Source organism: Vicia villosa, unplaced genomic scaffold (genome assembly GCF_029867415.1).
Source record: "Vicia villosa cultivar HV-30 ecotype Madison, WI unplaced genomic scaffold, Vvil1.0 ctg.001316F_1_1, whole genome shotgun sequence".
Lineage (NCBI taxonomy): Eukaryota > Viridiplantae > Streptophyta > Magnoliopsida > Fabales > Fabaceae > Vicia > Vicia villosa.
The window spans coordinates 126,205-187,152 of NW_026705572.1; the positions used below are offsets into that span (position 1 = coordinate 126,205).

General features: G+C 36.0%; 2 protein-coding genes and 1 long non-coding RNA gene across 3 annotated transcripts; 2 read left to right on the forward strand and 1 right to left on the reverse strand.

Moving 5' to 3' along the window:
* Nucleotides 1-5,942: 5,942 nt before the first annotated feature.
* On the reverse strand, nt 5,943-7,931 carry LOC131634573 (NAC domain-containing protein 100-like). Its single transcript, XM_058905241.1, has 3 exons — nt 7,577-7,931; nt 7,079-7,356; nt 5,943-6,459 (listed from the first exon to the last, which is right to left on the reverse strand). Exons 1-3 carry the CDS (start codon nt 7,761-7,763, stop codon nt 6,097-6,099), a joined length of 828 nt encoding a protein of 275 aa, XP_058761224.1. The 5' UTR covers nt 7,764-7,931; the 3' UTR covers nt 5,943-6,096.
* A 41,718-nt stretch (nt 7,932-49,649) lies between these two features.
* On the forward strand, nt 49,650-51,366 carry LOC131634580 (uncharacterized). The gene is made up of 2 exons (XR_009293580.1): nt 49,650-49,778; nt 51,093-51,366. It is a non-coding gene; the product is annotated as an uncharacterized LOC131634580 (long non-coding RNA).
* A 6,454-nt stretch (nt 51,367-57,820) lies between these two features.
* LOC131634569 (uncharacterized) lies at nt 57,821-58,597 on the forward strand. The gene has a single exon (XM_058905238.1). It carries the CDS (start codon nt 57,821-57,823, stop codon nt 58,595-58,597), a length of 777 nt encoding a protein of 258 aa, XP_058761221.1.
* Nucleotides 58,598-60,948: the final 2,351 nt, after the last annotated feature.

Below are 60,948 nucleotides of genomic sequence, written 5' to 3' on the forward strand. Positions count from 1 at the left end.
AATTTATTTGCGGTTCGGTTCAATTTTGGATATTAATTAAAAACAACTGATCCGATCCAATCCAATTTCGTGCGGTTTATTTTGGATTGATTTTTAGATATTTAAATTACAAAATTTATCATTGATTAAGATTTTAAAAATGCTAATAAATAATATATTTGATATATTAAAAATTAATATTATAAAATGAGAATGATTAAAACAAATGAAATAATAAATATCAATAGATTTAACTAAACTAAAAAATAGCATTAAAAAAATAAGTATCATCGACTAATAAATTAACACAACATATCATATTAATAAAAAATAAATAAGTATAAAATATATACTTGCGGTTTGGTTTGGTTTGAATTGGTTTTAAAAAATGAATCCAAAATCTGATCTGAACCGTGTGGTTTTTACAAAATGACATCCAAACACATCCAATAATATTTGGTTTTTGCGGTCTTTTGTTTTTTTGGATCGATTTACGGTTTTTATTTGGATCAATTTGGATTTGAACACCCCTACTTAGCATACAGTGTGGGTATGGTGAATACATTCATGCAGAAGGCAGAGGTATCACATCTAGCAGCGATGAAGAGGATACTAAGGTATCTGAAAGAAATTCTCGACTATGGCATTTTGTTTCCTGCAACTAATAAGGAAAAATAATGTAAGTTTGTGGGTTACACCGACTCAAGTTGGTGTAGTGATGCTGAGGATCAAAAATCCACAGTTGGTTATGTGTTTATGCTAGGTGGAGCACCAGTTGCTTGGAGTTCGAGTAAATAACCAGTAGTGGTACTATCATCATGTGAAGTAGAGAACATATCTGCTTCCCTCTGTGCATGTCAAGCAACATGGATGGTGAATATGGTCGAAAAGATTATAGTAGAAGATCATGGAGCAATTACCATGAAGATCGACAACATGTCAGCTATCAATTTGGCGAAGAATTCAATAGCACATGACAGAAGCAAGCATATCGAAATGTGATTGCAGATGTAACACCCCCAATTCTATACTATGCAAATAAGGTATACATTCACGCAAATCAGAGTAAAGAAGCATGCATCTCATGAGGGAATTACACATTTATACAAAAACATAACAACGATTTAACATGCAATGGTCACATACAAGTAACACGGGATTATAATTCATACTAACATGCAAAAACACAGTGGATAAATATCTCATCAATTACAAATGGTAAAATTCAGATGATTCCCATACATCATCCACCATGTCTCAAATATCATGGTTCAAAGGCCTCACATCCAAATATAACGTATCCAAATGAGAAATACATAAAGTAAACATTATCTCATAGCATCAAGTCAAATAAAACAATAAACCCTAAAACCCCAAGTGTTACAATTGACCAGAGCACATGTGACTACCTAGTCACGACAAACTAAGGAACTCTAAAACTCCAAGCCAAGCCTCCTCCAAAACACCACTACTCTTCGGAACTTGCACGATGTTGCAATGAACATCATTCGAACAGAAGACTGAGAATTCAAATCATTATGAATCAGCATAATAATGGGAAATGTAAAACACAACAAGCATACATTTCAAGGATTCATCACTCTTCACATGAACATACATCATACATACTATATCAACATGCATTTAGTTACTTCATACAATATAGCCCCACAATCAAGTAATCATATTCAATTACCACCATCCTCAATTGTATATATTCATGAAACACAATTCAAGTGCACAATATCAATCACAACATCCACATATATGCATATCCATAAAATCATCCCACATAATCACATCACATAATCAAACAACAACAACAACAATTTACACCGACACGTGCGACTCAAGTGTGACTCTATGCGATATGCATGTGGACCCCTGTGTTATCATTTCTGGAAAACCGATTGTCCATCTCTTAGACTAGATAACTACCTCAAAACCCCATACTCGTTAGGTTTGGGACAAGCACATAATCTCCATGAGATTACCCGACATTGCCTCTTTCAAAGACTCATGCTAGTGTAAGTGTGCAACAAACAAGACTTATGTAAATAAGATGATCTCAATCTCTTAAACTACATAATCACATCTCTCCCAACATTACACCACATGAAGGTGTTTTCATGATTGGTTGCATTAATGGTAAAACATACCTGGTTGATATTGTATTATGCAGGTTGCATATGTGTGAAGCTAATACAGGTTTTGTAGTGAATGTCATGATCGATGTCATGACATCCATGTGTGATAGTAGGAGCTGTTATTATTTATTAAATGTGTTTCCTGATTTATCTCAATTATCAGTTTAGGAAACCTTTTATTGAGTGCTGAATATTTCGTCCAGAAGATCCTGCTGACAGCACATTTTGTAACAGACAGATGACGTGTGAATTAGGTTAACTTGGTTAACCCTAATTTGTTTCTTAAAAAGCCCAAGGCCCAAGACTGCATATAAAAGGACTGCAATCCTAACTTGGAACGTAGACAGAAGATTTTTTATTGTGAAGAACTGTTGTTCTGTAGCTGTCTCGTGTGATCCAAGCAATTGTCCTTGATGATTGCGTTGGAATAAGTTGTGTATGTGTAATGTCACTCTAAGCTTGTAAGCACGAGTGTGTGTCTCTTGATTGAAGCTTTTAAGCAGATCAAGGTGTGTTTTTGAAGAGTGTCTTCTCTCTGTAATTGTTATTTGTTTATGTGTAATCACTGCTGTGATTGAGGGGGAGTGGAATGGAGATATTCCATATCTAGGGAGAACCTAGGTAGAAGGGTCATTGGGTAGTGATTAAGTGAGAAGTTGTAAACGGGGGAGTTTAGCTTTGAATTGATACTACTAATAGTGGACTTCATCCCTGGCTTGGTAGCCCCCAGAGTAGGTTGTTTAAACCGAACTGGGTAAACAATTCTGTGTGTTCTTTATTGTTTTTATGCTGTTCTGTTATTACTATCTGTGCTACGTAATTGTGGATATCATAACATCCAGCATGACATCGAGCGTGTGTTACTAGAATTTTCACCACATTACAAAACATGACTTCAAACCAATCAACAAAGCATCAATTAGCACATAACAATTCAATCACATGTATTTAAGTATCTCATAACTTGGATTGCATTATTATTCATCAACTCACACCATAATCACATGCATTTCAATTATCATGCACATGTATAAATTCCATTCAAAACCTATCCAAACATTCTGGAATAAATTATTAAAATACATGGAAACTCTTCTAAAATCACAAGTATACAGACCCCTAAGTCAAGAAATCAAAATCACAAGTTCGAAATAGACGGTTGCGGTACGTCATCCCTCCCCGTGGCGCGATGCCAAGTAAGAGGTATTCGTGCGGCTCGGCCAAGACCTTCCGCGGCACGAGCCAAGTCAGAGACTTCAGCGCGGCGCGACCAAAACCTTTTGCAGCGCGGCTGTGCGAATTCTGCAGAAAAACCCATTTTGACAGCATGCAGATTTCACTCCAATCCAACCAAAATCTCATTCCACACAGAAATACGACACATATATCAAGTTCCTAACATGTTACTACTCATGGGTTAACATTATAACATCATAAAACATGTTTTGATCTACAAAATCTCACAAATCTACAGAATCCTAACATATGAAATTGAGAGAATGAAGATTATGTACATAGCATATCATTACCCACAACATTACCCGATCATACTACTCATAATCATTTGGATTCCAACCCTTACCTTGAATCTCTAGTCCTCCCTCTTCAAGAATCTACAATTCTCCTCTTTTCTCTTTTTCTCGTCTCTCTTGCCTCTTTTCTTCTCTTCTTTCTATCTTTCTCTAATCTAATTAGGTTTTTCTCTCACAACCCTTACTAACTCTATTTGTCATATTGGGCTTAACCCATCCAATTCCACATTCCAATTAAATTAGGCCAATTAGCTAATTTACTAATCTTATCACTTCTATTCAATGATTCAAATATCACACATATTCAAATCATCACAAAATACACCAAATAATTAATTATCACACGAAAATAATAAATAGCAAAATAAACACCTAATAAAATAAATAATAAAAGAACTAATAAAATCAGACCATTACAGCAGACATCATGACGAATGGTGTGCAGGTTAAAGTATTCAGAAGACTAAGAGCTATGATGAATGTAGATGCTTAGACACAATGAATTAGATGGTGTGTTAAATTGTAATTCCTTGTGTCGAAGCAAGATGTTGCTTGACATAAGGCATGTCGAAAAGATTAGTTTGTTGAGTTGTATGAAGTTGTCGAAGTGTGGAAGCAGTTAGTTTCACACAGTATTTCGACTTGGGTATAAAATATGTATTTTGGGCTTTTATGTTTTAGGCTTTGACTTATGGAGAAAGCAACCTAAAACTATAAAATAGAGGGAGTAACCCCTATTTTGTAACAAGTTGAGTATTTACATAATTTGCAGTTGTAAGTGAATAAAAAGTTTTCTATAGTTTGTGGTCAGAGAGAAACTCTGCAGAAAATCATCTTCTTCTTTCCTTTTATTTTTGTAAATCTTAATTCACATTTTCTCTAAATTCCCTTTCTTTCATTGTCATTGTGTAGTGATAAGGAATTAATCAAAGGTTTGAGTTTAATTCCAACAAAAGTTGTATCGATTAATACCATGTTAAAAAACTAAATTGAGAAAGAGAATTAATTGTATCGATTAATCAAACTTACAATTGATAATGGGGTCAAATGGCTAGAATCCTTACTTAAACTAACAATGTCAATTTTCAGTTAGTTATAGATGGTTTCAGTTAAGTAGGAAATTAGCTTGTGTTGCAAGCAATAAGTTCCATCATGTTTTCTTCGCCCTTTAATAGACAATTTCTTTCTTCTGATTTGATTTTTCTTCATTCAACTGTTAGCTCTTTTTTGGAAAATTTTTAAAACGCAAAATAATTTTATTTTTCTTGCAAAGATCTGTGTTGAATTCTGGATCCTCATATTCGTACGTACCAAGGGATAGGGGTGATCGTATCCGAACCAATCCAAAAGCAAAACCGCAAATCGAACCAATCCAAACCGAAACCGCAAAAAATCGCATTTGGTTTGGATGATGTTGGATGATTTTTGGACTAAACCGCGCGGTTCGGTTTGGTTTGCGGTTTTTATTTCACAAAACCGAACCAAACCAAACTAAACCGCATAATTAACTTAAATTTTGAATTTTAATAATTAATTTATTATCTTTCCAAATCCAATTGCACAAAACCACACCTCACGTTTTGAATTTTAATAATTAATTTATTAACTTAAGTTTTGGCATAATCCACTTAGTTTTTGTATTTTATTGAGCTACATATTTATGTAATTCTCTACTATCTAATATATATATTTCATTTATAATGTATTTTTAGTTCTCTACTGTTCTTGTAATATAATTGTTTTTGTAATATAATTTCTTTTGTATAGTATAATATCATATATTATATTGACATTGAATTACTTTCTTTTTTCCTTTTATTTTAGTACATTTTTATTTTATAGTGTAAACCGCGGTCCACCGAACCGATCTAACCGCATTAGTTTGGTTTGGTTTGGATGACTTTTTAAAAATCAACCGAACCAAACCGAATCACATGTATTTTTATCTCGCGGTTAGGATGACTTTTATGCTCAAAACCGAACCAAACCGCACCGCGAACACCCCTACCAAGGGAAATGCAGATAACTTATTTTATTTACTTTGTTTATAGATTCTTGTCTATGTAATAGAATGAGCATGCACATGTTACCAAGAGAGACTTAGAAAAATCCATAGAAAATTTGAGAGATTTTCAATGCTTACCGTACATGAATCAGCCCCCACAATCAATAATTTACAATTCAGAATATATAAATGTCACTCTCCATATAGTTGTCATAGAATCCACACAAAAAATCCAATCGTGTCACTTTCTAATAAATCCAAACTTACACAAAATAATAATTCTCATGTAAACCATAACAACTTTGAACCTCAAGTATCAATCAACCAATACAATACATCACCATAATAATAATAATAATAATTGATCATATAGTACAAAATATATGCTTCACTATTATTCAAGATATCTGATGTAACTCTTTTTTATCTGAGTTTAATAGTTCCACAATGTAGATGGATCAATTGGTGCAGTTGAAACAGAACAACCAGGTAATGGAAAATTTGGTGTAGATTGAAGTTCTTGAGTAGAGTAAAATGAACCAATGGAAAGTGTGTTTTTTGGAACCTCAAAAGGGTTGTTGGTAAAGGAATCAAAGGTTGTAACTTGGTTTCTTTCAATTGGATTGGAGAAGCAGGACACGTAAGGCGAATCGATTTTGTTATTGGAATAAGGTGGAAGAATAGAAGAATTCATTTCATTTCGAAAAGATTCTAACCTCATTATTCCAGAAGAAAGATCACATGTCTTTTTGTCTGATAGACTCTTCTGAAATATTCTACAAATCATCCATTCATTCTGCATCAAAAAGACAAAAATCAATTAGCAACAACTAAGAAAACATGTACAACCTACACCGAACATGACATTGATAAGATGACACTAATGATAATTTTACAAAATAAATTAAATTGAGTGAAATTACATATGTCGATGTCATGTCTGATTTGGACATTGTTGCGTTTTAGACAAATCTTCTATAACAAAATATAGTACTGCATAGATTATAGATGAATAAAAATTCACAAACAACCTTTTATATAACAGTTTTCGCAAGGGCCAAGATTTTAAATGACGCAGTTGTGTAAAGACTTTTACGATTTTGGCTGATACATGTACTGTGTTAGTGATTGTGATTGTTGTGGTGTGAATTAATCACAACATTTATAAATAATATTTTCGTTTGTGATGTTTTTTCTTAGCATTAAAACGTTAAATAACATTATAAGCACCTTCAAATACTGTTTTGTCACGGCCGTTTTCACAATAATAGACTCGTGATCATTAATATTGTAGAATATTGCGACCACAATTGCAATCATGTTACTCTTACACTGCAACTCAAATTACCATGGCAAAACTTTATTTAAAATTGAGATAAAATAAAAGGTATGTAGTTTTGGAACATAGAAGTTACCTTTGCAGTTTTAGGGAGGTTGATAACAGATAATTTTCCCTCAAGTCTATATTCATGCATGACCCAATTTGTTTTCTCTCCTTTAGGTGCTCTTCCTTTGTAGAAAACAAGAGTTTTCTTCATTCCAACAAGAGATTTTCCTCTGTCAATCTCTTTATCTTTTCCAGTTGCCTTCCAATATCCACCTCCAGTTGCTCTATTAGTCCTCAAACCTGTTGGATACTTTCTATCTCTCACACAGAAAAAATACCACTCCTTTTCACCCATTTTTGCTTTCCCTACAACAAAATTAACCAAATCAATGACACTTCTGATCAAATGTGTCCAGATTCCGACACTGATACATGTGATTACATTTAAATATTTATCATTTTTTTAAAATTATTACCCGTGTCAACGTGTCTGTGTTTCTAATTATGTAACGAACTAACGATTATGAGACTCGTCTGATGTACGGATTAAATCATGTAAAAACAAAACTCAAAATTTACAACTTACATGGCAAATCCCAAGGCTCAAATTTGTTCAAATCAACCTCTCCAATAGCACTAGAAGAAAAATTAAAGTCAGTTACCTTTCTATAAAGATAATGACTTATAAGCTCTTCATCAGTTGGATGAAACCTAAACCCAGGTGGCAAATTCATTTGATCTTCTTCCTTATACATAACTGAAACAATTTCCATTTTCAGTAACTGAATTGAGAAGAATCTAAAAAGTGAAAGAGAGAAAAAAAAGACAGAAAATATTGATGTTTATGGGAGAGAAAGAAACGTGGGATAAAAGATAACTTTGTTGGTTGTTTATTACCCACAAATGTATAATTTTGTGTTATCATGAATTTATATCTTTTCTAAATTGTTCATACTCAACATATACTGTGTCTAAATACTATGCATGTAATTAAGAGAATTTAATTTGATTACTGAGGAAATTTACTGTTATACGTAAAACAATAATTAATTAGTATTTAATTAGTACATTATCTATTAATGAATGTACCACTTATTTTAATTTTTTTGGTGGATTTGTCAAATATACGTTGATGTTGATTGGTGCATCTGAACTCAACATTAAACTTGTTAAAGTCCTTTATTTCTTAAATGATGTCAGAGAAAAAAAACATTTTGTTTGACATGTCATGGAAAAAAATTGTGAAGATTTAGAGTCACTCTACAATGTAAGATAACAGCTGTCATTAGAATGTCCTACGGCAAAATAGCGTGTTCTTTTTATTTTTATATTCTTTTTGTTTGATATTTACATAAACATTTTTCTAAAATAAATAGACATATGATGAAAGTAGATTGTTTTTGGTTACACTAATAATAGTAGGAACTTGTTAACAAATGAATTCGACGCAACAATTTAAAATTTGAGTTAGATTCTATTTGGTACTTGATTGATAGGTTAATTGATAGTTGTTTCGATATCGGCATCTAACATAATTAGGATAATTTAAAGTCACTTTTAGAGATAATTTATAAGATTTATTGAAGGGTAATTTGAAAAATAGGTTTTAATTAAATTTTACCGAGGTAACTTAGAACGTTTTAAAAAATGCACTACTTTATCTCTTGATTTTAACTTAGCCGACAAGTAATGTATAAAGGTCGTGAGTTCAATTTCTAGAGAGGATTTTCAAGAAATGTTTAAAGAATGCATTTTCTCGATCCTAATTTTCCAACAACCTTCAATGGCTTCAAAATGGAAGTCATGAAACATTTGATGGTTGCACCATCGCTGCTTCACCTTTTGAGTTAGGCTTATGTGAAAATCTTCCACTACTAGAGCAAGTATCTAAATGGGAAACCTTATCTGACCCTTTTTTTCCACCTGTTCAAAGTTCAATGTGGTTCTGCGACTCAAACACGTGGTCGTAGTTTGATTCACCTGGTGCCAGCTGTTAGTGGCTTCAGGACTTTTTCAGATAACTTAAAGCGTTAGAAAAAACGATTCCCATAGGCTCATTCAACAGTGTTCTATGTCGAAGATGGAGTGAGAGTTAGATGCACTAACTTATACCCCCAATACTAGAATGAGAGTCATTTTTTGATGTGGAATGGATTGTAAGTCTACAAAAGGGATGACCTTTCCCAGAAGGACTTGTATTTGAAGAAATAATTTATGGGTTTTGTCAAAGAGTTGGATTACCCCAAGGACTTTACTCCCCGGGATGAAACTTCATATAAACGCTCGAAGCGACTCATCAACACCCACGCTTTGTTGGACACCTGTACTAGGGATGAAAGGAAGATTACTTTTGGCACGTCTCATATTTCCTTGGTTTCTTCGTCGTCAACTCGCTTATTTATACTGTGCTCACTTTGGTAATAATTATTTGTAGATTCAATGAAGGATGAGTAGGTGCTCATTCTTTTAAGGCGTGGAATCTGGTCAGCAAAAACTATGGCTGACCTTTCAATTGATTCAGAGGTGGTCGATGCAAATTTACCCCCAGAACCATATATGAATGTTATTGTTGTTAATGATCCCTAATGGTCGTTGCTTACGTTGGGTCCCCTCGATTATTGCGCAGTTGACGGGGTCGGGCCCTCGCCCTTCTAAACAACGCCAGAGCTCTCTTTTAGAGGAAGACTATTATTACTTTGACAACCTAGCCGTGCATGCTCTTGAGGTAGAAATTTCTACTTTGGCGCATTATACTCAACGTACATCTATCTTTCTGGCCATCGATGGGTCCGACCAATGAGACATTTTTATGTCCCACCAGTAACGCATACAGAAGCAGTGGCTAGAGGAACATGTTCCAGATTTACGCTATAGTAGGACACGTACCTGCAAGAAATACATAAAGCTTCTGCTACTCTCCCCGGGGTAGATGATGCTTTGAGCCCCCTTAATCTTCATGGCTCTCTTGTCGACCAAGTAACTATTTTTGTGAGGGATGGTGTTTACGATGATTTCCGGTAAGCAACCGCTAGTCTTCCAAATTATCAAATATACTTTGGTTACTCGCAGGATCGACTAGATTGATCCTAGGACATGTGTTGAAAAGGTGCCTTTTATGATAGTTGAATTCATGCTTCTGGGTTTTGCTTTTAAAGAAAATATCCTAATCTATGACTTGATGTAAAATAATGTAAAACATAATGCAACGAAAGAAATTGCAGAAAGTAATTTGAAATAACTGGGCTGTAAGCATAAATGATTCGACAGGAAATGTAAAGGTATTTAAATGACTTTGTGTTTATAAAACAAAAGATAAATATTGAAAATACAACGGTGTTACACGTATATTTCTCAGCGAAAACTCTTTCTCTTACGCTTGATACATGAGTGATTTGTGAGTGATTTGTACAAAATGAACACCCGTGGATCCTACTACTAAGACCCTTATTTATACAAATTTGACCCTAATGGTCTTACTCTAATGAGATGCCACGTTGCCCCTTTTGCATGCGCTTCGAATCCCTAGAGTTCCACGTGTCTTTTCGATTTCAAATGAAATGCTCTCAAAATTCGATTCTCCCCGCTCGAAATGCTTCGATGTGAAGCAACGTGTGACTGAAATATGTCAAAATATCCTAAGTCTTTATTCCTTAGGCTTCGAAGAGAACTCACTTACTTGGACATAGAAAAAGCTCCTGACACATATTAACTCTAGAAATAGCCAATTAAAGGCCATTCTTTCTTTGAAACAGGTGACCTCGAAGATCATTAATATTGTGTCGAAATCTTCAGCTAACAGGTGCATTGAGGAAGAACAAATCTTTAGATTCTACCCATGCTACTTTAACATATACTCAATCATCCTATTTCGTGGTTCAAAGATATTTATAAGCTCTATATCTTGAGAATGCTTCCTTGGCTCAACGTTTAACTGAGTGCTCTACTATTAGTTTCATTGTTGTTTCGGTGTCCTTCAAGAATGCTTTGTTGCAAGTGAAGCATTTCCATATCCCTCTGCATGTTTTGGGGGAGTAAATTCGGTTGAACTAGATGCTCAAAGATGAGAAGGTGATTTCCCTTCTGGGCTAGCCATCCTTCTTTTATTGGTAGCAACGTTTATTGTAAAATAAAATTGGAATGAAATAGTTACATTGTTATTTTTACACGCTTACGGTATATACATTTGATCTCAATTACATCACTTCATTGCGACCGCAATGTGACATCATCGCACCCACGATGTCAACATCGCAGGCGTGAGAATTCTAGAAGAAAACTTAGTTATTTTCTAACATTTGTCTTCAATTTCTCACTAAGTCCATTTCTCACTCTTTTGCAACTCTGTTAAATTCTTCCACACATTTTCTTGACTTTTTCTTATTATTTTGTCGAAATTACTTGCCAATTTTACGTATTGATAGACTGTCATTAGTCGCCTTTGACATAGTAAGGTGTTCTTCATGGATCAGCCTCTCAATATCCTTCCTGATTTGGTAGCAGTCTCATGTGTATTATCCTTTAACTTTATGGAACTTACATCATCTACCTAGTTTGTGACCCATAGAGTCCGCCTTTGGGGATGGAGGCACATGGATATTATCCAAGTGGAGAATCTCTTGCTAGATATGTTCACGATGAGTGTTCAAGGACGTGAAGCTCTCCCCCATTTTTCCTGCTTGCTTGAATGAAGTTTTGTCCTTAATGGGCAAGGTGTAGTTTCTCTTCTATGGGTGCTGCAAGCCTTCAAAGATAGGCATGTGCTTTCTTAAACCTCATGCCTTTTTCTCAATGTTGCTCTCTTCTCTCTTTATGTAGCATTCCACCCTTGTGACCACCTCTACTAAAGAATATGTTAGCCTTTGGGCAAGATACTCGTTGAAATTCCCTACATTAAGACCATTATATAACGCTTCCATGAACATTTATTGGTTTAGGTGGATGACTTTTATAGTAGCTTTACTAAAATTGGAAAGGTATTCCCTCATTTGTAAAACATGATGGTAGTGAACATCTTCATGTGTCAATTATCTACAAATTGGTGCACGAGTTCCTTCACCATCTCCTGATAACTAGCGATGGAAGCTCGGGGTAGTCCTATGAGGATGTATTGATTTTTCTACCTCCAGTGGAACGTTGGTAGCTCGCCCTCAGTGAAAGATGGTGTATTTTTTTATCTTATCCCCAGTGAAAGAGGATGTATTACTTTTTCTACCTCTAGTGGAACGTTGGTAGCTCGCCCTCAGTGGAAGATGGTGTATTTTTTTTATCTTATCCCCAGTGAAAGAGGATGTATTTCTTTTCTACCTTCAGTGGAACGTTGGTAGCCCACCTTCAGTGGAACGCTGGTGTATTCTGTTATATCTTCACCGTCGGTGGAATGTCGGTGTATCTCTTTTCTACCTTCAGTGGAACGTTGGCAGCTCACCCTCAGTGGAAGATGGTGTATTTTTTTATCTTATCCCTAGTGAAAGAGGATGTATTTCTTTTCTACCTTCAGTGGAACGTTGGTAGCTCACCTTCAGTGGAAGGTTGGTGTATTCTGTTATATCTTCACCGTTAGTGGAACGTCGGTGTATCTCTTTTCTACCTTCAGTGGAACGTCGGTAGCTCACCTTCAGTGGAACGTTGGTGTATTTTATTATATCTTCACCGTCAGTGGAACGCTGGTGTATCTCTTTTCTACCTTCAGTGGAACGTTGGTAGCTCACCTTCAGTGGAACGTTGGTGTATTCTGTTATATCTTCATCGTCAGTGGGACGTCAGTGTATCTCTTTTTTACTTTCAGTGGAACGTCGGTAGCTCACCTTCAGTGGAACGTTGGTGTATTTTGTTATATCCTCACCGTCAGTGGAACGTCGGTGTATCTCTTTTCTACCTTCAGTGGAACGTTGGTGTATTTCTTGTATACTTTGAAATGAAATATTTGTATTTTTGATTTCCTAGTGAAAGAGGATATATTTTCTCATCCCCGGTGAAAGAGGATGCATTCCTCCTCCACCTTCTGTAAATGTCAGTATGTTTTCGCATCCCTAGTGAAAGGTGGTGCTTCAACCTCTCTGGTGCGAAATATTTTCCCCAACGAAGTTTCTTTTCCCAGCAAAGTCTCAACTCTCCAGCGAAGTCTTGTTTCCCCAGTGGAGTTCTTCCCACGAGACTTTTGTTTTCCCCAGTGGTGTCTTGTTTCCTCGTCATGTCAGATGCATTCATTAAACATTGCATTCTATCTTAGGATAAAAAATCATGTGTTTTATATATTTAAGTCTCTTCGACCGCGTCGACCCGAAGATTTCCAATCCTCGTATCTCCGAATAGAAGAAACTTAAATAGGGGCATCTGTCATACCCCAATTTTTGACCCTAAGATCATACATCATTTGCGTATCAATCATCAATCAAGAGTTTCGACTTAGAACTCTGCTTGTGATGTTGTGCTCAATTCATCTGCAAGGGAATCATCAAGCACCAATGTTTTTTTAGTCTGTATATGTTTTACTAACCAAAATACCAAAAATATTGCCTTGTGGTTTTGTATGTTTGTGTTTTGTAGGTACCAAGTCAAAATATCCATAAAAAGGGTTAGTAATAAGAACTTTAGGGGACTATTTTGGGCTGGCTCACGACACACAAGACCGAACAAATCCACAAAGGCTCATACTCTTTAGGAACTTGGGACATTTCCGCACACGTGGACCTGTCTCATACATCACTACACGGAAGCAAGCTCTCCGTTCACCCTGAGCCATTGGAACATCATCCAGCTATCATCTCCGATTCACATGAGATAACTAGTATATGGTTATAATAACCTTCATATATATATATATATATATATATATATATATATATATATATATATATATATATATATATATATATATATATATATATATATATATATATGGAGCATATCAAGTGAGAGCATTTTTTAATGAGAGATGAGAGGAACAAAAATCAACCATTGGATTCATCAAGAGAGAGAGAGAGAAATTAATAGCCACATTAATGCATTAACATTCTCTCTCTTGATGTGAATTCAATGGTTGATACTTGTTCCTCTCATCTCTCATTATAAAATGCTCTCACTTGATCATAATCACCATACTAGTCATCATCTACTCTAACTTATGACAACTATCATGAAGATTTCACTTATAGTAGTTTTTTTTAGAATACAATATCTCATATAATAGTTTACTAGGTAAATACAACAAGTGATGTTTTATCGTCTAAGATTGGTTGTGTTTTAAAGACTGTTCGATAGATTCTATTACTTTAAGCTTGGTTTAGCATATGGTTGATTGTGTGTAAATATTGAAATGTAAAATAACATAAAACAAAAAAATGAACTTGCATTGTTTAACAATGATAAAACTTGATGGGGTTAGATTTTATTGACTTATTCTCATGTAGCATCCTTGATCACTAATATGCAATTCTAATCAATTATTAATATTAGCGCTTGAACCTCGCTGTAGCGGGGAAAATTTGAGATCAAAGCCATTGCATTTACGTGACTCGTATTTTAGTGAAAATCGCCACCGTGCTTTATTGTTTCCAAAGGAAATGAGAAAAGAATGAAATAAAATACAAATAAGTTTTTAAAATCACAACTAATAAAAAAATCAGAGATCTTATATATGAGGGTGGATGATGCAAGGGGAAGGTGTTAGCATCCCTCATATCTGTGGTACTCCTCAGGAACCTTTTTGTAAATTTGTATAAAAGGAGTTATGTGCAAAAAAAAAATTGTTTGATTTTAAAATTTATGCTTGGCAAGACATCGCATCTTGTGCCTACATACCTTCTGAGTACAATGAAGAACTCAAAGCATTTGTAGTTCTACTAAAAATGAAAACAAAGGATTGTTTTAAAACTGAATACACACTTTGTCATCTCAGAGGAGAAAACTCACCTAACCATACTTGAAGATGAGAACAAATGGATTCTTTTCATCACAAGTGAAAGAAGGGATAACTCCAACTTGGATAAAATTAACAAGTATGGCGCTAACTCTTTCAAGTGGAAAAGAATAAATCATATCAATAAATATCAAGGGGTTAGGGGATTACATCTACACCATTATGATTACTCATGCCTAAACTTTAGAAATAAGTTTTTTAAAAGAAAATCCACAAAGGAAAAATATTTGAAAGAAAGTTTGTCAAAACAGAGAGTTCAAAAGTTTGCAAGCTGTCATACCCCAAAATTTGCCCGATCAAATCTACGTCTGTTAATCCATCAAGGTCCAAAATTAAGAGTCATACGATTTGACATTTCTATTGTCAAACCCTCTCTCTTATGAATCAGGTTGAGTTAAAACAAAGGCATAATTAACAGATGTTTAGGACCCAAACACTGGGCCCGATTATTACAAGGGTTTATCATTCGTGGGGGTATTTTGGGGTTTTACTAACATTTGTTTCGATTATTATTATTTTATCATTAGCATTTAACATTATTAATTTTTATTATTGTTAATATTAAAAGGATTAGTATTAGGATTAATTAGGTTTATTATTTTATTAGGTTTTAGTAATTATATATAGTTTATTAAAATTATTATTACGTTACTTACTATTATTACTAATTATTATTCTCATTTATTATTATTATGTTATTTACTATTATTATTAATTATTATTATTATTATTATTAGATTGCTAAAAATAAAATAAAAAAAGGAAAAAAGAAAAGACTGTTCATCTCCTCTTCCCTTCACCAGCAGCGCTGCCCAAGCAACAACAACACACCCTAATTTATTTGCACTCAACCCAGGCCCAAGTTCAGAATCACAAGACAAGAACAAAATCAATCAAGTTTTGGCGGAATAATTGGGAAGCAATCACAACAAAGGAAATCAAATTACACAATCAAATCTTTCTAACAATTATAATCTAATCTAAACATTCCTAAATCAAAACATAACCTAAATTAAAATTAAACCTAATGATATAAGAAGGAGGGCTGGAAACAAAAGGGGGGGATTTGGCCGCTGCAGAATAAAACTGAAGAACAAAAAATTCAAGAACAGGAAGATTTCGGTTTTGAATATTGAAGAAGTTTCAAAGAGTTTTGAAGGTCCCTCTTCCTTCCCACAGGATCCCTGAAGCAATCCAGATTGCTAACAAATTGTATAGCGCTCAGAATCACCATCAGAGCATTCACGGTTTGGTGTTTTTTTACTTGTTTCGATTCTGACCTTACAAGGACTATAAATAATATTTGATCGTATATTCTTGTTCATGTTAATGTACCTTACGTTTCTGGAGATTTAATTTGATTTTGGTATTGGTTTGCAAGAACTACCATAGCTAGGTCTCCAAGCTTGTGAATTGGGGAAACGGTGTTAGGAGCAAAATTAGGACGAACCAAGGGCACTAACGAATTTAGAGCATTGATTTTAGTCTACCTATAGTCTTGTATCGGATTTATACGGTCTACACTGTGATATTTGAGGTGCAGGTTTTATGGTGACGGTCAACACAACCGTAGGCATAAGTCTGCGTTTTTTCCTGAAAAAAAGAACGAGGAAGAAGATGTTGGGGGACACGCGCAAATTTCTGTGCTGGGTCATATTAATTCGTTTATTTTATATATAATTTATTACTTATGATATGAACAGCAGGCAAATTTGGATGGAATGGCCAAGATCCGATGCTTGCTATACACACACGCTCACCATGCACACTCGTTCTTAGCCACAAGATCACGCAAATGCCCAGATCTAACGGCCAGGAGACGCAGGTGTATCATGGAACTTCAAGGAGCACCATACAGGATCCAGCCCAGGTTTCTTTGTGTATATATATATATATATATATATATATATATATATATATATATATATATATATATATATATATATATATATCTTCATTTATTTATTATTTATGTAATTGTTTAATTATACATATTAATATGCATGTAATTTAATCAATTAGTTTTAGGTTTAGAATAATAAAATAGGATAAGGCTAATAATTAACACTAGGATTATCTCCCGATTATTCAATTATGTCGATTATTCGATTTAATTGATTTAATTAATTTAATAACTATTAAATCACAAAAACCCTAGAAAAGTCTATTAAGAAATTAGGGTTGGTCCAATCCCATTGCCATTTGGCAAAAATATTAATTCGATTAATTATAAATTAATTCTCTCCTCGACCCGACTGAAGCTATTAGTCGCATTAGACGAGAGATAAAAAATACATAGAATTAAAATACATATTAATTTGCTGCCCACGATGATCAACAATGCCCCTTAATCCGTTAGCTATACTGACTAAATCTATTGGTCATCGCATCTAACGGTGCCATATCAAATCAGGGTTGTTTGCCAAACCTCAAAACTTTTTCATCTTCAAATCAAACTACGGATTTTCATCCTTATTCAAAACTACGATAGGCCATTCAAAAATCCTTCAAACACCTCCATAACAAATTCAAAGGCGTACAACCCTGTGCCCGAACTACGTTGACTCTGATTCTCCCTAAGGAGATACGTAGGCACTTGGATAACCAAGGCGAGTCCCCCTCCCTAAAATCTCAATTCACTTAAAATCTCAATTTCGCCCTTTTCACTTCTTTAGCTATTATCCTAAATATTTTAGCCATAAGCCTTAACCTTAGATACAAACCTTAGGAAAGGGTTGAGGGTGCCTAACACCTTCCCTCGACCTGATTATAATAACTTACCCCGATCTCTAAACTGCGTAGGGTTTCCTATTCGCCCTTCAGAATAGGTGGCGACTCTAAAAAGGTTTATTTTTAGGGCAGGTTGCTACACAAACATAAGAAGATTTTGAAAAGGAGGGAGAAGTTTTGAAAATTTAAGAAGGGGCAAGAGATGAAGGCATTATCCTATTGCATAAAGTAAAAGCTAAGGACAAGAACAATCTACCCAATCAAGAAGCCAACACTTGACATATAGTCAACATAAGCATTCCATTCATTTGAGTTTTAACTAAATCAAAATAGGAAGCAAATAACTTGAACAAAATAACTAGAGCTCTAAGATTATAATATCAATTAAGCATAACTTCACAAATCTTGGTTTTGTCCCAGATAAACTTGCATCACAATTAGTATATAAAGCCATTCATAAAAAACATGGTACCTGCCCACAGACGAAATTCCCAATGCCTTGGAGTAATTTCCAAGGACTTTAGACAAGCATAACAATAAGATAACACAAGGTCCAGAGGTCTCAATTGACACAAGGCTCCTAATACTAAGTCCAAGAGGTCCAAAACTCCAAAATGCCAAGGGATAGTAACCATAGTCCAAATAGAACCTTAAGTCTTTTATTGTTAAAGTTGATTATTAATGTTTTAAGAACAAAATAAAAGTCCAAATGGACAAAAGAGAAATACAAGCAAAATATGAGGATGAATGCTAAAGATGTAAAATAAAGCATAAGATAAAATAAAGCAAAGTAATAAAAGAAGCATAAAAATAAAGTTAGAAGTTAGAAGTTAATTATTAGAATGAATGATCAACGATGATTAAATAATGGGAAAATACCCTTTTTCGTCCTTTAACTTTGGCTCGGGGTCCATTCTGGTCCCTTAACTTTTAAAAAGTGCAAATCAATCCTTTAATTCTTAAAAACGGAGCACGTTTGTCCTTCCGTCTGACTCTGTTAGTAAGCGTTCAAATTAATTGCATATGTGGCATTTTGATTGTCTGACGTGGCATTTAATTGTTATAATCTTAAGTGTTGTGAACTAAACACCTCATTCTGAACATTTCAAGTACTTACCCATTGTGAAGAAAAAGCTCGTGGTGCAGCGAAGAACGTTGAAGGCGAATCGTCGTGCAGTGAGGGTGGCCATCCTCAAAGCTTTTGCAACCAAGTTAGAAAGTTCATGATATGTGGCTTGTCTGATTGTGGTAGAAATAAGGGTTTTTGCATGTTTCAGTGTTAGAATTTAGGGTTTTATTTTGCTAAATATTGGAAATCCACGTTTTTTCTTCTGATAAATTAGGGTTTCATAGTAAATCGATTGTTTGCATGTATGTATTTAATCTGAGTAATTAGGGTTTTACATATTTATGATTTTAGGTGAAATGGACAGGTATATCGTACTCACAATTCACCATAGTGGTGAATTTGTTGATGGTGATCTTAGAGTTTATAAAGGAGGGGAAGTTTCTGAGTTGAAAATAGATGTTGACACATGGAGTTACTTTGAGCTGACAGATTCACTTAAGTGTTTAGGGTATAGGGATTTTGAGAAAATCTATTACAAAGACCCAACATTTGGGATGCAACAACTGAATGATGATGCAGGAGCATTAGAAGTAGCCGATCTGTATAAGGTTCATTTAGGTGTAGACATTTTTATTAAACACACAAGAAAATAACATGTAAGATTGGAGCAGGGAGAGATAGATGGTTCTGACAAAAAAATGAGGAGAGTAGGATTGGCAATCAGGTGTTCAAGGTGCAAGAAACCAGGTCACAACAAAACAACATGTAAGATTACTCAGAGTACTCAAGGTACTCAACAGAACACTCAAGCAACTCAGCCAACTCAGCCTGCTACTCAACCTGCTACTCAACCTGCAGTGAATTTGTCTCAATCTGTGTCTCAACCTGCTGTGAACCTGTCTCAGCCTGCATCTGCACAAGGATCCAAGACATCTACTCAACCATCCAAGAAATCTACTCAACCATCCAAGAAGACAACTACAAGGCCAGCAAAGTTGGGTGTTAGAAGACCAACAACCCCTTTTGTTCCCCCTGGACCAACTACACGACTTAGTGCTGCCAAGAATATGATTGGCCCAACTACAAGGAGGACAACACCAACCAAGAGGACAACACCCAAGAAAAAAAATTAGGAGGAGTGTCTAATGTTATGCTAATGTATTGCACTTTGTACTGATGTCATTTTGTGTAATGGTCTTAACTCATTTTGTGTCATTTTGTACTGATGTCATTTTGTGTCATGTTGAACAAGGTTATCTTAACTGTTTCTCTTTTTCATGTTGAAACTCAATTTGTGTACTGGTATTTTGTGTTATGCAAATGTGTGGCACTTTGTGTTGCAATGTTAAGGCACTATTGACTGAAATTCAGTATGTTACTTTTGTGTTATCACATCATATTCTTCTTTTATGTTACTTTTGCAATGCTAATACAGGATTAAACTGAAATTAACAAAAATTCTGTATAGCAACAATTCTGAAAAATTTGTAAAATATTGACTGCTACTTTTTCACACTTTTAACACTATACTTTCACTGGTGGAAGACTTGCTTTAAAACTGCACAGAACACTTTTTACACTATACTTCCACTGGTGGATGTCTTACTTTAAAACTGCACTTTTTACTTTCTTGTTGAAAATGAAAATACAAACAAGTCTTATATAGACCTAAAAGACTTCTGCTATACTAGGAAATTAAAACAAATAAATACTCTTAATATGCCATTATCTCTTGGCTTTTCCAGTACAAAACTCTTGGCCTTTCAACTACAAGAGACTCTTTATTTTTCACAAAAAAGTAAAAAGTGCAGTTTTAAAGTAAGACATCCACCAGTGGAAGTAAAGTGTAAAAAGTGTTCTGTGCAGTTTTAAAGCAAGTCTTCCACCAGTGGAAGTATAGTGTTAAAAGTGTGAAAAAGTAGCAGTCAATATTTTACAAATTGGTATCAGAGCATGTTCGTAAGGACATTTAAACTGAAATTTTGTGACAACTGAAATTAACAAAAATTCTCACTTCATTATAGCTTAAACATTACATTACAATAGATGAAGAATTACAATACAATATTTCTCGTTTCATTTCATCAAGAACATAATAATCACAAAAGCTGCACCTAAGATAACAAACATCCAGATTTTCTTAAACTTCATAATCTTGTTTATCTCCTTCCTTAATTCTTCATTTGTCAGCTTTACTTTTTCAATCTCCATTGTTGCATCATCCAATTTTTTTGATAACTTTTCCAATCTGGCCATTATTACATGACCTTTGTCATCTTGAACATCCTCATAAAACCATTCAAAAAATCCACACCCAGGTTGCCTTGTTCCCTGCATTTTACAAAGGAGATAATATGAACAATGGAGATAAAATGAGAACAACCTCGAAAATACAAACATACCTTAAAATGAGAACAACCCCAAAAATATTTTCCATAGCTCTTCGACGTTGATGACCTGCGAAGAGTAGCTGCATCTCCACAATGACAACTTGGCTTCCATGGAAGATTCTCTACCGTAAAAGAACTGGTTTTCATACTATCTTCGCTTTTCTGTTTCATGGAGGAAGAATTGAAACTTGATGTTATCCCTAAATCCCTAACTTGATGTTTCATGGAGACGAATTGAAAGAAGAACCCAATTTACGTTATCCCTAATCCCAATTCTGGACGCGGCTAGGGCAAATTCTGGGGGAGCAATGGAGAATGAAATAGAAGATCCATGTCATGTGCCACGTATGCAGAATCAAACGGCCGTTTGTTTCAAATGGATGGAAAGGACAAACGTGCTCCGTTTTTAAGAATTAAAGGATTGATTTGCACTTTTTAAAAGTTAAGGGACCAGAATGGACCCCGTGCCAAAGTTAAAGGACGAAAAAGGGTATTTTCCCTTAAATAATAAACTTGAGCCAAAGTTAATAAAACTCATTAGAGGATTGATGAAATCAAAGCCTCCTAACTATATGTTTCATAAGTGTTGGACCATTTGTCAAATAATCAACCATACTTGGACTTTCAAACATAAGTTTGAATAACTAATGATCATTTTCCGATACGGGACAAATTTAGCGTTATGTTAAGCACTCGTAAGTGAACTTATGTAGAAGTTACACCTATTGGATACCGGTCTATAACAATCTATGTGTTTAAGAACAAGTTAAAAGAAATGATATAGAAAATCATTCTCTTAAAACTTGCAACACATGTAAAACATTAAACAAAGAAGAATGAGATTAAGATGAAGAGGGAGGGGAAAATCAGATCACAAACTCTCACCAAATGGATCATCAAGTATCATATCAAAAAGAAATTTAAAACAATTTTCTAAAATGATTTTTAAAGAAAAATAGAAGCATAAATCAAATCAAACATCCAAACATCAACTAAATTCAAACCAAAGATCACCATAAGTCAAGGACTATCATAAACTCGTGTCCAAATTTTTCCAGAATTTAAAAATACTCAAGAACATTTTAAAACCAATTAAAACATAAAGAAAATGAAAGAAAATATTAAAAATACCAAATGATAAAATAAAAATGTTAAAAAATAGTCATAAAATAATAAATTATTCAAAGTATTTTTGGTGTTTTTTTCATAATTTTTAGAATAAAATTGAAGGAATTGTGAAAATTTGAAGATAAAACGAATTTAAAACAAATTTATAAAAAGAAAAGACATTAGAAAGTATGAGAGGCGTCAGATCCTTCTAACTTAACCAACGCGGCTAATCCAATGGCCAAGAATAGTGGACGCACGGTGGAAGTGAGTCAAAGCGCCCGCATATTGCATTAAAAGGTCAAGCCAATTAAAATAAAATAAATGGCTCAGTGTCACTGGTTGAAGATTGACACGCATGTCATCTTCAACCTCCAGCCATAGATTTCAAAGGAACTCTGCAAAAAACGTGAATCCTTCAAAGCGTAACAAAATCAAATGCTAGTGGTATCATTGGATTCATCTCTCCTGGACGATCTCAACCACCTCATCGCAAAAAAGTTATTTAAACCTCAACCCACTTGTTTTGGAAAAAAACTAGAAGAAGTTTTGAAAAGGGATTTGAAAACAGATGTGCCAAATGAAACCAAACCTTAAAGTTAATTGTGCAGTGAGTATCAATGAGTCAAGAGCTTTATGTTAGCCATATGTTTAAGTTAAATTGATGAAGATTTCTACCTGAACGAAGTTCACTTCAAAGCTTCTGAAAACTTAACTGAGGAGCTTCAATGGAGGCACGATTTTGCTTATTAATGGTCTGGTTAGCTTTAATGAAGGTCAAGGAAACTAACTGAATGGAGAATTTGAGTGTTTAAGGTGAGGAAAAGAAAAAATGAATTACAAGCTTAAGAGTTTGAATGGGATCTTAGCAGGGGTATTTTGGCTCTCAAAAGTTTTGGAAATGAAGGAAAAATGATCCTTATTTATAGCTTAGGTGATGCAATGCTCAAACGTGTGAGAAGGATCCAGAGTTATTGAATTCGTGTGAGTTTGCAAGGATGAAAATTGTGACTTGGAATTCCATCAAAATGCGTCCAAAACTTGAGTTTCAAGGCACTAATCCCCTCTTAGAATCTTGTTAAACATGTTTATACTTAAAACGCGCATCAATTCGCATAATTAAACAAGTTCCAAGCGAAATTGCAAACTGATCATGGTGGAAAATTCAGATTTAAGGTGCCTTGTTCATCAATACATAACCCACAATGTAGGAAGCTTTATGGCATGATTCTTTTTGCAATTGAAAGATCTACCCTCAAGCTTCACAATGTGCAAAGAAATTATGAATTTGTCCATTTGAGCACAAAGTTATGCACCTTTGAAATTTGAAAAAACAAGATGATTTTTGTACTTAGAAAAATTCTAAGTATGGAACCTTAAACTGACCTATAATGTCTTGCATAATTCCAACGCCTTCCTCAATGATTTAGATCTTGTTCCTTGAAGATGAAATGAAGTAGGCATTAATAAAATTTCATAGCAAAAATAGGCACTCAAAAATGTTAAGAAATCATAAAGTTATGGTCTTGGAAAGTAGATGATAAAAATCTTGAAAAACCCATAGATGACCTATAATCTTTTGCAATCTTTCATGGCTTTCCATCAAAAATTAACTCTTGAACCTCAAAGATGAATTTAAGTAGACTCACTCAAGTTTATTATGTAAAAAGAGTGGGCTGCAAATAATAAAAATTGAGTGAGTTATGATTCTTTGAAGTTGACACAAAATTCTTTGAACTTTCAAAAGGAGGACCTATAATGTCTTCCCATCTTTGATGATTTTCTTCACAAAATTATCTCTTGAATTATGAAGATAAATTTTTAATGATGTCAAGGAGAAGTATTTGCAAAAAGAATCACTCAAAAATGTTGAAAATTGAGAGAGTTATTCCTTTTTTTATCATAGAATCAAGGACTTGCCAAATTAGGTCAAACTTCTTGAATCAACTTTGAATCTCTTGAAATTTTCTTGTATTATAAGGAATTGGGAGGTACATAAGACCTTGAAATGATATGATCTTGAAGTACAATCAATGATGAAGCTAATAACTTGATGAAACTTGTTGAAGAAGACATGGAAATGAACACATGAGCCTATGGAGTTTCTGGATGCATCAAGCCACATTTTCTTGAGATGAATTTGATCAAATGAAGTCAAAAGATGCTCAAGTCATGGAAATTTGAGGATGATAATGTTCCTTTGACATTTTAGCTATTGATTTTCCATGTATGATCAATTGATTGAAAGTCAATACTCAAAACCCTAGTTTTAGGAAAGGAGATTAATGCACTTGGATCAATACCTACAATGTACAAAGCTTTGAAAGAGACAAGATATATTTTGTATTTTAACTAGAGATTAGCATAAAAAAATATTCACAACATAATCAAACTCGGTGCTTGGTAGTCCCTCAAAGACAAGAGGAACACAAAGCCAAGGATAGATTGTGATCTTGATATATTGTATGAATGCATAATGATTGAGGAATCTTAGGGTCATAAATTGGGGTATGACACTCGCATTAAATCTAATGTCTAAGTCAATGATGTGGACCATTAGTACTACCTAAAAGAAGATCTCTCAGTCAATTAACAAATAAGTCAACATTAAGTTTCAATAGTTATTACAGATGCTGAACCTAAATCTATGTCTAGACTTTAGAATATATAATAGATGAAAGACTTGGATCCAGTAATGGCCAGTATCTTTGGAATATCTAATAAATGAAAGACTTGGATCCAGTAATGGCCAGTATCTTTTGAATATCAAGTCATACCATGAAAATATGTTTTAGGTAGCTAATCCAAAGTAAGCATTAAGGACGAAGAATCCATCAATGTTAAAACTTAAAATGAATTACGTAGAACGCCATGGTCGGAACTAAACCATGAATAATATGACAACTACATCTAACCCCATCAAAAGAGAAATTTAGCTACGCTTAATCATCGTAACTTTACAATTAAATCCTAGAAGAAAGAAGTTGAACAACATTTGTGGCGATTCCTGGAGCAACACTTCCACTCTCAATTTCCATATCCAATTATATTTTGTTGTGATTTGTGGTGAGAACACACTTTCTCTAAGAACAACATTGAATCCACCGATATATCCCATTTGAACTGAATGATATCCATATTTATAGTGGTTTAAATGGTAGGCTCGCTAGCTAGGTGCACCTCCCATGTCTGCTAAGCTTGCATATTTTCTTCTCTGTTGATCAAAGCCAACTCACCTGAAACTTGCTTTATTGCCTTAGCTCGCTAAGCGCGTCTTCCATCCTCACTTAGCATACAAAATCTTTCTTCACCTTGAAGTAACTTAGTCTTGAAGTCATGAACTGCCTTTGCTTCCTAAGCAAGCTTGTGCTCTTTGCTTAGTGAATTCAGTTGCTTAACCTTGAGTTTGCTTGGTCGTGAAGTCTTCTTTGTCGCCTTTGCTCACTAAGTGTGCCTATGATCTTGCATTTGCGTGCCTTGCTTGTAAGAAAAGTGTTTTGGCAAGGTCTCTCTTTGTGTTGCTTTGGTGATTTCTTAGTCTTTTTATCTGTTTTTAGTCAATGTGCAATTAATATGTCCAAACAAATATTTTATCCCTTTTCATTGAGTAATCATGATTTTTTTAATGATTACTTCTAAAAAAAGTTAATAAATAATTATGTATTTCATGTAATTTTGACCTGTGTTTTAAAAACCAGATCGGACCGGCTGGTCGGACCGAGAACCGGTCAAAACTGGTGTTAATCGATAAAATCAAAAAAACTGACGGTTTTCCTAAATCGGCGGTTTAAGTGCTTTTTTAATTTTTTTAATTTAAAAAAATTAAAACGACGTCGTTTTGATTATTTTAATGAAAAATTACAATAAAAAATAAAAGAAATGAAATAAAAAGTAAAAATAAAGATGTTGCGGATGCAGTTGAATTTGTTGTAGGTGGTTTTGATATTAAAGAAGGAGATCCCAATTATGAAACAATTTTTTCTTCTTTAAAATTAAATTTAGTAACAGTGAAGTTATTTTGTTATAAATTATTCAATTAGATTATATTGCTATTAAACTTTGTTTGCAATTATACTTTGTAATTGTGTACTATTTTATTATGTGTGATACCTGTGTTTAAAACTTGAATTTAAATTATGGACTTGTGAATTTATTTATGATATGATATTTTCTAAAAATTTAAGGTCTAGTTAAATTTTATAGATATTGAATCATTCGGTTCGACAGTTTTATACCTATATAGTTTTGTTATAACGATCGGTCTATTCAACCGAGTTATCTGGTTTAGTCATGTGGTTCGACCAGTGACCCAATTGTTCGACCAATAAACTAGTGACCCAGTATACTCACCGGTTTGATGTCCGGTTCGGTTTTTAAAACATTGATTTTGACACTTATTAGTCGCATATTTTTGTTGACAATATTTCAAAACGGAACTCATGACTCGAAAAACCTTAATAGGATGCTAGAGCCATATTTTGGAGGATTCAAGATGCCACCCCTGAGCAATGGTGAAAAGAGAAACTTTGAATATAAAACAGCATTGAATTAAGAAGCTTTTCAACACTGCTATAATAAAAAACAAACTCTAAATATTTCATCTTGTTATAATAATAAACGATTATTATTATTATTTTGAAATAGTAATGAACAGTACATGTCCATCATGCATATAAAGTTTTCAACTTTGCACAGTAGCCATGCACAGTAAATGCTAAAAACTTGACACTATTGTAGCGGTAAAAATGTGACTCGAGCGTAATCGCGCACTCGAAGTACAACAGAGTCTCCACCAAACTTTATTTATTCTAAGAAGGAAAGGGAAAATATCGATAAAACCCACGAAAGAAAAGGAAATGGATAAGATGGTCAACGCAACCATATTAGGGTTCCGGAGTCGGTTAAGCAAGGGGAAGGTATTAGCACCCCTCACCTCCATCGTACTCAATGGGACCCATTTAGTTAGTTTCGTGTTTGAGTGTTATCGTAATGTTTGTGTTCTTACTAATCGGGAAAAGATAAAAGAAAGGATTTTTAGGTTTTTTATTATTATGAAGAAAAAGAAAATATTTTTTATTATTATGCTCGACAAGACGTTTGTATCTTGTGCCTACGTATTCCCTCGTGCAATGGGAAAGTCAGAGCAATCGTAGTTCGAGCAAAGAACCACGAAAAGTTGTTGGTTGAATTTAGTGAGAGGTGCTCGATCGCTTTAAAAATGGAGACAGTACTACGCGCACATGGATAAGAGATCACTACAAGAATGGATGACTAAATCAAGAGTGAGACGAGATTTTGGCCATCATCGCATTCGAGTGGAAGATATTCGATCTTCACATGTGGAAGTATGTTCGCATTTTGAAATTGAATAAGTGTCTTGTTTGTGAAAAGAGATTTATAATGGTAAGGAAATATTTACGGACGTTTAGCAAAGGATTAAGCATAGGTGTTCACCTAGCGCGTCTTTACCCAAGGTATTCAACAGGAGCGAGCCCCATTGTCACTTGTTGTCCTTGTTAATTAATTTATTTTAATTCAAAAGATCAAGGTATTCAAGAGGTGTTCACCCCTTGTCACTTAATCTCTTGGTTTGATTAATGTGTTTTGATTCAAAAGATCAAGGTATTCAAGAGGTGTTCACCCCTTGTCACTTAATCACTTGAAAGGTTTTAAAAAAAGTTTTATTAATGTGTTTTGATTCAAAAGAATCGAGGTATTCAAGAGGTGTTCACCCCTTGTCACTCGATCTTTCGATTATGGTTAAGAAAAGAGATTTGAAAGGATAAAACTCGACGTTGGATCGAGAAATTATTGAATAAAAAATGTCTCTGAGTTTTGGTATTTTATGCTAACAATTATCTAACAAGAAAAAATAAATAAATCATGCAAGTAAACAAAGATGGAAACCAAAATTTAATGAAACAAATATTTTTGTAATTTTTCAATATCATCATGAATTAGAAATTAGTAACATCAAACAACAATAAACAAAACTATAATAAACAAATAATCCAAAAGATATAAAGAAGTAAAACTTAGGGGGTGTAAACAAAGCTTTGGGGCGCTGGGCCCAAATAAAATCCCAGTAGAGCCAGGGGTGTAACACATACTAGGGTGTTATAGAAAGAAAAACGAATGGGCTAATTGGTCAAAGGCCCAAAGACTCCCTTTTTATAAAAAAAACTGATGAGGAGCTAGCAAGGAAAAAAAAATATACTGGGCCAAAAAGGACCGGCCCAGATGATTGGAAAAACCAGGAGACCAAAATAGGTTTCTGCTTCCCAACATTGATCAAAAACACAACGGCCTCTCATCTCTTGTTTCATGTTTCGAACTCACGCTTACAGCTCTCTCTGCTTTTCTCTTTCACGATGAACACGCTCCCTCCGTTCTCGATCTCTCTCTCGAATCTCTCAGTTTCGGCCTCTCTCTCACGCTCGCTCGATTCAACAACAAATCACGCATATGGTACAATCATCACAAACAAGCAAAACACATAAACCAAATCGGTATCCTTATCCCCACGATTCCCATCAAGATTCGAAATAAATTACATGTTATTAAAGCAAATGGAAATTAAACACAAGATGAATCAGAAAGGAAACAAACAGAGGTAGTCTTCAGGTATTTTCGCAAGATCTCTTCTCTTTCGATCTTCTTCTACTTCTTCTCTTCTCATGCGTGTGTATTGCTTCTGCTGCTTCTGATGTTGTTGATGAATGGTTTATGGTGATTTAATTTGAGTGAGGTGAGGTCGCGGTTTGGATTGGTTGTTTTTGAAGGCGTGATGTGAGTCGATGGAGTGTGTTGAAGTTGTTTGGTGTGAGAGTTTGGATTCGGGTGGGATTGGGTGAAGTTAAAGATTGAATGGTTTTGAAGGGAAGTTGGCAGTGTTGGTCTGAATGTATGAAGTTTAAGTGGTTTCTGTAAGGTGTAATGGATTTGGTATGTGAAGGTTTGTTTATGAAGGGTGTGAAGAAGTTTGTGAATGAAGAGGTTGTATGGTTGCTGTTGTCGTGATGTTGAAGATGTTGTATTTGGAGATTTGGTTAGAGGAAGATTTTTTCTTGTTTTTCTTTTGGTTCGGGTGGCTGCCCCCATTTTCGTGTGTGCCTCCCATTTTGATAGGCTCAAATTAGGGTTTTAGAGAGGAATTTGAAGAGGGTTTTGGGGGGAAACTGTGAGAAGATTTGAACACCTTTGTAACACTGCCTTAGTGTCTTTCTTATGTAGTTTTTGTTTGATCCATTTAGGTGAAAGTTTTGGAGCATTGTGGACAGCAAGAAGCAGGGTTTTGTACAGAGATGCTGGGATAGTGGAGCAGCAAAGGCGCAGGTTTTTGGACTGTTGTATAGTGCAGGCTGGTGATATGCAGTGTTTGAAAAGTATCAAAAGTGTGGAGAAAAAGACAATAACTCTCCTTTTTTTAGTGCATACTTATTTGTACTTATATTTTATAATAAGACTATGTAATATAAAGAATTTTTTTTTTTTTGTTAATTATTCAAATAATCTCTTTCAAAGCCATTTTAATTGATAATAATAATTAAATTAAAATTTAATCATCAAATCAATCTAAATAGAATTTAAAAAAAAAGATTAAATGACTAAATGAAAAAGAAACAACTATTAATTTCAAAGCAAACAAACAAATTATTAACAATGCTAATGCAAATGCAAATGGATAGTGAAATAGTATAAAAAAGACTAGGTCAAAAATTGGGGTACGACAATTATAAATACCACTTCGTGGTATATGTAAAGTACGCAGCAAAGTTTCTAAGGAAAACAATATACTACCAGTCTCTTCTATCTCTCTGTATTCAGTATTCTTAACACGTTATCACCACGATCGTTTCTATCAGAAGTGTTTACTACACTAGGTATATATTCTAGACTTATCACTTTAATCTTTTCATTATTTTTTTTATTTTTTTATTTTGCCCCGGTTATAGAAAACTGGCAACCAGTCAAGTGATTTATAACTAGTGTGGCTATTTTTATTATAAACTTTGTATGGAGGTTTAAAATCCCATATACCATTACTAACATTTATATTTATATATTTACTAACTTTTATATTTAGTGGAGGTTTAAAAACCACCATATGCTGTTACTAACTTTTATATCTAGTGGAGGTTTAAAAACCACCATATGCTGTTACTAACTTTTATATCTAGTGGAGGTTTAAAAACCACCATATGCTGTTACTAACTTTTATATCTAGTGGAGGTTTAAAAAACACCATATGTTGTTACTAACTTTTATATTTAGTGGAGGTTTAAAAACCCCATATGCAGTTACTAACTTTTATATTTAATGGAAGTCTGAGACTCCTAATGCAAACACTAACTTTTATATTTCAGTGGAGGTCATAATCCCATTTGCAGGTATAAATGTAACACCCCGAAAATTATTTCTAATTATTTAATTTAAGTAGAAAAATTATGTAATTGGTATAATTGATGGTGTGAGGAACATTGAGAAATATTGGAAATTTAATTAATAATTAGAATTATTGGTGGTTTGTGGAAGTTAATTGGAAAAGAATGGTTTATGATGTTGGGCCACGTGTGGTGTTAAGGAATGAGGGGGGTGTTATATTAGTAAAGGCCCTATTCTAATTAAAAGTTATTTTATAAAATAATGAGGAATTGGGAGAAAGGAAAAAGGAACGTGAAAAGCAGAGTTGGGAGAAAAGACTTTGATCGTAGAAGTGAGAAGAGCAAAGGAAGGAGGAAAACCCCAAAGTTCAAGGATCAATTCAAGAATCTCCATCAAGGTAAGGGGTGATTACTCTAATTATGTAGTATTATGATTTTGATGATAATAGGATTGAATTAAGGGATTAGAATCTCTATTTGGGATGTTAGGTTTTGTGAAGTTTCAACACTGACATGTATGATTTGATGAATTAACTGCAATTGATGATGTAATATTGTTACATAGTGTTGTGGTATGTTGTTTGTGCATTAGAATCATGTATTTGGAGTATTTTGATGTTATTGATGATCAATTTCGTAATGGCATAAGTTGGTATGTGTTTGGGATGCATAAAAGCCTTAAAAATCATGTTTTTCAGCTACTGGGTTCGTGGGAACCGGTTCCCATGTGGGAGGAACCGGGTTCCACTGTGTTAGAACGTTAAAAATAGCATTTTTGGGTTTAGGAACCGGTTCCCATGTGGGACGAACCGGGTTCCAGTACAAATTTCCAGCAGCGCGTTTTGAAAACTATTCTAACTTCAAACAGCTCTAATTTTCAAACCGTAAGTCCGTTTTTGACGCCGTTTTGGACATTGTTTCTTAAATTAAATACTCTATAATATAAAGTAAATAAAACAACAATAACTTGATTTTATTTTGAAAATCTTGATTTATTTCGTTCATGGCGTGTTTTGTACATTGTGTGCATGATTTGGTTAATGTGACAATGTGGTGATGTTGTAATGATATAACTGTGATTTGACGTTATATGTGGTGTGAATTATATATGATGAATAGGTGATATGGACGTAAGTTCCGAGTTTTGTATCGTGTTTATATTATTTATTGGGTGATGTTTTATATGTATGCGTGTGATATATTTGTATGAATGCTAAAACTAATGCATGCTTATTTGGTGATGAATTGGTGATGAATTGGTGATGATAATGAGACGATGTGATACATCGGATTGGTGATGGTTTAAGCATGTTATATGTTGCATTCATTCGCATACATTTTTGGTGATGGATCCCGGTGATGAAAGTGGATCAAAATGGTGGGCATAATTCCCATTGTGTGGAATTTGTGCTGGTTAAACTGTATCTCGGTGATGAAAAAGATCAGTTGGATGGGTGTATCCCATGTATGGTACCACATGCATAAGAGTCTGCATGGTCTTTGTATAAATTGTGACATGTCAGGATGAAATCCGGTGTTATGATTGTGTCGTGTTATTGTTGCATACTATTGACTTGTGCTTGTGATTAGTATGAATTAATTAATCTGAATATGCTAAGTAGAGTGGATAATTGCTTATGAAATTCTATATCTGATGATTTATAATGCTATTTAATTATGATGTAGTCTCACCCTTACTTTAATGATTTCAGATTGAAGTAGCGGCCTAAGCAATCGGTGAGGATGACTCGTAGAGTTTATCCGGTTATGTTGGGTCGTGTCGGTCATGCTCTGATCTTGTAACACTAGGGGACGATAGTCTTAGAGTTTACTTGTGATACACTATTTTGCCATTATTGTATAATGTACCGTTGATTTTATCGGAAATGTTTTATAACATTGTTGAATGAGTTTCCGCTGTGTTGAACATGTATTTTGATATTTTTGGATTATTCCTAATAAAGCATGACAAACGACTTGGTATTCTATTTCTTTTATTAATTGTAGCATCCTTGCTGTGTATTTACTCTGATTTTTATTTATTTCCGCGGGGGTTTAGAAGGGTGTTACAATAGTGGTATCAGAGCCTGGTTGGTTCGTCCGGCCAATTGTAGAGTAAGTTGAGTTACACGACAGTTGAATATTGTCGGCATATTATCCCTTGGTACGCGACATGTGAGTGAATCACTGTCGGTACTTGGTTGTTTGTTGTGGAGGTTTGTTTGAAACAAGTGGGGGAGAAGCTTGGCTTCTCGGTTATGTTTCAGTTGTAAGATGATTGATTCAGTAGGCTGTTGTTGGCAACCGTGCAAGCGTTGTTGGAGTTGTTGTTTTCCGAATTGAAGGTGACTTGAAATTAGGACTTGACTGGTAGTTAAGTTGGAACGTCTTGAAGGAAGATGATTAGAGGTAATTGATGAATATTTGTAGGAGAGGAAATTAGGAAGTTGCAATGTATCAGCTTTGCTGAGGGGCTGCATAGTTGTCAGTTGAGTAGTCTTGCGTTTCGGAAGAGGTTCAGTTGCAAGTTGCAAAGAGGATTGTTGTCGTAATGTTTCAGAAATCGCACTTCGGCAATGGGATGTGTTGCTCAAGTTATAATAATGTTTGGAAGTGAAGAGATATGATAAGGAGCTGTTTGGAATGTGATCGAGTTGAAGAGAATGAGTATTGGAGTGGGATTTTCGTAAGCAAAACGCAGGAAAATTGCGAAATAGCTGCAGAACTTCGAAAATTCATAACTGGAGTTCTGGACATCCGATTTGAGTTCCGTTTGAAGCGTCGGAAAGCTAAAGAGATGAACTTGGTTATAAAAATGGCTGCAGCAGCTGTAACATATTAAATTGTGACAGGATGATGTTGGAAAGAGGTGAAGTTGCGGTTACGCGTGCTCTTAGAACTAAACTTGTTTGTTGGTACTGCACGGGATATCAGTGTCAGAATTGAACGGATTGAATGAATGATTAAAAGGTTTGTTGAGAAGAAATTTTAGGAATTAAATGTACCATTTGAGGAGTTTTGGAAATATCATTTAAAGTGTCGCTGCATGGCGTCAGTGTTGCAATTTCGGACAACGATTGGAAAATTCATATCTTGAGATCCGAGTGTCTGATTTAAGTGCCGTTTGGGGCATTGCGAAGCTGACTTAATAACCATGAGATTGTTTACGGTGATTTCCGGTAAACAACCGCTAGTCCTCCAAACTATAATAAATATGATTTGGTTACTCGCAGGATCGACTAGATTGATCCTAGGACACATAGTCAATTAGATTGTTATCAATATTCTTTAGAACCATGTTCATGATTCGTTGTCTTCGACAAATGTTATTCGATTAAAAACATACACTTTTTAGTGATAACTTGATTATATGCGATTATGACTTTAAAATGTAGACAACGCATATAACATAACATGCAATTCTGTTAAAAAGAATCTTAAAACATAAAACTGTTAAAGATCTTGAAAGTAAGTAACATGAAGATAAATAACATGAAAGTAAATAACATGAAAGTAAATAACATGAAAGTAAATAACATGAAAGTTAAAGATACAGTAATGTAAATGATAAGAAGTAAATAGAATGCAAGAATTTAAAGATATTCGAAGACGAAAAGCAATAAAAGATAATACTCATGTATTAAGATGGTGGTGTCATACGTACATTTTCTCAGCGAACTCGTTCTCGTTAACGCTTGATACTTGAGTAAATATGTGAGTGATTTGTACAAAATGAACACACGGAATTCTATCATGAAAACTCCTATTTATACTAGTTTCGACCATAACGGCCCTACGCTAATCTGCTGCCACGTTTCTCATAAGAACTTCCAGCGATGACATCTGTGAATAAGCAGTTACGTGACTATCTTCGAATTTCAAATCTTCCCGCCTGAGTCCATCTTCGACGCGTGGCAGTATGCTAATAAACACTTACTAACAAACACGCTAAATAATAATACTTAAGTAAATTTATAAATTTTGTCTAAGTCTTCGAGGATATATCCTTCCAATAGCTTTCAGTAGCCATCACCTTCATAAAAAACTTAGACATTTCCTGCTATCGAAACATGGCCATCAGTAGCCATTTTATACTTCTCAGAGATGGTCATCAGTAACCACCTTGCCTTCGATTATGCACTCCTTCGAAGCACATATATTTGTTCAACGAAATCTTCAACTAACAAATTGCCCCCAATAAATGCCTGTTTCGAAGATCAACAGAAATAGGCGTTTTTTGCCATCATAAGATTTCGTCTCTTATTAAGTTTTGATAGTTCCAAGACTACTGACTAAACGTCATAATCATTGATAATCTCTGTTTCCGAAACGTCTTGTCATTCTCAAAATGTCTTCTCATAACTTACATTCCCACGTCCTTGACCTTACCTCCTGATTATTACTCCTATATACTAGGAGTAAAGCTGAATCTCTCGACCGCCATTGGATTAAATCATCATTCGCCACGTGTCCTTTGGGTTTTACCCAAAAGATTTTAAAAAAGGGTTTCCGTTAAACCTTTAAATACTTTGGACTTGCACTTTTTTTACAACTTCTCATTCCTATTTCTCCGTCTTCTTCATCAAACAAAGGAACCAACATCTTCAAACTTTTCAAATCTGAATTTCTCAAAACTCATCCGATGGCTTCATCTTCCAACGTTCTTCAACCTGCTCTAAAGCTCCAATCCACCACACGGTCTGGTGAAAACGAACATATTCCAAACCCTAACGTTGAAGAAGTTCGTGCTATTTACGCTTCCCAGGTAATCATACCCTTTGAACTTTCTGGAAAAACTTTTGCTTTTATGGGTCCATTGCCGGGTGAAGATAATCAAACCCTAAGTAGGTTCTTCCCTGCTTATTATAAGACTAGGCCATTAGTGAGCAAAGCTAACACAAATGAAGAGGGTTGCTCTCCTTCAGGAGAATCTGCTAATGTTGAAGAAACTTCAACCGTAGCCCCTTTGGCTTTGCCAAAAATTAGGTTAAATTATATGACCAACTTTGCTTTATTCGACACAAATACTTCTCGAGACAAAGCTCCCGCTCTTTCACCCGTGGTCGAAGATGCTCAGCCCATCAACACTATGCTGCCTGATGAACCCGTTAAAGAAAGTCATTCTACTGATGAGTCTCCAGCTACCCATCAAGACAAAAGTTTGGAAGGCGAAGATCACGCCCTCTCAGGTAGTGACAATGTGAATCTGCATCCTCATCACAGTGACGACACCGTGTCTGAATCAGATGCTACGGAGGAAACTTCCAAACTAGAAAAGCAAAACTTTCAAGAAGCTTCGACTCTTGACACAAAAGCTGATCCTGGGACCACTTCAATGCCTGCCCCTACGCCTTCGGAGCTAGAACAATTAAAGCATGCTGATCCTCTTAGTTTCTTGAAGATTATCATGAATGTGGATGCTTCTTCGTCTCCAAGTCCTGACGCTATTCCAGTTGCGACTGTGGAGTCTGGCAATCAAGAAGACACTTCTAGCGTGCTTTGACAAATCAAAGAGCGGTTCTTCGATGTCAATCTTGTGGAACTCCTCATTCGGGATCCTCTTAAGAGTCATGGTTTACATCAACTTTTGAGAAAAGTAGATTTACTTCAAGTCTCCACAACAGTCTCAGATGTACTTGTTCTGTTAGGCTCCTTGGTTGAGCAACTTCAAGCTGATATCCTTCGAAAACGAAATATCGAAAGAGAGTTATCTGAAGCAATAGCCTCCCGTGATTCTTCATGGAATTCTGCAGTAGATGCAACCCAACGAGGCGAGGCCCTCAAACTTAAGCAATCAGAAGACCAGAAGGCCTTTGATGATCATGCAAAAAATATCAAGATCTGGAAACAAGAGATAAAGGCACTTGAGGAGAAAATCGAGGAAGCTGAACGCAGCCAGGCAACCATCCAACAATCCAATCAAAAGGAGTTGGTCGAAATAGTACAATCAGGGATCACACATTTCGAGGCTGCTCAAAAATTAATTCCTGAGATCGAAAGGTTGAAGAAGCAACGATCGGTGATCGAACTCCGTATGACTTCTTGGGAGTCACAATATTCAAAGATCAAGAATAACCTCCCTGAGGGTTTCAACTAGCTGCTTCGAACCTTATTATCTGTTGCGTTCTCATTTGTAATCGAAACCTCATATGTTTTGTAAAAGCACTTATTTATATGCTTAACTTCTCCCTTAATATAATATTTATCAGCACTATTTCTTAGCAAATCTTTTCAATCTCTTGCCAAAATATATTTTCAGATCCTCCACAGTATTCTTCATTAATGCAACATGTAAACTCCGAATACTCTTCGCGACCTCTTAGCCTTTGGACTTGACGTTTCTACTTCTTTAGCCCTACTCATGACTAACAGTAACGTTACTTTTTCAAAACGTCATTTCAAGACGTGCGTGAATCAGTTTCATGATTGCTGTTCAACTTCCAAGGGCGGGAAACGGCGGATGTAATAACTCCTCTCTTTGAAAAAACCAACTGCAGTCTAATCAATTATTAAGAAACTAAACCAACCTTTAGTATTCCCCTTCTATATAAAGGTCCAATATCACCCTTATTTTCTTCATTCACTCATTCTCTTCTTTCCTAAACTCAGAAAAGAGAAACCATTTTTCTTCCTCCAAAACCTTCTTCTCTTTTTCATAATGGCCGAAATCCTCTCACTCAATGAAATCAAAACCCTTATCCGGAGCGAGTTCAGACTTTCTGAGGATGAACTCCTTCGCCACTTTGTCACTTTTGAAACTTTGTTTGCCAATCAGGAGTTGGACTTCTACTTTGAGGAAGTCTTGGAAGGTGCTGTTTATCCAAACATGTTGGCTGAATTTTGGATGAATGCTACTGTACGCATAGATCCTGAAGGTAGAACCACCATAGATTCTGAGATTCGGCATGCACGTTTCAGTATTACTCCTGCCACCATTGCTCACTTAATCAAGTGTAGTAACTCTGGGGAACGCTTTGATGATGATGTCTTTAACATGACCACGCATCTCATGCTGAGGTCCGTCATGGAAAATGATCCTTTCAGCGCCAGAGTTGTTAGGATCTGGCATCAGATGCTCGTAGGCAACTTCCAGCCTCGGAGGGTCAACGAAAACAACATCTTGGTTGAAGATTTGGAGTTCATCTTCTGTGGTCTTCGAGGGAAGAAGATCAACATTCCTTTGATGATATTCAAAGGTCTTGTGAAAGCTGTCTCTATTGGTACTGAACGGCAGAGGAACGTGACTTGCCTCCCTTACGGAAGACTTCTTTCTTTCATCTTTCAAAGAAAGGGTGTAGTGAGACGCATGCGTGAGGGCGGAGCCATCGACATGTTCGAAGCCGAACCTTCACCCGTGTTGTCCTTGGAGGGTTTAAACCAAAGGATTAACTAACAACTTTCCTTTTTCCTTTGTCTTAGGGTTTTTATGCTTTCTTTCCTTTTTGTTGTACTTTCAGATCCTGTTTGGATCTTTTGTAATGCATGCAAAACCCAAGTTATGAATGACAAATATTTTGAAATTTCTTTAGACTTTTCCTTTTTTAAGTCTGTTATTCTGCATGTAAAGCCATTTTGATCAATATGGCTCATGTGTTTTGACACATGGCTAACCATTTTGGCTTTTCGTGACACCTCAAGTGTCTACGTTTTTGCAATCTTAACTTCGAACATGCTTGGCTTATATTTCTTCAAATACTTCCCATTTACTCTTAAGATCCTACGATCTTCTGCTAATTCTTCAATTTCATAAGCATTGTTCGAAAATGTGTTTAAGATTCGAAAAGGTCCTTCCCAATGTGGGGACCATTTACCAAACGCCTGATTTTTTCGGTCTATAGGTAAAATAACTTTCCAGACTAAATCATTATTAACAAAAGTTTTACCTTTCACCTTTTTATTGTATGCTCTGGATACTCTTTCTTTCTGTCTTTTAATCATTTCCAATGCTCGAAGCCTGTCTTCGTCTAGATCTACCAACTCATTCATCATTAACTCCCAGTAAACGTTGGGAGAAATGTCTGCTTGTCTTTGTATTCTTACTGACTGCAAAAATATTTCGATTGGTAGTACCGCATCATGTCCAAACGTCAACTGGAAAGGAGTTGTATTTGTAGCTTCTTTTGGAGAGGTTCGACAAGCCCAAAGTGCTTGATCTAAAGTCTTATGCCAATTCTTGGGTTTCTTCCCCACATGCTTCTTAATAAGACCAATTATAATTTTATTTGCTGCTTCGACTTGTCCATTTGCTTGAGCATAATAAGGTGTGGATGTTAGCAACTTGAATCCTATTTCCTTGGCAAAGTCCTGCATTTTTCGTCCAGTGAAGACTGATCCCTGATCAGTTGTTATGCTTTCTGGGATTCCGAACCTATATATAATATATTTTTGAATAAACTCAATCACCGCTTCTTGGTCCACATTTGCCAATGGTATTGCTTCGACCCATTTTGTGAAATAATCTATTCCTACCAAAATGTACCTTTGACCTCTGGATGATTTAGGGTGAATTTCTCCAATTAAATCTAAAGCCCATCCTCTGAAAGGCCAAGGTTTCACTATTGTACTGAGTTCATTTGCTGGAGCATGTTGTATACCTGCGTGTTCTTGGCATTCTTGGCACCCCTTGGCAAATTCTATGCAATCTTTCAACATTGAAGGCCAATACATCCCATAACGAAACAAAAGCCATTTCATCTTATGTCCTGCTTGATGTGCACCACATGCCCCACTGTGTACGTTTGATAGAGCCAAGTATGCTTCTGCTTCGCCCAAGCATTTCAGCAATACCCCTTCAGGAGTTTTCTTGAACAATTCGTTCCCCATTAGAAAATATGACAAGGCTCTATATTTGATTTTTCTATCTGTCTCCGTCGAAGGATTCTTCAAATAGTTGATTATTGGGCTCCTCCAATCCGTGTCTGCCAAAGAGTCAATATTTAGGACTTCGAACTCTTCTTTGTTGGCATAACCCAATTGTGAATTCTCTAGATCGCTCGGAGAAAGTTTAGTAGACATTGCTCTTCCTCTTACTTCGATCAATTCTTCCAATTTTTCTTTCGATACTTTGTATCCTGAAGCCAACTGTGCCAAGTCGTTCGCTTCTTGGTTATTCACCCTTGATACATGTTTCAATTCTACGTATTCGAATTTCTTGAGTAGCCTATTTGCAATGACAAAGTACATGATTAGATTCTCTTTGATGCACTTGTATTCTTTTGTTAATTGTTTGATGACCAATTCGGAGTCTCCTTTAATTTCGACTCTGGTTGCCCCCAATTCTAACAAAGCCTCAAGTCCAGCGATTAACGCTTCGTACTCAGCTTCATTGTTGGAGCATAATGGTCCTTCGAGTTTGTACTTGAGCTTTGTTGGAATTCCATCAGGAGAAATTATCAACACTCCAACTCCAGAACCTTCTCTATGTGTCGACCCATCGAAGTACAACTTCCAAGGTTTTAGGTCCACGTAATGCTGATGATTCTCGACCACTGCGTGATCGACAATGAAGTCTGACACAATTTGGCCTTTCATTGCCTTGAGAGGTTGGAATATTAGCGAATATTCCGTTAGGGCTAAAGCCCACTTGCCAATTCGACTATGTAATATTGGCTTGGATAACATATGCTTAATAACATCACAATGAGACGAAACGTAAACATCAACTGGCTTTATATAATACTTAAGTTTAATACAAGAGAAATACAAACAAAGGCAGAGTTTTTCTATAGCAGTATATCTAGTCTCTGCATCATTGAGTACTCTACTTAAGTAGTAAATGGCTCTTTCGATGCCATTTTCATCTTCTTGTGCCAGCATGCTGCCTATTGTTTTGTCTGATGCTGAAATGTACAGGCGCATGTGTTTCTTCCCATTTGGGGGAGATAAGATTGGTGGACAAGTCAAGTATTGCTTTATCTGATCGAAAGCTTCTTGATGTTCAGCACGCCATTCGAACTTTCCTTGCTTAAGCCGTAGTAAAGGCGAGAAGGCTTGCGTGCGTCCACTCAAATTAGAGATAAATCTTCTTAAAAAATTTATCTTTCCCAATAATGATTGTAACTCTTTCTTCGTGGATGGAGATTTGGTTTCCATGATGGCTTTTGTCTTGTTCTGGTTGATCTCTATTCCCTTTTTATGGACTACGAAACCCAAGAAATCTCCTGCTTGTACAAAGAAAGCACATTTAAGGGGGTTCATCTTCAATCCGTGTTTCCTCATTCTTTCGAATGATTGGTTTAAATGATCGAGATGACTTATTCCCGAAGTAGATTTCACCACAATGTCGTCTATATATACTTGCATGAATGTTTCTATAAAGTCATGGAATATAGAGTTCATTGCTCTTTGGTAAGTTGCCCCAGCATTTTTTAAACCAAAAGGCATTACAACCCATTCGTAAGTGCCTATTGCCCCTGGGCAACGAAACGCTGTCTTGGATACATCATCTTCTGCAATAAAGATCTGATTATATCCTGAGTATCCATCCAACATACTTAGATACTCAAAACCTGCGGCTGAGTCTACCAGCATTTCTGCTACAGGCATGGGATATTCGTCTTTAGGAGTGGCTGCATTAAGATCACGAAAGTCTATGCATACTCGTAAAGAGCCATTCTTTTTAATTACAGGCACTATATTGGCAATCCATTCGACATACCTTGTAGTTTGGATAAACTTGCAACGTAAAAGCCTTTCGACCTCTGCTTTAATCTTCGAATGGATCTCTGGCGCGAATCTTCTAGGAGTTTGCTTCACAGGTTTCTTCCCTTCTTTTATCGGAAGCTTCAATTCGACTAGATCCCTTCCTAGACCAGGCATCTCATCATAATCCCAAGCAAAGCAATCTCTATTTTCTTTCAGCATTTTGATGACCGTTGCTTTTAATTCTGGCTCTAATTTCGCGCTGATATATGTTATCCTCTTTTGATCCCTGTCTCCGAGGTTTACTTCTTCGAGTGGATCTTGGGCTAACATCTTTATATTAGAAGCCATTGGGTCTTTTTCGAACCCTAAAGGTTCTTCGTCGTATATTGCATCTAATCTTTGGTTTGATCCTTCGTCCATAATCTCTTCGTCTAGGATCGTATCTTTGGAGTGTTTGAAATCTGTATGCACCTCCAATTCTGCTATCTCTTCTTTGATTTGGATGGTATCTACCTTTACATCTGCTAATTCGGCCTCGAGAGCCGCCTTTTGTTTGTTCTCGGCCACATAGGCCGAAATCCTTTCGAAGAATGAAGACTCAGACATGATTAATGTCATCGTCCCAGCCTGTTGGCCGTATTGCTGCATGATCTTCTAAAGGTGCTGTATCCGTTGGACCATCCATGATCTCTCTATCCCATTGGAATCCGTTTGGGTGCAAAGTAAGATAATACAATGCATTCTTATTTGGGGTGTACATCTCTTCTGCAGTATGACAAGGTCCTATATTTGCCAGATTCCTATCGAAGTTGGATTTATTTACCTGGTTAACTTCAGCCATATAGTAACTCTGATCACCTTCGATGTTCTCTACTATGCCATCTTCTCTCCAGATTGTCACCCTTTGATGCATTGTGGAGGGTACAGCTGCTACCCCATGAATCCATTCCCTTCCGAGCAACAGGTTATAGTTTGCTTTTGCTGGTATAACCATGAACATAGTGGGTCTGGTAACTGAGCCTACTGTCAAATTAACTTGAACAACTCCCAGTGTTTGTCCTATCTTACCTTCATAGTTAGACAGGACCATGTTATGTGGTCTTATGTCCGTATCGAACATGCCAATTCTCTTTATCATATACTGGGGCATCAAATTTACTGCTGCTCCCCCATCAACTAGGACTTTATTGATGCCAACATTCTCAATCTTAGCCCTAATGTAGAGTGGTTTCAAATGATTTCTCATACCCTCATCAGGCCTCTCGAAGAAAGCATTCTGCTCTTCGACTGCACCATTATTTAGCACATAGTAACACACAGGTCTGTGTTTTGCCATTTCTTCGATATCAGCCTCCTCACAGTCTTCTACCTCAGTTTCTTGGTTAAACTCGTGAGGGAGTACGGACACAACATTGCAATTTAAATTTATAGACGAGACTCCATCAGAATCAAAATCATTTGTCATTCTGTCCTCTTCGTTCCAGGAATTTGACCGCATCTTATCTTCTTCATCCAAGAGCTTTTCAGCTTCGAACAATGCACGTTCCACCGGAGGTTTGTTTGACTTTGCTCCCTGGTATGGGACTTGGTTGCTGCTAGTTTCTCCAGTTTCTCTTGGTCTATATTCCTTCTGGGCCTTTTTCATCCTCTGGTGCCTCCTCCATTGGGACCGAGACATAGGGTTTTTTCCCTTATAGTTCTCCAATCGATATGTCTCTCGATTTGGCCTTTGAAATTGTCTCCTATATGCCATTGCGGTTCTTCCTCCTTGGTCCCAACTACGCCATTTGTTGGTTCTTGCATCAGCTTGTACCCATCTATCCCTAGGTGGATCTGCAGGGATTTTGAACGTTACCCTTCGAACTCTAGGGTGTGGACTATCTGGTCTCTTCGTTGGGGTCCATACATCGAAACCATACAGGTCAGGACGTAGCCCCTGAGTTTCTTGATTCATGGAGCAGTGCACACGTTCAAATGATCGTGCTAGCATCTCATCATAGGCTGCCCCACATCTGGGGCAGAGTGCAACTTCAGAGTTCCCCTTGTGGCATCTGATCAAAAATCCTAATAAGCTTTCATCCATCCTTGGGTACACTTGTAGTAAAGGATTTGGTTCTCTCCCTGGGTGTTCCCATCTTTCACGTCGAGCCCTTTCGAAATTGGTTTCGATTCTTCGATTCAGCATGATCGAACACCTTGGGCACATCCATTGTTTTCCGCCATTTCTCTCATGGCAATTCCATAGGTAGTCTTTGAGGCTTTCAGCTCTTAGAGGAACTTTAATACCCCCATTCTGCCTTGTCAGCCGTGTCTCTAGTTCGCCAAACTCAGATGTTGGGTGTCTGGCGCTAACCATGTTGACCACCGCTGGAGCAACTTCAGAGATTTGGATTTTCTGGAGTTTCATCCTGAGGTCTTCAGTGGCCTCATTGCTCTCTTCTTTTGGTGCTTCAGTCATCTCTATTTGGGAAGCTTCTTCAATCTCAGTATTGAAGATTATTTCATCATTCAGGCTTTCAGTAGCCTGCTTTCCGTTGAGCATTGCCTTAGTTTCCGCCACTTCGATCTCCGATACCTCCACCATGTTGATATCTTCTACCTCACAGAGGCTAGCATCAGCAATGTTTAGGGGATTGGTATCGACCCTCATGTGACTCTTGGTCTTGTCAGCAAATTTCAACCTTCCATCATTGATAGCATTTTGAATTAGATCCCTGAAAAGAAAACATTGTGAAGTTTTATGGCCTAAAAACCCATGATATTTACAGAAACCTCTTTTCTTCCGTTGTTCCAACGGAGGAATTTTGGAATTAGGAGGTAGTATCATTTGGCCATCTTTTACTAATAGATCAAATATTTCATCACACTTAGTAATATCAAATGTATAAGTTTTCTTAGGAAACCTATCATTCTTATCATTTTCTACAGGGTTCTTTCCATTTGCAGGATTTAATAGTTTGCAGGCATAAGGTGGTGCCTCTTTTAATTCTGCTAAGTCTATTTCGACTTCCTCCAGGCTATATGAGTCATCGCAAGACTCATCATCAGCGTCTTCGACTTCGACGTACGCTATCCTTTCCTTCTTATGACTTTTGTTAGCCCTAGCCTTTTCTGCTTTCAAGCGTTCGACCTGTCGAACTCTATCCGCTAACTGGGCCATGTCCCTAAGGTATTGGGTATCTAATTTCTTTCTTATTGAGTAGTCTAGACCACCTGCTGCCATTTCGACAAGTTCGTGCTCAGGAACTGTCGTAAAACACCTAGATTTCAACAGACGGAACCTATTCAAATAATCATCAATAGTCTCCGTGAATTTCCTCTTAACACTGGCCAATTCCTTCAAACTTATCTTAGTTTGACCCATGTAAAATTGCTCATGGAACAATCTTTCTAGGTATGCCCACGCATCTATCGAATTGGGTGGCAAAGTAGTAAACCAGATAAAGGCATTCTTTGTCAGCGAACTAGGGAAATACTTGATCCTTAAGTCCTCGTTTCCTGCCAAGTCCCCTGCTTCTGTTAGATACCTAGCAATGTGTTCCACTGTCGATTCGTTAGTTTCGCCTGAAAATTTTGTAAATTTGGGTACCTTAGTGCCCCTAGGTAATTCTGTCTGCATAATATAGTCTGATATAGGGGATGTATAATTTGGACGTCTGAGTCCAGTACTTAGGCCATTATTGGCCATCACCCTTTCTATCATAGCAGTCAGGTTATTCTCCGTGGCCAGATTTTCCCTTCTGACTCTTTGAACAACCCCATCTGGATGTTCATTTCTACCTACAATTCTTACTCTGGGTTGTTCTTCCTCCGTTTCTTGTCGAACGGGGACGGTTCTTTGACTTGAAGTCTCTAAATTAATTACTGGAGTTTCTTCCGTCCAATTCGTCCTCCGCAAGGAGCTTATATCTCGGATGGGTGGTCTCGAGGATGGGCCCTCATCTTGTATGCGTTCTAAAACGGGCATTTCCTCTTGGTATGCGGGCTGTTTATCTTTCCTTTTTGGTTGTGTCACACCCATGAACTCCGACATCCGATTCATTTGAGATGACATCTTTCGGAAAGTTTCTACATTTTCCCTATTTGTGCAAGTAATGTTTGTCAACAATGGGGTAAAGATTGAAGTCAATTCTTTGGCTAAGGCCCCTAGCATATCATGGTTGCTTGCATCCATTTCTTGTCGAAATGCTGCTTGGCTGTTTGTGGTATAAAGAGGCACCTGGGTAGAAAAACCACCGTTGTATGTACTTCGACTTGCAGATCCCACATTTGGTGAAAATGTCGCATTATTAGTTGGGGCATAAGTAGGTCCGGCCCCTCGTACGCCTGATCCAAAAGGAAATGGCATCCCGAATGAAGAATTTGGCCTCCATTCGAAAGTTGAATTCGTGCCTTGACTAGACAAGTTATTCGCAGCATTTGTTGAGGGAAACGGTAATACTTCATCTGCACTCGTGGTCGAAGGTGCAGCTGTTGACACTGAAACTGGCAAAGTCCCTGAAAGTCCTGTATTATTCTCAGGCACCGACTGGGAATTATCTGCAGGTCTCGATCCATTTGGACCCGTTGTATCCCTTGTTCCTTGAGTGGAATTCGAATTTGCCGCTCCTGATCCTGTGCCTTGTGAGGGATCTTGATTACCCCCTGCACTGGCTGTAACAGCCATTTTCTTGTTGTACCTTCGTTTGGGAACCGGTTGTGCACTGTTTGTTAATTTACCGTTCCTAAGGTTCATACAAGGTCTTGATATTGTCTAGACAAAACAAAGCAATTGATTAAAACAATCTGTTCGACACAGTCCCACTGGGCGTGCCAATTTGTTTACGGTGATTTCCGGTAAACAACCGCTAGTCCTCCAAACTATAATAAATATGATTTGGTTACTCGCAGGATCGACTAGATTGATCCTAGGACACATAGTCAATTAGATTGTTATCAATATTCTTTAGAACCATGTTCATGATTCGTTGTCTTCGACAAATGTTATTCGATTAAAAACATACACTTTTTAGTGATGACTTGATTATATGCGATTATGACTTTAAAATGTAGACAACGCATATAACATAACATGCAATTCTGTTAAAAAGAATCTTAAAACATAAAACTGTTAAAGATCTTGAAAGTAAGTAACATGAAGATAAATAACATGAAAGTAAATAACATGAAAGTAAATAACATGAAAGTAAATAACATGAAAGTTAAAGATACAGTAATGTAAATGATAAGAAGTAAATAGAATGCAAGAATTTAAAGATATTCGAAGACGAAAAGCAATAAAAGATAATACTCATGTATTAAGATGGTGGTGTCATACGTACATTTTCTCAGCGAACTCGTTCTCGTTAACGCTTGATACTTGAGTAAATATGTGAGTGATTTGTACAAAATGAACACACGGAATTCTATCATGAAAACTCCTATTTATACTAGTTTCGACCATAACGGCCCTACGCTAATCTGCTGCCACGTTTCTCATAAGAACTTCCAGCGATGACATCTGTGAATAAGCAGTTACGTGACTATCTTCGAATTTCAAATCTTCCCGCCTGAGTCCATCTTCGACGCGTGGCAGTATGCTAATAAACACTTACTAACAAACACGCTAAATAATAATACTTAAGTAAATTTATAAATTTTGTCTAAGTCTTCGAGGATATATCCTTCCAATAGCTTTCAGTAGCCATCACCTTCATAAAAAACTTAGACATTTCCTGCTATCGAAACATGGCCATCAGTAGCCATTTTATACTTCTCAGAGATGGTCATCAGTAACCACCTTGCCTTCGATTATGCACTCCTTCGAAGCACATATATTTGTTCAACGAAATCTTCAGCTAACAGAGATATATTGTTATTTGATATTTAAAACTTGTTTGAAATGTGTTCCCCCTTATAAAAACAGAGGCGTGTGGATTCTGGGTTGCTGGGAACCGGTTCCCCGATAGAGACAACCCGGTTCCCCATAGTAAAAATCAGAGACGAGTTATGGGAAGCAGCCAGGAACCGGTTCCTGTATGGGAGGAACCGGGTTCTACTGTGAGTTTTTGGAAAACTGTTTTTACTTTTAAAACCCATAACTTTTGATCCTATGAGGAGATATTCTGAAGTTGGTTAAGCGCAAAACTTGTTGAATAGGAATGCCTACTACCGCGATTGTTTGAAACAAAATTGAGTAGAATATGTTGTTGAGGATTAAGTTGATGAGGTGTTCATTAATAAAGATGATTTGAGTACCGATGTATTTTAGTGAAGAATGAATTAGTAGAAAAGGTGAAATAAGTTTTAGTACGGTTGAAGTCGTATTTATGATGCCAAAGCAACGACATGTATAGAAGAAGAATTGTAGAGGATTTCTTACACCTATTGGTGTGAGGAAGAATTTGTTGAGATTCCGAGTGGAATGATGCTTGGACGCAAAAGATGTCTTGGGATTTAGAGTGAAACCAGGAGTATGAATGTTGTCGCGGTCTTTTGCTAAGATGAAGATTTTGATTTGGAACAGATAAATAGTAAGGTACGAGTATATTAGTGATTATGAAGTTGGAAGTACTTAACAGGTGTGTGAATGCTAAGTGACCATGAAGCAGATTATGTAAAATGTTTGGATGTTGGTATCCCACTGACAAGATCCAATGAAAAGGAAGTGTGCGAGTTGTAAATACTCAGAGTGAACTATTGGACTATGACGATGTTAATGAGTTTGAGTGCAAACTCAGAAAAGGACACTATTATGTAGTAACGACGGTTTATGCTTAAATATGGTTGTCGACTATCTATTGACAAATTGAGGACTTGATCACCCTTAATCTCTTGTTGATAGTAGACGGGATCATATAAATGGGATGAACTTGTTTTGTTACCTTAATGGTATAAGTTGTGATGGATATTAAACCGTGAGAATAATCACTCACCATGTTGTGTGATTTTATGAAGAAGTGAATAGGAAAGAGTGCAATATATTGGACGGTGACTTAAGACGGGTAATCAGAATCGCGTAGCGAAAGTGTGATGTGGAGTAGTGTTATGAGTATTACTCGTGGGCAGTGAGGAATTAATATGTCAGGAGCCTACATAGAGGATGTGTATTGATCTATATGTTGGATTTATAATCTAGTGGATGAAAGGATGTCATTTCGGAGAATTAGTACTCTTTTGAATAATTGCCGAGATGATGAGTATGTTATTGTGGATGTAGTTAGTTAACGAGTATGTATTCAGCGAAGTTAAGGCGATGAGTTGATACTATATGATGCTATAATAATTTTGTACTGTTGTAAGGTGTTATTGTAGATTTCCAGATATAATGGGAATTATACTCTAGGAAGGACGAAGTTGATTTAATTCTTAGAGAAGAGCGGGACTCAGTTTGAGATATTTTGTAAGCAATGGTATATTAAGGATGATGAGTGTGATTATAATTACTTGTGTGTACTCGTTCTGATGGTTAGAATGTTTAAATAGAGGGAGTAAATGAGTACTTTGTTTTTGAGTGCGAGTAAGTGTTGCTAAATGGTAGATTAGTACCATGTATGATAAAGAAGGATTCTGGAACGAATGAGTAAAGAGAGTTGGAATTGGATAAAACTGAGAAATCTAATTGGTAATGACGATTGTAATGAGTAATCAAATAGAGCAGCAAAAGCAGAATGTAACATGTTGGATAATTGCTGGTATAACTTGAGAGGAGTCTGATAGTTGAAATTCAATGGTATAGGAATGTTATTGTCGAACTCTTGAAGGAAGCAGTTGGTGAAAAGTGTAAGTGTTATTTCATCGCTCAGATGGAAAAGTGTGTCTAAGGTTGGTACGTTCGGTAGATGGAATTCTTTACTACAGTGTTGATCGGGTGTGGTCATACCATGGTTTTGTAATTATATTACTCAGTTATTGGGCGTATTGTATGAGTCGCACCTTGACGCCCCATTGTCGTTAACCTTGGGAGATATGGCGAGTGGTACACCTTGGGGTGGTCAAATGCGACGTAAGTGCTGAGATTGAATGCATGAGGCATGCTTATGTTGGTTATGTCAGATGAATTTTTAGGTTCGACTAAGAAAGTGATAACTGAGAACGGGAGAGTCAGATGAAGGACTCTTATCCGGAACTTTTCACTTGAGGTATGTTTTCGAGGACGAAAACTCTTTTAGTGGGGGAGAGTTGTAACACCCCGAAAATTATTTCTAATTATTTAATTTAAGTAGAAAAATTATCTAATTGGTATAATTGATGGTGTGAGGAACATTGAGAAATATTGGAAATTTAATTAATAATTAGAATTATTGGTGGTTTGTGGAAGTTAATTGGAAAAGAATGGTTTATGATGTTGGGCCACGTGTGGTGTTAAGGAATGAGGGGGGTGTTATATTAGTAAAGGCCCTATTCTAATTAAAAGTTATTTTATAAAATAATGAGGAATTGGGAGAAAGGAAAAAGGAACGTGAAAAGCAGAGTTGGGAGAAAAGACTTTGATCGTAGAAGTGAGAAGAGCAAAGGAAGGAGGAAAACCCCAAAGTTCAAGGATCAATTCAAGAATCTCCATCAAGGTAAGGGGTGATTACTCTAATTATGTAGTATTATGATTTTGATGATAATAGGATTGAATTAAGGGATTAGAATCTCTATTTGGGATGTTAGGTTTTGTGAAGTTTCAACACTGACATGTATGATTTGATGAATTAACTGCAATTGATGATGTAATATTGTTACATAGTGTTGTGGTATGTTGTTTGTGCATTAGAATCATGTATTTGGAGTATTTTGATGTTATTGATGATCAATTTCGTAATGGCATAAGTTGGTATGTGTTTGGGATGCATAAAAGCCTTAAAAATCATGTTTTTCAGCTACTGGGTTCGTGGGAACCGGTTCCCATGTGGGAGGAACCGGGTTCCACTGTGTTAGAACGTTAAAAATAGCATTTTTGGGTTTAGGAACCGGTTCCCATGTGGGACGAACCGGGTTCCAGTACAAATTTTCAGCAGCGCGTTTTGAAAACTATTCTAACTTCAAACAGCTCTAATTTTCAAACCGTAAGTCCGTTTTTGACGCCGTTTTGGACATTGTTTCTTAAATTAAATACTCTATAATATAAAGTAAATAAAACAACAATAACTTGATTTTATTTTGAAAATCTTGATTTATTTCGTTCATGGCGTGTTTTGTACATTGTGTGCATGATTTGGTTAATGTGACAATGTGGTGATGTTGTAATGATATAACTGTGATTTGACGTTATATGTGGTGTGAATTATATATGATGAATAGGTGATATGGACGTAAGTTCCGAGTTTTGTATCGTGTTTATATTATTTATTGGGTGATGTTTTATATGTATGCGTGTGATATATTTGTATGAATGCTAAAACTAATGCATGCTTATTTGGTGATGAATTGGTGATGAATTGGTGATGATAATGAGACGATGTGATACATCGGATTGGTGATGGTTTAAGCATGTTATATGTTGCATTCATTCGCATACATTTTTGGTGATGGATCCCGGTGATGAAAGTGGATCAAAATGGTGGGCATAATTCCCATTGTGTGGAATTTGTGCTGGTTAAACTGTATCTCGGTGATGAAAAAGATCAGTTGGATGGGTGTATCCCATGTATGGTACCACATGCATAAGAGTCTGCATGGTCTTTGTATAAATTGTGACATGTCAGGATGAAATCCGGTGTTATGATTGTGTCGTGTTATTGTTGCATACTATTGACTTGTGCTTGTGATTAGTATGAATTAATTAATCTGAATATGCTAAGTAGAGTGGATAATTGCTTATGAAATTCTATATCTGATGATTTATAATGCTATTTAATTATGATGTAGTCTCACCCTTACTTTAATGATTTCAGATTGAAGTAGCGGCCTAAGCAATCGGTGAGGATGACTCGTAGAGTTTATCCGGTTATGTTGGGTCGTGTCGGTCATGCTCTGATCTTGTAACACTGGGGGACGATAGTCTTAGAGTTTACTTGTGATACACTATTTTGCCATTATTGTATAATGTACCGTTGATTTTATCGGAAATGTTTTATAACATTGTTGAATGAGTTTCCGCTGTGTTGAACATGTATTTTGATATTTTTGGATTATTCCTAATAAAGCATGACAAACGACTTGGTATTCTATTTCTTTTATTAATTGTAGCATCCTTGCTGTGTATTTACTCTGATTTTTATTTATTTCCGCGGGGGTTTAGAAGGGTGTTACAATAGTGGTATCAGAGCTTGGTTGGTTCGTCCGGCCAATTGTAGAGTAAGTTGAGTTACACGACAGTTGAATATTGTCGGCATATTATCCCTTGGTACGCGACATGTGAGTGAATCACTGTCGGTACTTGGTTGTTTGTTGTGGAGGTTTGTTTGAAACAAGTGGGGGAGAAGCTTGGCTTCTCGGTTATGTTTCAGTTGTAAGATGATTGATTCAGTAGGCTGTTGTTGGCAACCGTGCAAGCGTTGTTGGAGTTGTTGTTTTCCGAATTGAAGGTGACTTGAAATTAGGACTTGACTGGTAGTTAAGTTGGAACGTCTTGAAGGAAGATGATTAGAGGTAATTGATGAATATTTGTAGGAGAGGAAATTAGGAAGTTGCAATGTATCAGCTTTGCTGAGGGGCTGCATAGTTGTCAGTTGAGTAGTCTTGCGTTTCGGAAGAGGTTCAGTTGCAAGTTGCAAAGAGGATTGTTGTCGTAATGTTTCAGAAATCGCACTTCGGCAATGGGATGTGTTGCTCAAGTTATAATAATGTTTGGAAGTGAAGAGATATGATAAGGAGCTGTTTGGAATGTGATCGAGTTGAAGAGAATGAGTATTGGAGTGGGATTTTCGTAAGCAAAACGCAGGAAAATTGCGAAATAGCTGCAGAACTTCGAAAATTCATAACTGGAGTTCTGGACATCCGATTTGAGTTCCGTTTGAAGCGTCGGAAAGCTAAAGAGATGAACTTGGTTATAAAAATGGCTGCAGCAGCTGTAACATATTAAATTGTGACAGGATGATGTTGGAAAGAGGTGAAGTTGCGGTTACGCGTGCTCTTAGAACTAAACTTGTTTGTTGGTACTGCACGGGATATCAGTGTCAGAATTGAACGGATTGAAGGAATGATTAAAAGGTTTGTTGAGAAGAAATTTTAGGAATTAAATGTACCATTTGAGGAGTTTTGGAAATATCATTTAAAGTGTCGCTGCATGGCGTCAGTGTTGCAATTTCGGACAACGATTGGAAAATTCATATCTTGAGATCCGAGTGTCTGATTTAAGTGCCGTTTGGGGCATTGCGAAGCTGACTTAATAACCATGAGATATATTGTTATTTGATATTTAAAACTTGTTTGAAATGTGTTCCCCCTTATAAAAACAGAGGCGTGTGGATTCTGGGTTGCTGGGAACCGGTTCCCCGATAGAGACAACCCGGTTCCCCATAGTAAAAATCAGAGACGAGTTATGGGAAGCAGCCAGGAACCGGTTCCTGTATGGGAGGAACCGGGTTCTACTGTGAGTTTTTGGAAAACTGTTTTTACTTTTAAAACCCATAACTTTTGATCCTATGAGGAGATATTCTGAAGTTGGTTAAGCGCAAAACTTGTTGAATAGGAATGCCTACTACCGCGATTGTTTGAAACAAAATTGAGTAGAATATGTTGTTGAGGATTAAGTTGATGAGGTGTTCATTAATAAAGATGATTTGAGTACCGATGGATTTTAGTGAAGAATGAATTAGTAGAAAAGGTGAAATAAGTTTTAGTACGGTTGAAGTCGTATTTATGATGCCAAAGCAACGACATGTATAGAAGAAGAATTGTAGAGGATTTCTTACACCTATTGGTGTGAGGAAGAATTTGTTGAGATTCCGAGTGGAATGATGCTTGGACGCAAAAGATGTCTTGGGATTTAGAGTGAAACCAGGAGTATGAATGTTGTCGCGGTCTTTTGCTAAGATGAAGATTTTGATTTGGAACAGATAAATAGTAAGGTACGAGTATATTAGTGATTATGAAGTTGGAAGTACTTAACAGGTGTGTGAATGCTAAGTGACCATGAAGCAGATTATGTAAAATGTTTGGATGTTGGTATCCCACTGACAAGATCCAATGAAAAGGAAGTGTGCGAGTTGTAAAGACTCAGAGTGAACTATTGGACTATGACGATGTTAATGAGTTTGAGTGCAAACTCAGAAAAGGACACTATTATGTAGTAACGACGGTTTATGCTTAAATATGGTTGTCGACTATCTATTGACAAATTGAGGACTTGATCACCCTTAATCTCTTGTTGATAGTAGACGGGATCATATAAATGGGATGAACTTGTTTTGTTACCTTAATGGTATAAGTTGTGATGGATATTAAACCGTGAGAATAATCACTCACCATGTTGTGTGATTTTATGAAGAAGTGAATAGGAAAGAGTGCAATATATTGGACGGTGACTTAAGACGGGTAATCAGAATCGCGTAGCGAAAGTGTGATGTGGAGTAGTGTTATGAGTATTACTCGTGGGCAGTGAGGAATTAATATGTCAGGAGCCTACATAGAGGATGTGTATTGATCTATATGTTGGATTTATAATCTAGTGGATGAAAGGATGTCATTTCGGAGAATTAGTACTCTTTTGAATAATTGCCGAGATGATGAGTATGTTATTGTGGATGTAGTTAGTTAACGAGTATGTATTCAGCGAAGTTAAGGCGATGAGTTGATACTATATGATGCTATAATAATTTTGTACTGTTGTAAGGTGTTATTGTAGATTTCCAGATATAATGGGAATTATACTCTAGGAAGGACGAAGTTGATTTAATTCTTAGAGAAGAGCGGGACTCAGTTTGAGCTATTTTGTAAGCAATGGTATATTAAGGATGATGAGTGTGATTATAATTACTTGTGTGTACTCGTTTTGATGGTTAGAATGTTTAAATAGAGGGAGTAAATGAGTACTTTGTTTTTGAGTGCGAGTAAGTGTTGCTAAATGGTAGATTAGTACCATGTATGATAAAGAAGGATTCTGGAACGAATGAGTAAAGAGAGTTGGAATTGGATAAAACTGAGAAATCTAATTGGTAATGACGATTGTAATGAGTAATCAAATAGAGCAGCAAAAGCAGAATGTAACATGTTGGATAATTGCTGGTATAACTTGAGAGGAGTCTGATAGTTGAAATTCAATGGTATAGGAATGTTATTGTCGAACTCTTGAAGGAAGCAGTTGGTGAAAAGTGTAAGTGTTATTTCATCGCTCAGATGGAAAAGTGTGTCTAAGGTTGGTACGTTCGGTAGATGGAATTCTTTACTACAGTGTTGATCGGGTGTGGTCATACCATGGTTTTGTAATTATATTACTCAGTTATTGGGCGTATTGTATGAGTCGCACCTTGACGCCCCATTGTCGTTAACCTTGGGAGATATGGCGAGTGGTACACCTTGGGGTGGTCAAATGCGACGTAAGTGCTGAGATTGAATGCATGAGGCATGCTTATGTTGGTTATGTCAGATGAATTTTTAGGTTCGACTAAGAAAGTGATAACTGAGAACGGGAGAGTCAGATGAAGGACTCTTATCCGGAACTTTTCACTTGAGGTATGTTTTCGAGGACGAAAACTCTTTTAGTGGGGGAGAGTTGTAACACCCCGAAAATTATTTCTAATTATTTAATTTAAGTAGAAAAATTATCTAATTGGTATAATTGATGGTGTGAGGAACATTGAGAAATATTGGAAATTTAATTAATAATTAGAATTATTGGTGGTTTGTGGAAGTTAATTGGAAAAGAATGGTTTATGATGTTGGGCCACGTGTGGTGTTAAGGAATGAGGGGGGTGTTATATTAGTAAAGGCCCTATTCTAATTAAAAGTTATTTTATAAAATAATGAGGAATTGGGAGAAAGGAAAAAGGAACGTGAAAAGCAGAGTTGGGAGAAAAGACTTTGATCGTAGAAGTGAGAAGAGCAAAGGAAGGAGGAAAACCCCAAAGTTCAAGGATCAATTCAAGAATCTCCATCAAGGTAAGGGGTGATTACTCTAATTATGTAGTATTATGATTTTGATGATAATAGGATTGAATTAAGGGATTAGAATCTCTATTTGGGATGTTAGGTTTTGTGAAGTTTCAACACTGACATGTATGATTTGATGAATTAACTGCAATTGATGATGTAATATTGTTACATAGTGTTGTGGTATGTTGTTTGTGCATTAGAATCATGTATTTGGAGTATTTTGATGTTATTGATGATCAATTTCGTAATGGCATAAGTTGGTATGTGTTTGGGATGCATAAAAGCCTTAAAAATCATGTTTTTCAGCTACTGGGTTCGTGGGAACCGGTTCCCATGTGGGAGGAACCGGGTTCCACTGTGTTAGAACGTTAAAAATAGCATTTTTGGGTTTAGGAACCGGTTCCCATGTGGGACGAACCGGGTTCCAGTACAAATTTCCAGCAGCGCGTTTTGAAAACTATTCTAACTTCAAACAGCTCTAATTTTCAAACCGTAAGTCCGTTTTTGACGCCGTTTTGGACATTGTTTCTTAAATTAAATACTCTATAATATAAAGTAAATAAAACAACAATAACTTGATTTTATTTTGAAAATCTTGATTTATTTCGTTCATGGCGTGTTTTGTACATTGTGTGCATGATTTGGTTAATGTGACAATGTGGTGATGTTGTAATGATATAACTGTGATTTGACGTTATATGTGGTGTGAATTATATATGATGAATAGGTGATATGGACGTAAGTTCCGAGTTTTGTATCGTGTTTATATTATTTATTGGGTGATGTTTTATATGTATGCGTGTGATATATTTGTATGAATGCTAAAACTAATGCATGCTTATTTGGTGATGAATTGGTGATGAATTGGTGATGATAATGAGACGATGTGATACATCGGATTGGTGATGGTTTAAGCATGTTATATGTTGCATTCATTCGCATACATTTTTGGTGATGGATCCCGATGATGAAAGTGGATCAAAATGGTGGGCATAATTCCCATTGTGTGGAATTTGTGCTGGTTAAACTGTATCTCGGTGATGAAAAAGATCAGTTGGATGGGTGTATCCCATGTATGGTACCACATGCATAAGAGTCTGCATGGTCTTTGTATAAATTGTGACATGTCAGGATGAAATCCGGTGTTATGATTGTGTCGTGTTATTGTTGCATACTATTGACTTGTGCTTGTGATTAGTATGAATTAATTAATCTGAATATGCTAAGTAGAGTGGATAATTGCTTATGAAATTCTATATCTGATGATTTATAATGCTATTTAATTATGATGTAGTCTCACCCTTACTTTAATGATTTCAGATTGAAGTAGCGGCCTAAGCAATCGGTGAGGATGACTCGTAGAGTTTATCCGGTTATGTTGGGTCGTGTCGGTCATGCTCTGATCTTGTAACACTGGGGGACGATAGTCTTAGAGTTTACTTGTGATACACTATTTTTCCATTATTGTATAATGTACCGTTGATTTTATCGGAAATGTTTTATAACATTGTTGAATGAGTTTCCGCTGTGTTGAACATGTATTTTGATATTTTTGGATTATTCCTAATAAAGCATGACAAACGACTTGGTATTCTATTTCTTTTATTAATTGTAGCATCCTTGCTGTGTATTTACTCTGATTTTTATTTATTTCCGCGGGGGTTTAGAAGGGTGTTACAATAAACGTTTATATTTAATGGAAGTCTGAGACTCAATATGTAAATATTCTTTTAATATTCAGTGGAGGTTTAAAACCCCATACGCATGTACTAATTTTTATCATATGTGTTCATTTACCTTATATGTTATAGATTATATTTATCTCCAACACTTATAACGGTCATATTTTTTTAACACACTTAATTTTTGGTTTAATATTCTTTTAATCAACCTTTTTCTTTTTCTTTTTCCTTTTTCCCAACGGGAATATAACAACCATTTTTACCTCTATAAATACTTCAACTTCTTTCATAATTTTCACATCATTCTCAAAACATCTACCTACAATTTTTTTTTTCAAATGGCTGATTTTCTTATTTTGCTCATCACTCTCATTGTAATAATTTTTTTAATTTTCAATCTTATTATGCATGAAGAATTAGGTAATGATTTTGTAGCTTTAATAATAATTCTCGTCTTACCATTACTTATCATAGCTTGGTTTGTTAGTAGAGGTTTTAAATAATATGTAATCATGAATTTTGTGATTGAATAAATTGATATTTCTTTTAGTTTTTAAATATTAATTATGTTCATCTGAATTATAGATATAATCATGTCCAATCTTAAGCATCGATTCAAAATTCTAAGCATAACTGGGGAGAACTTCATAACCTGGAACAACAATTTAATAGAGTACCTTTCATGTGAGGGACTTAACAAAATCCTTGAAGGAGACAATTCTGGAAAAACAACAGATGACCCAGAAGAAATGAAAAAGAAAAAGTCAAAAGTGAACAGAATAATAAAGCACCATCTTGACGATGGATTGCAAACAGAATACACAAATGCTAAAGATCCCAAGATTTTATGGGACAAAATTAAAGCAAGATTTGGACATTAGAAGAAAGTCCTGTTACCCTCATTAATGGATCAGTGGAACAAGTTACGGTTCCAAGATTACAAAACTGGCATTGCATATAATTCTGCTATGCACCAGATTATAGCAAAGCTAGAATTTTGTGGCAAAACTATAACTGAAAAAGAAAAGTTGGAAAAAACTTTTTCAACTTTCCATGCATCTCAGGTATTATTGCAACAACAATATAGAATGAGGGAATACACTGAGTATTCTGATTTAGTTGCAGCCCTTCTGGTGGCAGAACAAAATAACGAGCTCCTTATAAAAAACCACCAGGCACGACCCACAGGAACAATGTCATATCCTGAAATTAATGCCACGACCTTTAATCGTGGGCGTGGTGGCTTTAATCGTCTTAAGAGACGTGGTGGTCATGTTCGTTCTGATGGTAATAATGGTCATGCTCGTTTTGATGGTCAAAATCAAGGAGGATATCATGGTCGAAACCTTTTCCACAGTCGAAACTATTTTCGTGGTAGAGGACGTGGACGAGGTCATATGAATAATTATAGATCCCCCAGATATGACCAAAATAATTGGAATCGCAAAGGAAAGGGTAAGTATATCCAAGAAGGTCCCTCAAGGAATTATGAAGATATATGCTACAGATGCAGAAAGAAAGGCCATTGGTCTAAGGTGTGTAGAACACCGGAACACTTGTGTAAAAGACCAATGGCATATGTTGAAGAAAATGGAAAAGAAGTGAATTTTAATGAGATTGAACCCAGAAACAATAATACCTATTTTGAGACTGTTGACTTTGTTGGAGGTGAAATTGATTAAGTAACTATTTAAAATATGTATTTTGAATAATGTTTGGTGTGCTTGTTTTATATTTGAAATATGTATCAACTTAAGCATTTGTATGTTGTTAAGATGTATCTTATGTTTGCATGAAATAATAATGTTAAATATGTTGTTAATTTACTCTATTTAATCTTATGTCTATTTTAAGAAGGTTATACATGGAACATGTCAAAGACATTTACATTCCGGACAGTGGAACTACACACATGTCGCACGCTCGCGAAAATGAACAGAGTCGCCACCAATATATTTATCCCAAAGAGGGAAAGGAATATCAGAAAACCTAAGGTGAATAAGAGCGAGGTCTTTCGACCAGAGATAGGGTACGGGAGTCGGTTACGCAAGGGGAAGGTGCTAGCACCCCTCACGCCCATCGTACTCGATGGTATCCACCTATGTTTGTTGCTATCTAAAGGGTGTGTACTATATAAAGCTAAATGCAAATGAATGAAAAAGAAACACGGGGAAAATAAGGGTTTTAAATAGTTGTGCTCGCTTAGGCCCCGCGACCCAATGCCTACGTATCCTTTTCAGGAATCAGAGCGCCGTAGTTCGGCTCTTTAGTTTTTGTTTGTTTTTGTGTTTTTTAGTGGACGAAGTTACATTCGCACTCCGCTGCTCGACCTCTGGAGTCTTAAGCTGGGAATGGAGCGGAAATAACATGTCCGATTAAAGAATGCCTCGGAGGCGAGATAGAGAAGAGAGTCTGAGCGTTTCGAGGAAATCCCTTAAGCAAGGGAAACTCGAGTTACTCTTTGGTTTGTGTTTTTTAGAGGTTGGGAACTTACGCCTGAATGGAACCCTTAAGCAAGGGAGCTCCAAGCACTCGAACATCCCTTAAGCAAGAGAAGTTACAAGCTTCCATTCCCTTTTTATTAGTCAAAGTATTTATTAGTCATTTTTTATGAGTTTTCTTGGTATTTTTTATGGGAAATTTATTTGGATATTGTTAGGTGTTTTAAAGTTGAAAAGGAAAAGAAACTAACCTAAGTATGAAGGGAATTTCTACCTAATGTTATCATGGTTTCTACCTAAGGTTAGGAATAAAAGAAACATGAAAATTAAAGTCACATCATGAGCAAAATTGAGTAAGGATACAATGGTACAAAATTATACACAAGTATGAAGTAGCAATTCAAAAACATAGTACAAAATGAATTAAAAATACTACTATTTTTTATATTGATTTTTATGAAGGAAATTGAATTACAAGTCAAGCAAAAGACTAAAAAACAAATAGCCTAAAACTAATATTTTTAGTGATTATTTTTTATGTCAAAAATATGTATTAAGGTCTAAAAACAATAAGAAAATTCAGCATTTTAGTTACTAAAAGAAGTGACAAAAAAAAATCTAATTAAAGTCTAAATTGTTTAATTAATTAAAAAGGAACCAGGGGGGTGCAATCCTGAATTGCAGGGATTGTGAATAGCAGCAGGGCGCTTGGCCCATAGAGCTTAAGGCCCAGGGGCGTTTTTTTTTTGTTATCAGAAAATGGGGTGAAAGGGCCCAGAGGGAGGTATAGCAATAGATTGGCCCAAAGATTTTATGTTTGATCCAGTTTCACGTTTTATTCAGATTTTATTTAACTAATGTCAATTAAGTCAATTAATAGGAAATTAAACCTTATGTTATATTCCGATTATACTAATTAATCAAATTAATAACATTAATAATAATAAAATGAAATGAAATGGGATTAGGGTTACTTGTATTGTGACTCTTCAACTTTCCTTCTCCTTTCTCGTGAACGTACGCAAACGGCCGAACGAGCTTAAGCATCCATGGCCGAACGAACTCCACCATGAACCACCAAACCACTTCACCTTCGATTCTTTCTCGCGCTCGCTTTGTCAATTTGAAAGATAATCGTTCAAAAACCTTCCACTCGAGCCCCAAATTGAAAACCCTAGGGACTAAGGTGATGATGAAACCGAGCTGAAGTGCAGAAAGAGATGAAGGTTGAGAAATCCGGAGACGGTGTCCTCGAAGCTTCGTTGCGAGCTACGATTTCAGGTGATAATGCGATCCTTCACTTCTTGTAATACTCTTCTCTTTATTGCGCTATCTTCTTCCTCTCTCAGATTCTGAATCTTTCTTTTTGCGTTTCTTGTGCGATGTGTCTTACTCGGATGGTGTGAGTTTTTGCGTTGAGCAGTGTTGTTGATTGATTGCAGTCGAAGGTGATGGAGATGAAGATTCAACGAGTTGCAGATTGAAGTTTGATTGATGATGAAAGTTGAAACGAGATTGAAGAAGCTTCTTGATTCTGGATATGTGGTTAAGATTGAAGAAGATGAATGAAGGTTTTAGTGTGAAGATTGAAG

Bases quoted from the DNA above. Each gene is read 5' to 3' on its own strand.
- LOC131634573 (XM_058905241.1), bottom strand. From the start codon at position 7,763: ATGGAAATTGTTTCAGTTATGTATAAGGAAGAAGATCAAATGAATTTG. The intron at 7,357-7,576 runs GTAAGTTGTAAA...ATTTTGTTGTAG, and splicing joins TGAGCCTTGGGATTTGCCAT to GGAAAGCAAAAATGGGTGAA. The intron at 6,460-7,078 runs GTAACTTCTATG...TTTTTGATGCAG, and splicing joins ACCTCCCTAAAACTGCAAAG to AATGAATGGATGATTTGTAG.
- LOC131634569 (XM_058905238.1), top strand. From the start codon at position 57,821: ATGGATCAGTGGAACAAGTTACGGTTCCAAGATTACAAAACTGGCATT.